Below are 72,089 nucleotides of genomic sequence, written 5' to 3'. Positions count from 1 at the left end.
GCGCGGATAGGGACCGAAAAAGCACCGAGGCTGGCCTTAAGATCGCTGAGGTGCAGGCTGAGGAGTAGCACAAGAAGCTCTATTATTCTGAGATAGAGTTGGCCACAGCCAAATATGAGGTCATGGCTCTGAAGGCAAATCCGGGGAAGGCCAAGGAGGCTGCTCGGGTGGCTAAGGTATTTACGGAGGCTTCGCAGCAAAATTTTTACGAACTTGGGGTGCAAGAGACTGAAGCCCACTTAATTGAGGAGCTAGCTGAGATTTGCAGGGACTACTGCGAAGAGGTGTGGACCGAGGAATTGAACTTGGCTAGAGTCCCTGCTGACTCAGAGTGGAGGAGGGCTAAAAACATTTACTACCCATCAGACCTCCGATAGGCTCTTGTAGCACCTTTGAGCTCTGATGCAGGTGTTGCTGCTGCAACAACTACCCCTAAGCAGCTTCCTGTTACCTAGGCTTCTTTTCCCCTTCCTGAGACCTCCAAAATCCCTGGCAAGGTAGGCAACCAAAGCCGTGGGGTGGAAAGAGCCAAGGGCAAGGTGGCTGAAGCTCTTCTAAAGGCTAAGGACCTAGAGGCTAACCTAGGCAAGGATGCTGCTCCCAAGAAAAAGGAGTCTGAGCCAGTCAAGCCTCAAGCCATGGCCCTGGAGAAGAAGGCCAGCTCAGGCAAGATTGCTGATCCCCCTGTCTCTAAGCCAGCCAACAAAAGAGAAGACCCTCCTCTAGCTAAGGTTTAGATTAGGGTTTTTCTTTTCTCACTTTTTTTTTTTTTTTGTACTTTTCTTTTGTTATGGCAGTTTGCCACTGCTTATGATGTACCCTTTCTTTTGTTCAATGAAATGACATTAACTTTACTTTAAGAACCTTTGTTTTCCTTGCAATATTTGTCTCTGATTGGCTGTAGTTACTGTTTTGTCCTTTGCTAAAAGGTTAGATTGATGATGCTTCTAAGGGTGAATGCCCATACTTTAACAAAAGATAATAGTAATGAATTGTTGTTAATCCAAATAAATCAAGCCTATGTAAATAGTGAGAAAAATAACTATGTGTTGGTACTAAAAATTGTATAATCAACAAGAATGTCTAAGTCCTTAGAGACAAGCAAAACAATTAGTAGAAAGGTACCATGTGTTTGATGCCTCTCATTTTAAGAGTACCCTATGAATGTACCTTCAGAATCCTTTGACCCAAACTCAGGGTGAGTCCTCATTCTCCCATGATGATGCATACGCCAAGGTCCTATCCTAAGTGAATTTGTGGAGTGTTATTTTACTCAAGGCATGTAGTCCGAGGCCCTGTTTAAAAGTTGGACAAATAATGGAAAGTATTAATTTACCTAAGGCACGTAGTCCGAGGAACCAAACATAACTAAGGTTCTGTTTAACACTTGGACAAATAATTGAGAGTATTAATTTACCTAAGGCATGTGGTCCGAGGAGCTAGACATAGCCAAGGTTCTATTTAACACTTAAAATAATTGCCCAGAATATTAATTTACCTAAGTTATGTGGTTCGAGGAGCCAGACATGACCAATGTTCTATTAATATTCAAACAAGTAGTCCAGAATATTAATTTACCCAAGGTATGTGGTCCGAGGACCTAAGTATGACCAAGGTTCTGTTTAATATTCAAACAAGTAGTCCAAAATATTAATTTACCCAAAGTATGTGGTCCAAAGAGCCAAACATGACCAATGTTCTGTTTAATATTCAAACAAGTAGTCCAGAATATTAATTTACCCAAGGTATGGTCTGAGGAGCCAAGCATAACCAATGTTCTGTTTAATATTCAAACAAATAACCAACATGACACATAACTTTAACAAAAATATTGCATAATTGCCTTTCATTAATAATAATACATTCGCAAGTTATTTACATTCTAGGGGCATGGTACAATATTTTCGTCCAAATCTTCTAGGAAGTATGCACCTATACCAGCTACCGAGGTGATACGGTATGACCATTCCCAATTGGGCCCCAACTTTTCCATGCTGGGTTTATTGCAGTACCCACCACCTTCCTCAACACCACGTCTCTAGGGGCTAATGGCCTCAACTTCACACCGGAGTCATACCCCTGTTTGAGCTTCTGCTGATAGTATGCAAATTGAACCATGACATTTTCTCTCCGTTCTTCAACTAAATCTAGGCTCTTTCCCAGTAAGTTGTCATTGCTATTTGGAGTGAATAAGTTTGTCCTCAGCGTTGGGAACCCAGTCTCAAGAGGAATCATAGCCTTGACCCCATAAGTCATTGAAAATTGTGTTTCCCCTGTGGACCTGTGAGGGGTAGTCCGATACACCCAAAGAACATGTGGCATCTCTTCCACCCATTTACCTTTTGCATCATCCAACCTCTTCTTGAGTCCATTTACTATGACTTTGTTGACAGTCTTGGATTGTCCGTTCCCTTGTGGGTAAGCCAGAGTGGAGTACATATTCTTGATTCCCAATTCAGAATAGTACCTTTTGAAAGCTTTGCTATCCAACCGAAGTCCATTTTCTGAAATGAGGGTATAAGGAATCCCAAATCGAGTGATAATATTCTTCCACACAAACCTCTTGACATCCACATCCTTAATATTTTCCAGTGGCTCAACTTTGACCCACTTGGTGAAGTAGTCAATGTCAACCAAAAGCCATCTTCTATTTCCTATTGCTTTAGGGAAGGGCCCTAAAATGTCTAAGCCTTATTGAGCGAAAGGCCAGTGACTAGATAGAGGGTTAAGCACACCCCCTAATTGATGAATGTTCGAAGCAAATCTCTGGCATTGGTCACACTTCTTCGTGTATTCCTACGCCCCCTTTTGCATATTTGGCCACCACTATCCCTGAGTGAGGGCCTTGTGAGACAATAACCTGCCTCTCGTGTGGCTCCCATAAATCCCCTCATCTAGCTCCTCTAGGAGTGGCTCTACTGTGTTAGGGTGGATGCATAGCAGATATGGTCCAGAGAAAGAGCGCTTGTACAACTTTTGATCCTTTCGGACAACAAAAAATGAGGAGTTTTTCTTCACACCATATCGGCCTCTACCTTCTCCTCGGGCAAGACGTCATCCTTGAGGAACAGCACAATAGGATCCATCCAACTAGGCCCTGCCCTGACTTGAAGGATTTGAGCCTTGCCTCTCTTCGAATTAGTGGGTTTACACAAATCCTCTACCGGGATAATCTGAGGAAGCTCTACACTGAGGAGGTTGCGAGAGTGGCAAGAGAATCTGCATGCATGTTTCTGCTTCTAGGAATTTGCTGTAAGATGAAAGACTTAAGCCTTGATTACAGGTGCCTAACTTGACTCAAATATCCTTGCATCCTCAAGTCCCTGGCTTATAGCTTTCCATTTACCTGGCCAACAACTAACCTTGAATCTAAAAACACCTCCACTATTAATCCTCCCATTTTCTGAACCATATCCATTTCAACCAACAAAGCCTTAAACTCGACCTCATTGTTTGTGGCAGAGAAGCCCAACTTCGAGGATTTCTTAATAGTGACCTTCTCGGGAGATATCATAACTAGCCCTACTCCCGATCCCCTTTGATTGGCTACACCATCAACGTATACCTTCCAGGCCAGGGGTTCTTACAAAGACACCATCCCAACTGATTTTCCATCTATGTTCTGCTCTTCTTCTTCCTTTTCCAGTGGAGACTTAGCAAATTTAGCCACCAAGTTTGCGAGGACCTGACCTTTAACTAAGGTACGAGGTATATACTTGATATTAAAAGCGCATGGGATCGTACCCCACTTGGCAATCCTTTCCGTGTAATCTGCTCTCTGAAGCAGGTATTGAAGAGAAAGTTGGGTCAAGACCACAACCGTGTGAGCTTGAAAGTAATAAGAGAGCTTATGTATAGCATGCACCACTACCAAAATGGTCTTCTCTAGTGGTAGGTAGCGAACCTCTACTTCGTGCAATGATTTTCTCATATAGTAAACTGTTCTCTACACTCCATTGTCGACTTGTATCAGTACCAAGCTCACTGCATAGGAGGCTACAACAATATAAGCAAACATAACCTCCTCCTCTTCGGGCTTGGATAAAAAAGGTGACTGAGAAAGGTATTCCTTCAGTTGCTGGAAGGCCAAGGCCCACTCCTCAGTCTATTCAAATCCCTTCCACTTATGCAAAAGCTGGAAGAAAGGCCAACACCTATCTATCAATTGAGAGATCAATCAGTTTAGAGCGGTAGTCATCCATGTCAGCTTTTGAACTTATTTGGGGTTCTGAAGAGGCTGCAAACTGTTAATTGCATTGATTTGATCAGGGTTGACTTCAATTCCACAATGAGTGACCATGTAGCCCAGAAATTTACCCGAGTCGATGCCAAACAAACACTTGGAAGCGCTGAGGCATAGTTTGTGCCCCCTAAGTATTTCAAAGATGCTCCCGAGGTCACCCACGTTCTAGGATACCACCTTAATATTTACTATTATATCATCTATATAAACCTCGATATTTTTGCCTAACTATGGCTCGAGCATCCTGGTCATCATCCTCTAGTAAGTAGACCCTGCATAATTCAGTCCAAAGGGCATCACCTTGTAATGGTAGTTGCTAGTAGGCGTAACAAAAACTGTCTTCTAAATCTAATGTTATTTGATGTTACCCTAGAAAGTCATCTAGGAAGCTCATTCGAGGATGGCCCACAGTTGCATCCACCAACTGGTCTATCAGAGGTATGAGGAAGGGGCCTTTTGGGCAGGCTTTATTTAAATCCGTGAAGTCCACACATACTCGTCACTTCCCACTTTTCTTCTTCACCACCACTGTATTGGCCAACCACTTAAGGTAAAACACCTCTTTAATAGCCCTTGCCTACTTGAGCTTAGTCACTTCCTCCCTAACAGCATCAAAATGTTCCTTAGATGATTGTTGAGGTGGTTGTTTCTTGGGGACGGTGGATGGATTGATGTTCAAGTGGTGGAAAATGAAGCTCAAATTCACCTCGAGAGCTTCATAAGTGCTCCACGCAAACACATTGAGGTTTTCCCTAAGAAACATTACTAGCTCCTCCTTCTCCTAGGGAACTAGTTGAAATCCGATTTGGAAGAGCTTACCCTCGTCATCACCAACGACAACTCTTTCTAGCTCCTCACATTCTGCCTCTCTCACTACCATGTCCACAGACCACACTGTTACCTTTGATTGCTATAAACCTTGGTCGGCAGCAGCTAAGGACTCACTTTCGGCCTGATGCTTGACTGCAGCCACCAAGCACTGCTTGGCCATAGACTGGTTTCCCACTAGTTCCTCGACTAGATCCCTTGATGGATACTTCACCTTCAAGTGCAGGGTGGAAGGCACGACCTCCATGGCGTGGAGCCAAGGTCTCGCCACAATAGCAGTATAAGGGGAGTATGCGTCTACCACGATGAAGTTCATTTCCACAACCTCTGACCCAGTTTGAACAAGTAGCCTGATTTGGCCATTTGGAAAGACAATTTTTCCATCAAATCCTATCAGAGGGGAGTTGTAGCTGGCCAGGTCCTCAGGCCTTAGCTTCAGCCCCTTATACAGGTTGGGGTGCATTATCTTGGCATCGCTACCCTAATCTACCAGCACCCTTTTGATGTCGTATCCTCCAATCCTGAGAGTAACTACCAGGGCATTCTCGTGTGGTTGCAAGGTTCCAATTTTATCCTCATCAAAAAAGCTCAAAGCTAGTCGAGCCTCTAATCTAACCCTCTTCGAATTATGGGGCGAGTCCCTTGTAGATGGTTGAGCTACAAGCATCACCCTAGATGGCTGAGAACCAGTCCTCTCTAGGCAGCTAGGATGACACTGATTATACCCAAATGTGCTCTTACATAAGCATTTTTCTGAGCTCCTGACCCTGCTTGGCCACCCTGTCCACTAGGTTGGTATAGGAATTGCTTTAACTTTCCACTTCGGACTAGCTGCTCCAGGTGATTCCATAAAGTCCTACAATCTTCTGTGGTGTGTCCTCACTCTTGGTGGTATTGGCAATGAAGGCTATGGTTGTGCTTCGCAGGATCTCCTCCCATCTTATTTGGCTATTCAAAGTATGACATATTCTTAATTTTTTTCTAGGATTTGATGTACTGGCTCTCGGAACACCATGTTGACCACTTGAGCAGTGATAGACCCAGGTTGATTGGCAAAATCCCTCCGAGAATGGTTATTGTTGTATCGGTCCGACCTAAAATCCCTTCTATCTTGAGGGACCACCTTGGCTTTCCCTTTCCCTCGCTGTTGATCCTCCTCGATCCACTTGTACTTGTCAATACGGTCCATGAGTTGACGTACACTCTTAATAGGTTTCCTATTCAAAATTTCCTCAGACTGTGCTCAGCAGGTAGGCCAACCTTGAATTTCCTTATAGCCACGTCATCAAAATTCTCATCTATTTCATTAAAAATTTCTTAGTATTTGTTAGAATACGTCTTCAGGGTTTCCCCTTCTCACATAGTCTTAGATAATAGGGAGTCCAAAAGCCGAGGAACTCTGCTGCAAGTTACAAACCAAGAGCTCTTGTAAGCTCCTTAAAAGAGTTAATAAATCATTCCCTTAGATCATTGAACCATCTCATTGCCACGGGCCCTAAACTGGATGGGAACACCTTGCACATCGGGGTCTCATTCTTCAAGTGAAAAACCATTCTCTGGTTGAAGTGGCTAACATGCTCCACAAGGTCCATTCTGCCATTATACGTGGTGAACGTTGGTTGAATAAACCGCCGAGGAAGTTTTCCCCCTCGATCCTACGGGTGAAGGGTGACTTGGAAATCTGATTCAGAGCCTTACTCATAGCGTTGTTGCCCAAGCCTTTGTAAGACAGACTCTTCCTCCTTTGCTTACCATGGCGTTCCTCATCACACGAAAAAGACTCATTAGGAGGAGTCCTTGATCTAGGCTGGTAGCTATTATCGCTATCACCATCAGAAGAATGGCCAGAACTCGAAGGGTTTCCTCTGCGTCGCTCGCGGCGTAACCTCCTATGCAAACGGTCTATCTCCAGTTGCAGGCTCCTAATATTTTCCTCATGAGAGACGTGACTCCCACCTCGAGATTGGCCTCTACTAGTGTGTGTCGTGTGCACACTAACCTCCCAGTCCTTTCTTCGCTCAAGATTGAGAAAATGATCTTGACGTTGGGAACCAATAGATTCTTCCAGGTTAGGCCCCAAACCTACCATGGCTAAATGTTGATCTTACTAAAGCTCAAGTCTTTCCCACAGATGGCTCCAATTGTAAGGGCAAGTTTTGGATCCTAAGCCCAAAAAAAAACAACAGGGTTAGGGCCTAGAGAGCCCAACACAATGAATTTGTAGAGGGTGGGCTTATGGACTGGGCTTCAATGGATTGAACAACGCGCACAGTAGACTAAGGATAGTAAGAAAGTAAAGAAAATTAAGCTGAGTGGGAAGAAAATCTCTCATTGGTAAAGTCTGAGGAGGGTAGTTTTTGAATATATTTCTTTAGACTTGGTTACAATTTTAGTTCTTGGTTGCTACAATGTCCTCTTCTACAATTTTCCCCTCCCCCCTTGTTTTGGTGAGTTTCTTACGTTATATAGCCTCTTTCTATTGATCTTGACCCTCCATTTGTTGATCACGCAAGCTATTACCCTAGTGCTTGTCCCATCAGACGTTTCCCCAAATCTTCTGTGAGTTGTGGCAAACAAGACACTATTCAAGAGTCTTCTCCACATTAATGTGGCTAGAGGGTTTGGTGGGGTGCAATTAATGTGGTGGTAGCTTCCATCCCTTCAGACACGACATGCTAAACCCCCTCTCTGAAATTCTTCCCCTATAGTGTGGCCTCCTCTGATGATGTGCCAGTGACGTGGCCATGGCTCGCCTCCCTGGTCTCACTGTCCAAGGGGATGGTCTCCTCAAAATTGCACTAGACTCCTCGGCTGTGGGTATAACACGTGGCATGGCTATCTTATCAAATTCCTTTGCCCTATATATATATATATATATATATATATATATATATATATATATATATATATATATATATATATATGTATGTATGTATGTATATGTATGTATGTATGTATTTGTCCTATTCATGTATTCTTTTTCTTGATCTCTGCTTTTCAACCCTTCTTGTTTTGTATCATGATTTTTGGCTTTATTGAAATTTCTACCTCTCAAATATTTAAATTCTTACTTTTAAGAGTGAATATTTTTACCATTGATAATAATAACACACTTTTGAAATACACCTAATACATGTCTAGCATATATAATAATTATTTATCCAACAAATAACGAAGAGATACACCAATTAAGAATTGTTTAAAAAACGATAAATTTAATTAACTTCTAAAAAACTCAATTTTCTACTCAATTAACAAGCCATGGGTGGAGTGGTACTTCCCCAAGCCTCAAAGGCTTGTGGAGCTTGAGGACCTAAGTTCAAGTGGTCCTGAATGGGAAGGGATGGAAGTAGTATATTAGGTTCATTAGATTTAAGATTTCTAACTGAGCTAAAAAAAAAAAAACCCATGAAAATTTGTTGGGCTTTTTGTGGAGCCTATTTGTGTTTAATTTGGTTGACGACCCGACCCGAAATAATGTTGTGCGGTTTTTAATAGGAGATTTTCTGAGGCTTAGTCTATAGAGCGTAGGCTTGGGCCAGTAGGCCTAAGCCGTAGTGCTCATGGGGGTTCGGGGGCAAGGCCCCCTGGAAAATTTTTTTGGCTCGTTTTGTAGCCTATTGTGAATCCTGTGTGCAGGATATAGAAACCGCTATTTTGGTGATTAGGGTTTCTTGTTGTTGTTTTTGAGAGAGTGAAAAACTGTACGGCCGCACTCTATATTTTTTCCTGATAATAGTGAAATCCCTGCAATTTTGTAGACGTAGGCAAATTGCTGAACCACTTAAATACTATCTTGTGTGTGTGATTATTTTTTCTTTGGTTTCTCACATGTTTGAGAATTTTGTGTTAATTCCCTACAAATTTACACTCTCTCTTGTCTCGAAAACCAAAAAAAGTAATAAATAATTAGAATAGAAAATAACAATAAATTAAAGATAAAATATCTATATTTTCAAGAAAGTTTCAAACTCCAAGCATATCGAACTCATACAAATAAACCCTCGAGTTCCTCAATCAAATTTTATTGATCATATCAACAACAGATGGTAACTTGTACAACTTTATACATCATATTATGAATGGTACATTATATTTTGATTGCTTATACGATTGAGTTACAAGAATATTGGGATATTTGATGCTATATAATTTTCATAAAGTAATTAATCAATTAATATATGGGTTGGGTTCAAGTTACACTTGGTGTAACTCTTAGCAATATTACATCACCCAACAATTAGTTAATAAATTTATATTTTGAAAATTCTACCGTTGGATTACATGTTCTATATGTTCTAAACATGCATGCCAATTTTCATACCAATCAAATGTTATTTACAATTCGATTCATAAACTCATCTTTTATGCATTATTTTAAATTACAAAACGTCACTATTGATCTTTGATCATCTTGAAATTTTGCAAGTATGGAGAATATACAAAAATAATGTAATCTAGCGGTTGATTTATTAAAATTCACATATAGTTAAAAAATATTGATTGGTGTAACATTACTTAGAGCTATATCAAGTGTAACTTTAACCCAACTCTTAATATATATAGATATAGATCAACAATTAATATATTTTAATATTTATAGAGAGAGAGGATCCATAGGTTGACCACCGGAACCCGATCTCTTGTAGACCTGTCAAGGGCCTAAAAATAATGACATTTAAATCTAGATAATTTCGACTTCTTCTTTTTTTTTCTTTTTCTTTTTTTTTGGCAGATAATTTCGACTTGAACCTGAACACGACCTGACAACCCATTCTTGAGTCTAGTTAAAGCTACAGTCTTATAATATGCCATGCATCTACTGGTTTTGCCTATCCACAAATTCTTTTAATGGAAACAAGAGAATTTGTTTTGTACATTTGGTGCTTTACATATTTCTCTCTCATAAATATAATTTGGCTTTCGCTAACGGGTGCTGGACAGCACTCGTTAAATCTGCATGAGCACTGTTTAAGTGGGTCTATTTTTACTAAAATAGCCCCACTTTAATTGGGAAGTAAAAAAAAACAACACCACCTTAATGATGTGTGTCTATAGAAAACAAAAAATATTGTATGCTTTTACTTAAATACTCTTTCAGCCATTTTTACTATCTCTTCTTTATCTCTCCCCCATCCTTTGGTTTTTCATTCATCCTTACCCAAATCCAGTTTCATCACCACCACCAACGACAAACCCAAATTCCACAACCATTAGCACCACCAACAGCCACACAAAAAATCCAAAAGAATGCATAAGAAACCCACAACCAAATCCCACATCGCCGAAGAAGAAGAAGAATAACGAAGAGCGAAAAAAAAAAAAAAAAAATCGAAGCCAAAAAATGGAGGTCCAGCGAAGTACGAGCTGATGTCGCCAGCAAAGCTTCCAATCTCGAGGTCCCCATTTATAGCAAACCCAAACCACAAATATAGCAAACCCAAACTTCCGATCTAGGCTGAGTTTGAACTGATCTGGTGGTTGCTTGTGACGGTGACGACTGGTGTGGTGGTGGCGGCTTGTGGAGGAGCGATGAAAGGTCAGTGAGAAGAGAGAGCTCTGGGTAAAAGAAGAAGAAGAAGAAGGAGAAGAGACAGAGAAGAACGGGGAGAGAAGAGAGAGCTCAGGGTAAAAGAAAAAAAAAGAAAAAAGAAGAAGAAGGAGAAGAGACAAAGAAGAACGGGGAGAGAAGAGAAAACTTAGGGTAAAAGTTAAAGGGCATTTTAGTCTAATTGCAAAATAACTTAAGTTTTCAATAAAAACTGACACACACCTGACATATATTCAACTTTTTTTTTTGCTCTCTATCAAACATGAGTATTTTATTGTAATTTTATATCACATTAACAAGACCCATATAGTTTTCATGTAAAGAGACCCAATTGTAGGGCTCACTACTGGATAATTTTATTAGAAAAAGAAGTCTCTCTCTCTCTCTCTCTCTCTCTCTCTCTCTCTCTCTATATGGGGGCAAATCATGAACAGGAGAATAGGATATTTAATCATCACTTGCCCAAAAAAAAAAAAAGAAAAAAAGAAATTTGGGATCCCATAATAAAAGAACAACCTCGGTGTCTTAAAGCACCACACCAAGTCACCAACCGTGGCAGAAAGAGACTTCCATTTCCTCCTCAATTATACGCGTGCATGAGTACTAAGCTTGAATTTATCTTTATCCTTTTATTTTTTTTTTTTTTATTTTTTAGGTTATCCTCATTGTCGATTTTACTTGTGCAGCGAAACGATAAGACAATCATTGAAAAGAACGTGTATTATTTTAATTTTAATTTGGACCATTTGGTTTGAAATGAATAAGAGAAAGACTACATTCAACAACTCTGACGATACACAAAAATTTCACTACTACTTTTTACAATTATACAGATTGTGATTCTTTTTTTTTTTTTTTTGATAAGACAGATTGTGATTCATAGTAGTAAATACATGATAAAAAGGTGGTTTCATACAAAATATGTTTTTGATCTGTTATTTTTTAAAGTCCATATATAAAAATGTTATATTAATCATAATCTATCATCTTTATTTTATATATATATATATATAAAATCTACTACATCATTGTTCATATGATATTGTGTACCATAATAATTAAAAAATAACACAACATAATATAAAATTCATTACTTCTGTCCTAAAACGACCACCGCAACTATACCTAATTATTCAAGCCACCTAAAAAAAAAAAAGCCGCCTATTTATTTTCAGATTCTTTGCCGTCAGAAAATCTGGTAATTATTTTTGCTGCCGGAGTTTTGGTATAAAGGACCCCATCAATTATCTGCCTCAGGATTGACTTATTGACTTTGGAGTTTGGACATCCGTTTCTTCTGTCCATGACATCCACAATTAAAACATGAGGAAAAAAACAGTAACGTAATCACACCCAAATTTCAGACATTTTCTTAATTGTCTTAATAAGTTGCGAGGGAGGTACTAAAATGCTTTTACATTTAATTTAGTGAGATTGTCCACCAATCCTCTGAGAGTATTGATTGAATAAATATTTTTTAAAATTTTTATCAGAAAAAAATGACAACTTTTTATATTTTATGAAAATAATATTAAAATTATTTTAAAATAATCCATTAACAAATACTTTAAAGAAACCCGTTAACCGAAAACATTCAATTAGTGTGTTCATAAGATATTGAATTATGTGAAAAGATTTTGTAATTTATTTGACATTTACTTATGTTTTAAATGGAGATGTCTAGGTTCAACACATTTCATGATTTTTTTTAAAATCCCCCTTGGTAACTATTGAATCATTAAAAAAAATTTAAAACAACTTTTTAACAACTATTGATGTCAAGTTTCTCATTAAAAAAAAAAAAAAACCATTGATGTGATAAATTGCACTTGAAATCATATCAATTTCCTTTATAGAAAATATGAATTAAGATATTTACTTTGACAGTTAAAATCATAAAACATTTTGTATCACTACAATTATTAAAGTAAAATAAATAAAAGACAAAACTCAAAACGTGTCGAGGTTAATTTAGATGGTGTCGGATTAGGCATTAGTGGATATTGACAAGAAGAGGTTGAACTTGAAGTTCACCCTTTACGTGTTGACAATCATAACTCACAAGCCTCACCCACTTCACTTTGTAGCCATCTAAATTCTTTTGTTATCTTATGAACAACCGAGTAGAAAAACAGTGACCGAAAACCACGTGTTTTTATTGGGCGACATGTCTCTTTTTCCATGTAGTTGCAACATTTTAAGCAAGCAATTTAGAATAAAAAGAAAAAAAAAAAGGGTGAAAGGACCAGTTAATATTAATGTAGGAATGTGAAACCCTGAAAATAATGGAAAGTGAAAGCAAGGTACATAGTACGTAGCTGCTTGCCTGTTTCTGAAAGCTCCTTAAAGTCAAAATGGCGCATTTTGCATGTTGATAATGAACTTGAAACCCACACACACATTTAGCGTGTTGACTATCAAATCAAATTTGAGTTTGCTTGGACTTAATATTGATATTCCTTTTTGTTCATAATAAAATAATGTAGGGATTGGATTAGAGACCATACCTCACGCCATTGATATATTCAAACCCAAGTTCGGCATACATATTTAATGCTATTCCCATATGTATTTTGACCTTTTTTTCACTCAAAATTTCAATTTCTTTTTGCTGATTAAATTTTTTTTTTTATTGTTTCTGTGATCTGATTCAATAATTGTTAGGATAAGCTATGCCACAATTTCCTATTTAATTATTTATTTTGTCACATGGAGTAAAAAGCTAATTCACAAAAATCCAAGAACATATTGACTATATATTAATCATGAAGTCCCAGTATTTTTTTTGCTTTTTTCTAGAAACTCGGTGGCCTGATATAATATTGCACCATACTAGCATAATAGAGAGCCTCCCCCACCCCAACGCGCACTCTTTAATTTTTTAATTTCCCGGAAAGAGAGAAAATTTATTCAAGTAATAATGAAAAACATGTACATTACACAGTAACCCAGTTACCCTTCACTCCTTCAGGCAAGGTTTTTAGCCATGTGTTGTGAAGCAGTAGCAATCACAAGACATATTTAATGACATATAAAGCAAACATTTAGCACTCACGCAGGAACTTTCATCTCTGCATCTCGCCTGCTTCCCTATTACTACATGAGACAGAGCTTTCAGTTCCAAAGTCTTGCATAATTTTTTTTTTCTTTCTTTCTTCTTACATATTTTCCCTGCTAAAATTCTTTAGGAAAAAAAAAAAAAAACTCATTTTAATAAATAGACAATTAAAAACAAACTAAGTAATACGAGACTATAATGACTTGAAGCAAAATTTCTTTTATTATTTTTCTAATGTAATTTTTTGATCTTCTATATGCATGTATAGGTGTATATTTCTTTTTTTCTTTTTCTTTCTTTTTCCTTCAAATTGTTTATGCGATGGTGGTAGATCTGAAGTACACATGTTGTTTCCTTTTTATTCTTGGTGCCAAATGGCTGAAAAGGATTAAAAAAAAAATCAACAATCTATTTTTACTACTTTTCTTTTTCTTTTTTTTTTATAATTTTTTTTATTATGAATAGATTAACAATCTATCAACTTGTTATTAAAGTGATTGTACTAATAATTACATTTTTGTTTTTATTATAACTGTGGGTGCCCGAGGACCGAGGACGAAATTGAAGAGTTGTAGTATTGATGTGGGGATATCACGTGCCCGAAGAGGAAATTTGCCTGAGGAGAGGAGGGGATGAGACAAAGGACTTTGAAGTGTTCCAGAGGGAAGAACGGTTTGAAGAGAGAGAATCAATGAAAATAGGGGAAGTTTCCAGTTTGGAGTAGCCTGTTGCCTCCGCATTAAATGGTAGGAAACAGTTTTATCAACTAAATTGATGAGGAAGTGACCTAAATAGTGTAAGTCATAGCTATATAATCTCCTTCTACCACCTTCTTCAGATGTAAAAAGAGACAAGTGTCATGATGAGAGATTTGTTAGTAAAAAATGGGAGGTCAAGATGTGAAGGAGGGGGAGTATATAAGAAAGAGAGTGTTTTTAGAGAAAATGATGGACACAAGTATCAAAAAAGAAGAGCAAGAGACAAGAAGAACATTGAGAGAAGAGAGTGAACAATGCAACTTTCTGTACAACATTGGCCTCCTCGGGCTGGCATGAGTGGAGACATTTGCTCATCTATTCTATGACATCAGCCCTTTCTTCCTTATTTTCATCCTCGGGCAGAGCCTCCTCTTGTTGTTTGTTTCCCTCTCTTACAAGTTTTATTGATTTGGGCCAAGATTGAACTGTACAACTCACTGTTCTAAGTGGGTTTGGACCATTAGTTTATTTGGTCCTTACAATAACTATATGAAAAAATATTGTCAAAAATAAGTTTTGCAAAAAAAAAAAAAAAGTACATTGAAACAAAATCTGCTACAAATTTAGTATAACATCAATCATAGATTATTTTCAAAATTAAAAAAAAAAGTGGAATTCCATTTTGATAAAAAAAAAAACTGATTTAAAATGTATTATACAATAATTTTGTGTCTTTTCTTAGTTTAAACTTTGCTGGTTTTCCCCCTCCCCCTCCCTCCCTTAGACAAAATCTTGGCTTTGTACTTGAGAGATGTCACTCTTAGAGCATTCTTAGCAAAGATGTCAAATGCTATAAATGCTATAATTTAACATCAAATTTTAAAAAAGCATCCTTCATTAAAGGTTCTAAATGTTATTAATTTTGACATCTAGCAATAGTGGGCTGCTACCATTGTAGCAAGATGTTAAAAGAAAATGTTGGTTTAATTAAACACTGTAGCAACGATGGATGTAATTATTGATTTAAATGATTAATGAATAAAGAATAAAGAAAGAATATTTAAATGAAGTGGTAAAATAATAGAACTTTTGGTATTGAGTATATTATAAAGTGAATTGTTAAAATGAATAATATAACTTTTTGATGAGAATGCTCTTATGATAAGAGAAACATATAATGTGCTTTTTGAGAGAGAGAGAGAGAGAGAGAGAGAGAGAGAGAGAGAGAGTGAGAGAGAGTCCTCATTAGTAATATATATATATATATATATATATATATATATATATATATATATGTTATGGTAGCTGTTGTTATATAAATCTTATCGTACTAGCTAGCTAACACATTCTATTAAACTGTGAATCGTCCTATATACCTGTGGGGGGTAAAAATTCCCGAATAAACATTTGGGTTTTGGGCTTTATTGACGGATACCAGTTTGTTTTTGATTAAGGCCTCCAGGCCCACAAGTTAGTCTACGCTGTAAAGGTCCGAGGAGTTGTCCGAGGAGGAATGTCTCCTCGGACAGGCCCAGCAATAACCCTGAGACTGGCCAAGAAGGTTAAAGGCAGAACTCTGGAAAAACTGATGGGTAAGAGGGTGATCCAAGCACCCTCTAGACGCAAGGATGTGGTAGAATATCTAGAGAAAATGCTAGTACCTCCACATTAAAGACCCTGCATCTACCTCCCTGGCCGCATTAATGGGGAAATGACCTCTGAACAGTAGGATGCAACCCCCCTACTATTTGTTTGAAGACTTCAAGGTGGCGGTGGAAAAAATAAGTATCTAAGGGAAAGATTTGTACGACACGTGGATGAATAGTGAAGAGGAAGAAGTATATAAGGAGGCGAGAGAGGAAAGAGAAAGGATCGAGACTTTCTGCTAAGAATAAAATAGGAACTGAGGACTGTAAACTTTGGCCTAAAAAGAGTATATTTGTACAAATCATCCTCGGCTTATGTCCGTGGAGATCTATTTGTCATGTTTGTTCATCATTTGCACAAATTGTAACACTCTAGCCTGTTAATCAAATTTCCAATATCCCGAGCCTAGGTTTCAAACTCATACTCTACAAATTTTATTGTATAAGGCTCATTGGGCTTGAGCCCAACATTCGCTTTTGGATCCAAGTACAATTGTGCACTTACAATACCTATATGATTACATAAATAAACCAAAAAATCATAAAATATGAGAAAAAACCAAAAAACGATAGAGAGTGGCTTTGGCTAGCTTCGGCCATGAAGTTAAGGTTTTAGAGAAGAGTAAGTTTAATTTGAATTTGAGAGAAGATGAGAGTTTGAGAGTGAGAGGTTCGGTGATGAGAGAGGGTAAAGAGTTGAGAGAGGAGAAAATTTTCGAAAAGAGAGAGAGAGATTGAAGGAAAGGTTCCAGAGGCAAGTGGGAAATCGCTGAGGAGATAAGGAGAGCTGGGTCAAGTTAGACCCTACCTATTTGGTCCATTAGCTCAGCGTCAAACCCAACGGGCTCAATTCAAACCCATTAGCTCAGGTCCATTCTTGAACCAACCCAATTTTTCATTTTAACCCTCCATTTTTCACAAAATTAAATTTTTGGCCCCAAGCTTTTTTAAATTTACTTCTAACCCTCCAATTTTAACAGAATTACATTTTAAGAGAGAGAGAGAGAGAGAGAGAGAGAGAGAGAATTAATGTCCACGTTACTTATTAAATTATAGCAACCCAACTACCCTTCTTAGCAACCAAAATTAGATACCTTAAACCTTTTGTGGGGGGTAAAAACTCCTGAACAAACATTTGGGCTTTAGGCCAGATTGGCTAATACTAGTTTGTTTTTGATCAAGGCCTCCAAGCCCACAAGTCAGTCTGCACTGTAAATGTCTGACGATTTGTCCGAGGAGGAATGTCTCCTCGGACAAGCCTGTCAATGACCTTGGGACTTGCTATACGAGTTAAAGACAAAATTCTAGAAAAAATGATGGATAGGAAGGTGATCCAAGCACTCTCTAGAAGCAAGGATGTGAGAGAAATGTCTAAGGAAAAGGTTGCTACCTCCACATTAAAGACCTTGCATCTACCTCCCTAACTGCATTAATAAGGAAGTGACCTATGAACAGTAGGATTCAGCCTCCCTGCTTTTTTTTGGAAGACTTCAACAAGGTGGTGGATGGGACAAGTATCTAAGGGGAAGATTTGTATGACACGTGGATGAACCAGTGAAGGAGAAGTATATAAGAAAACGAGAGATGAAAGAGACGGGGGATCGACATTTTCTGCTGAGAGAAAATAGGAACTAAGAGTTGTAAACTCTGGCATAGAAAGAGAATATATATATACAAATCATCCTCGGCTTACGTCCGAGGAGGTCTTTTTGTTGTATTCATTCACCATTTGCATAGATTGTGGCACTTTAGCCTGCTAATCAAATTTCCAACATCCCGAACCTAGATTTCAAATCCATACTCTACAAATCTTATTGCATAAGGCTTATTGGGCCTGAGCCCAACACTTGTTTTTGGGTCCGGGTACAATTGTGCCCTTACAATTGGCGCCGTCTATGGGAAATCTAGCGTTGAAGGAATTGGAACATCATGGTAGGTTTAGGTTCACACTATGCAGAATCTCAGGGATCGGAGCCTGAAGATCTTTTTGAGCGTCTTGAGCGCCGGAGGGATCGAGAGGGAAGTGTTCATACCGTATATCCTGATGCGAGTCACACGTGCAGTGGAGGCAGCGCCACCCATGAGGATGATGCCAAGGCCATGCAGAGGGAGATTGACCACCTCAAGAAGAAGCTGCGCCGTGTCAGATGAAGGCGGGCTTCACCCCCATCCAATCCTTCTTCGGGGGAATCCCGGGGAAGCAGTTATACTTCATGATCCTGGACGCCCCACAGTAAAACCTCCTCTTGCAAAGAGGATGACCTACCGGGTTGCAAGCATAGGAAGCTCCCCTCTAGGTGCTTGGGGAATGACGCTGTGAGCCGAGCGTTACACCAATTCTCCAAATCCCCCTTCTCACGCAGGATTGAGAATGGAAGGCTCCCTAGGCGATTCACCCAACCCACCTTCAACATTTATAACGGCTGGATAGACCCGGTGGAACATGTGAGCCACTTTAATCAGAGGATGGCGGTGCATTCTCACAATGAAACCTTGATGTGCAAAGTCTTTCCTTCTAGCTTGGGACCTATTTTTATGAGATGGTTCAATGGACTAAAGTCGAGGTTTGTCTGTTCGTTCAGGGAACTTACTAGGGCATTCGCGTCTCGGTTCATTACTTGTAGTAGAGTCCCTTGACCGTTGGACTTGCTATTATCTATGGCCATGAGGGAGGGTGAGACGTTGAAAGCATACTCCGACAGGTATTGGGAGATGTTCAACGAGATAGATGGAGATTTTGACGAGGTGGCCATTAATACTTTTAAAGTGGGCATTCCCACTAATCATGACTTGGTATCAAACAGAAACTTGGTCATGCATGGTCCTCGGACCACATACCTTGTGAAAATTGATATCTTATCATTTGTTAAACAGAACCTTAGTTATGTCGGGTCCACAGACCTTCTACTTTGGGGAAATTAACATCTCAAGTTACTATTACCAAGTATCAAACAGAAACTTGGTCATGCATGGTCCTCGGACCACATACCTTGTGGAAATTGATATCTTATCATTTGTTAAACAGAACCTTAGTTACGTTGGGTCCACAGACCTTTTACTTTGGGAAAATTAACATCTCAAGTTACTATTACCAAGTATCAAACGGAAACTTGGTCATGCATGGTCCTTGGACCAAATACCTTGCGAAAATTGATATCTTATCATTTGTTAAATAGAACCTTAGTTATGTCGGGTGCACAGACCTTCTACTTTGGGGAAATTAACATCTCAAGTTACTATTACCAAGTATCAAACAGAAACTTGGTCATGCACGGTCTTCAGACTACATACCTTGTGGAAATTGATATCTTATCATTTGATAAACAGAACCTTAGTTATGTCGGGTCCACAAACCTTCTACTTTGGGGAAATTAACATCTCAAGTTACTATTACCAAGTATCAAACAGAAACTTGGTCATGCATGGTCCTCGGACCACATACCTTGTGAAAATTGATATCTTATCATTTGTTAAATAGAACCTTAGTTATGTCGAGTCCACAGACCTTCTACTTTGGGGAAATTAACATTTTAAGTTACTATTACCAAGTATCAAACAGAAACTTGGTCATGCACGGTCCTCAGACCACATACCTTGTGAAAATTGATATCTTATCATTTGTTAAACAGAACCTTATTTATGTCGGGTCCACAGACCTTTTACTTTGGGTAAATTAACATCTCAAGTTGAAATTTCTAAGTATTAGATAAAACTTGGACATGCATGGTCCTCGGACCACATGCCTTGTAAAAATTGGCATCCTACTTGTTCTAGAAAGAAAGTTTGGTTATGTCGGGTCTTTGAACCCTTTACTTTGAGAACATTAGCAAAAAAAAAACCATTTCACATTAGTACTGAGGAGTTGATGAAACACTTGGATTGCTTTATGTTCCAAGTTAAATTCTAAGTTAAGCTTTTGATTGTATATTGCTGTTTCACATATGCTTTATTCGTGGCACCTGATTTGCAAAATACAAGCTAAGTATGTGTGCTTTTATTTAAAGTCATAACAAATTAAAATATTGCAAGTGATGTTAATTGTTCCATTCATTTATTTTTATGCTGATGAGCATTATTATACTAAAAATTGCAAGACAAATAAAAATCAAACCAAACAACTTGTCATTAATTTCTATCAATGTACATACAAAGCAAAAATTCAAAAATTTGTTACACGATAAAAAGAGAAGTCCTAAATAGCCTAAACCCTAAGCCTTAGAAGGGGGGTTCTGCTCGGAAGTGTTGGCAGCTTCTGTGCTTTTTAGCTTCATTTCAAAAGAGGACTGAACTTGATTTCCCTTGTCTATTGCCACTGGTGGAGGGACATTAGGCTCAGCGCTTTGGCTCGTAGCCTTCTCAGCACCTTCACCATGTTCCTTCTATTTATTGGAACTCGTAGGTTCTATAACAGTAGGAATGGGCTCTGGGATCTTAGGAGGGAGCATGGAAGGTGTTGTCTCAAGGGCAAGGACGATAGGAGGAAGTTCTTCTATCTCCTGGATGTCTAGGGGAAGTCAAACGTTTTCGGGCTTCCTCAACTCGGAAGTTAAGGGAATCCCTGCCACATTTAAGGCTTCCTCCCAAACTTGTTGGCAGTACTCTCGGTACAGCCCGGCGAACTCCTCAGTTAGCTGGTTTTCTGTCGCCACTACCCCTTCCTTGTAAGCGGTCTTCTTCGCGGCCTCCATAGAGTCCTTGAAGGTACGAGCCTTATCCTTCATCCTGGCAAGCTCCTTCTTCAAGTCGGAGTGTTCCTGTTGAGCTTTGGATAACTCTTCATCGCTTTGACGAAGAAGCTTGCATTGCCCCTCCACTTGGGTCCTCATTGTCCTCAGGTTGGCCTCGGCACCATCTTTTTCCCTTTTAAGCTCCGCCAGTTACGTGGTTAGCTTTTCATTCTGCGCAAGGGCCTGGCCTAAGGACTTCTCGGTCTCCAGCCTAAGCTCCAATTCAAGTCCAGCCTTTTTCTAAGAATCGTCCACCCACTTCTCGGCAGCAAAGACTTCCTGCATGGCTTGTGGAAAAATATCAAAATATCTAACGTGTAAGAATGTCTCTTACAATAAGGTGTGATGAAAAAATAAGGTGAGGATAAGACTTAAATACTTACCAAGACTAAGTCCCCTTTTAGCGAAAGGAACAGATGGGGCTGGTTCATCTTGTCTAGGGCTTCCATGTCGTTGGGCAGAAAAAGGGGATGTTCTATGGCATCGACTAGGTGGAGAGCATGACCTTGTTGGAACGCCCTAATATTAGACTTGGAAGGGATTGGTGCCCCGTCCAGCATAAGCTCTGGAGACCAGTTAGCCAGTGTACGGCGCACCTCTGCAAGGTCCCTATTCTCGCTGTTTTCTATAGAAGAGGCACATCCCTTGCCCTTGTTGGGTTTTTGTTGCTAGGGTTGTTGTTGTTATTGTTGTTTCAACTTCTTCTGCCTTTCCCCATCTGCCTCATCAGCCTCACCTTTCCTTTTCTTCTTTGGCTTCGCAACAGAAGGCTTATGATCGGAGGGAAAAGGGGGTGGGGGCAAGGATGGAGGGACTTGCGATCCACCTGTTCCCTTTTGAGAGACTCTCGTGCCCTTCTTGTGCATCAGTTGCTTTAAGGCATCCATTTCTTCTTCTTCGGAGCTGGAGTCAGGGTTGGCAATGACCAAACCTTGTAACCCTGAAGTCTCGGCGAGCTCGTGCTCCTCGTCCAAGAGAATGACAAATGCATTTTCCCGAGGCCTTTCGATGTCCTCGAGTTGAAAGTTGTCTATCTCTTCGTCCAACGAGTGTTGCGAGGACGCTTGCTTTTCTTGGACTGCGGTTGTCTAGGAGTGCACTGGGAGGGGAATCTCTGCGATAGGGCGTATGTACAGAAGGGTGGTAGGATTGTCGGGAATTTCGCGATTGGAAAGGAAGCCTGGTCTTGCCACGTCTATCCTTCTGCATCGCTTATCTCCCGCGATGATGACGTTTTCAATTTCTTGGAAGTCCATCGATATGGGGTTGTATCCCAGTATCAAGTGGGTAGCTCTCAATTGTAGGTCCTCACTGATGAATACTTTAAAGCGAAGGACACGGTTCAGGTCGACAACGTTGCAGAGGCTGAGGCGTGCATGTACGTGTTGTTTGTCTGTGAAGAGAAACATCCGAGAAGAAGAACATGGTTAGACTAGTGATAAACATCAAGACAAAAAAGAACAACATGAAATAAAAATTAAAAATGGTAAAGGCAACGGGATTGAATCATGGGTTAGGAAATCTAACTCCTAAGGAGTCATACCTGGTTCTCCCCATTCGACTGGGCAATGAGGACCGTCATACCAGTTTCCTGAGGCGATGAAGTAGTCGTCCTTCAAGCCTTTGTTGGATTTAGGAAGACAGGAGATCAGTCTAACTATGCTAGATCGGGATTTAATGTAATATCCTACATTTTTGAGTTTGTGGCACTCGTACATGAAGGCAACGTCGTGCCATGTGAGGTTTAGGCGCATTTGCTCGTTCAGAGCGTCGACACTACCTAAGACCCTAAACACATTTGGTGCGCACTAGTCTGGGCATAACCTATGGTTACGAAGGTATTCACTAGTCACATTTCTCATGGGGAGAGTCATTCCACCTTCTATGAAGGCACTCATGGGAATGATGACTTCTCTATCTCTCCTAGCGCTACCTACGGCTTCTACTGGACAGTATCTCAAGCCTATGTCACTGGGAATGTGGAATTTGGCCCTAAAACCTTCCATACCAGTGTCAGTATCAACTAGACACTTAAATCTACCCATTTGGGAGAAGTGAAAATGAGAGTTTGAAGAAGAAAGGAGGTTTAGATAGGAGCCGAGGACAGAAGCCAAGAAGGAATGAATAAAGAAAAGTGAAAAACTTACTGAAGTTGGTTATGCGATTCTTCACGAGCTTCTGGAGAGAAAAGGTGATGATTGACACTTTGATATGATTGATTTCTGAAGAAATGAATGAAGGCGCGTGTTTCGAGGCTTTTTGACATGCGGGAGGCGGCCTCGAAATTAAATTTGTTTTGCTCAAATTTTCAGGGCTAACCTGGACCGTTGGATGTCCATCTTATCGTTGAACGTGGGGAATAGGATGTAACTTGCGGTCATAAATGCGCGCGTTCCGGGTTTCGAAGCGTCAGAAGCGTTTTCAGGGAACGAAAGGACCCGTACATGCGTGGCGGTTTACAAAGCGTGTAGGAGGTACTTTGGTCGGATCAAAACTCTATTTCTCTCCTCGGATGGGTGGGAAAAATAAAGTTTTGAGGGGCTATTATGGGGGGTAAAAACTCCTGAACAAACGTTTGGGCTTTGGGCCCAATTGGCTGGTACTGGTTTGTTTTTGATCAGGGCCTCCAAGCCCACAAGTCAGCCTGCATTGTAAAGGTCCGAGGAGTTGTCCGAGGAGGAATGTCTCCTCGGACAGGCCCGACAATGACCTTGGGACTTGCTATACGGGTTAAAGGCAGGATTCTGGAAAAACTGATGGATAAGAGGGTGATCCAAGCACCCTCTAGAAGCAAGGATGTGAGAGAAATATCTAAGGAAAATGTTGCTACCTCCACATTAAAGACCCTACATCTACCTCCCTAGCTGCATTAATGGGGAAGTGACCCATGAACAGTAGGATTCAACCTCCCTGCTTTTTTTTTGAAGACTTCAAGAAGGTGGTGGATGGGACAAGTATCCAGGGGGAAGATTTGTATGACACGTGGATGAACCAGTGAAGAAGAAATATATAAGGAAACGAAAGAGGAAAGAAGGGGCATCGACACTTTCTGCTGAGAGAAAACAGGAACTAAGAGTTGTAAACTTTGGCATAGAAAGAGAATATATATATACAAATCGTCCTCGGCTTACGTCCGAGGAGGTCTCTTTGTTGTATTCGTTCACCATTTGCTTAGATTGTGGCACTTTAGCCTACTAATCAAACTTCCAACATCCCGAACCTAGATTTCAAATCCATACTTTACAAATCTTATTGCATAAGGCTCATTGGGCCTGAGCCCAACACTTGTTTTTGGGTCCGGGTACAATTGTGCCCTTACACCTTTAATTCATTCTTTTGATGCATTAGTTGATTTATCACTCAAGAATTATATACAATCAGTTCAAAACAATAAAACACTGAAAAGAGAAAATACAAAATTGCACATATACAAAGCTACACACTAGGCTAGAGATGGTAGCAACTTTAGACACCATAGGAAAAAAAAAGGATTTGTACAACAGAAACACAACTCTAAATTGTGAGATACACTTTCAAAACTACAACTATACAAAATTTCAATTCTTTGAAGGGCCTGAAACAACACAACACTAAATACCACAAAAAAAAATCCATCACTTATTCACTTGAAATTGGAATTCCCCATAGATAGTAAACTATCATGTTGCAAAGGCACATGCGCAAGATTTTAAATATATATTTCAATTTAACAAAAAGAAAAAAAAAGACCATGTTATAAGAGTAAAATCATGTTGCCAAGGTACATGCACAAAATTTTAAAAATATATTTCACATTTAACAAAAACAAATATAAATCTCAATGAATGGTGACTTTCATTTTAATCACATGTAGATGAAAGTATGAATTAACAACACAATATTTTGGCATGGAGAAAATTAATTAACTAATTGTTTGAGTTTGTTTGCTGTTCAGAAAGGTGGAAAGGAAAATGCAAAACAATATCCATTACTATTATATCCTTTAATAGGGATAGTTGCCAAACTGAATTTTATGGCTTGTTTGGATCTACAAAATTTTCAATTTCAAACACTTTTGAGAACAAAAGAAATCTAATATTCAAGCATGACGCTTTCTTCCCCCTTTTGGGGTTAGTCACCTTACATAAAATGATTAGATTTTAGATATCATTTTAAATTCATAATATTGCAAGTGTTTTTGGCTAGACAAAATCCACCTAACAATTATTCAAACAACTTCTTAAAACCCTTTTTTTAAATCCTCAAACCTAAATGCAACCTAACAAATGCAAATTTAACATCCACAAGAATCATTCGTTCCATACAAAGTAGTGAAAATACATTACAATAACAAAAACCACCAAGAAATGAACTCTCTAACCAATTCCCTCAATTTATTCACCTAAGTCACTGACTTAAGAATTACTGCATTCCTATACCATCATTAAACACAAAAAACAAATACATCAAAAACCACATTTTTATAAAAAAAAAAAAAAACACAAATCAAAAGCAAATGCCAATCTAGGCAATGTATGCGTACAATTTAGCAAAACATAAACTAATTACTGACCTTAATTATTTTTCAAATTTAATTACACTCCTTCCCACATGGAATGATTGAAATGCCTCGAAAAATTCAACAAAATAGTAAGGTTCATTTTGATATGCCCAATATTACTTTTGGTCTTTATGTGATGTCACCTATAAACATTTTATTATGCATATGGATTAATGAGAGTCTTCATGTGATGCTCACCTTTCAGAGATCAAGCATTTCTATTGGAAAATATTAAACAAAAAAGCCTATATCTACACTGGCTTCTTGAAAGAAGTTAGCCACACTTTTCCTTGCAAGACATTTAAAGCCCATGTATTCAAAATATCAAGCACGAGTTTGCAGGGACCTTGGTTCACAATCTGGCCATCAGAGGGGAGAATAATATCATCAAAAAGATCAAAGTCTCTTGTACAGTTGGCTAAAGGGGGTGAGATGACAGGAGTTCAATGGAGAATGTGAATACATTATTTAAGCAAATTCACTATTTGAAAAGTTGTCAAGCAATCCAAATCAATAGATATCTCATCCATAAACAGTGCTTTTACTGGTCCAACCAGCATCTCAAATTTTACTTTTTTTTTTTTTTGAGCAAGAGACCCCTTCTTTCATTTAATTATCAAAGACATAATTATTTCAATTAACAAAAGTTAAGGTAAATTGGTGTTCTTAATCTAGTTTACCTGCTATAACACACTTTCTTTATCCTCCTGAGGCTGAGATACCCCTTCAACATTTGATCTCCAACCATGGTAACAGTGTACACTTCAAATCCCAATACCTGTAATGAAGTGAACTCAAATAAATGATAAATCGGGCAAAACTGTTATGGAACTTTGACACTCCATGCTAATGTTGCCTCTTGGCCTTCAGTTAATGCTCCCTTAAAATAGTAGAATCCAAAATAAAACCACATAACTTGTCAACCTCAACGAATGTGACTTCTCTAGACCAGAAAAGGTGAGTCTATATATTAAATCTTACTTTGAGCATAGGCTTTGATAAAAACACAATTTGAGCTAGACTATCTATCATTTACTGAGGTAGAGAATAAGTCATTCACAACAACTTCTTTCTTACCTTCTGTTGAGGTTTAAAAAATCCATAATACTGCACCAAGGCCCAAAAGGGGGCACAGAAAAGAACTCCATAAAAAAAATAAAATGCTTGAGCCTGCAATAAACAAAGAAGGAGGTAGGCCCAAATTCATTAAGGGTTTTAAAGAAGAACCCAAATCCATGAATAGGTAAGCCGTAGAACTCATGAAACGAAGGGAAGAAGGAAAGCCCAGCCCACCCAGGCCAAAAAAATTGCTAGGGAACCTAGTGGAAAGAACTCGGCCGGGATACCTAGGGACTGCTAGGAGCTCGAAATCCTCGGTTTGTGCAACAAAGCTAAGGTTAGATTAAGACAGCTCAAAGGGGGCGCCAAGAAACGCAAGGAACGAGAATAAACATGTCTCTATCAGCCACCCAATGATGCAAGTAGGAATCAGAAGGCTTGGGAACCAACTATCCATGAACAAGGGGCTGGTACCACGGGGAACCCTGAAAGAAGAACCGTAAAGGAAAGTGGCTGGGAAACTTTCAATCTGGAAGAAAGGAATCAGTTAACTTGGAAAAAATGACAAAGGGAAAGAGAGCCTAAAGCTGAATCTAAAAAGGTGAGGTTCAGAAGCATTAAAGGAAGAAGGGCCAAAAGTCAACACTCTAAAGACATCCCAGAACGGAAAAGTAGCAAGAGATTTTTGAAGAAGAAGCACCGAAAGAAAAAAATTATGAGAAGTATGGAAGGGACTAGCCACCAATGTTGCTGGCACAACATTGGTTCTGGTACCCAAGGGGACAACTAGGGGGAATCAGTGGTACCCCGAAAACCCTAGGATGGCACTATAAAAAAAGAAGAATAGCCAACAGTGAGGGATATTCACCAACAGTGAATTAAAATAGAATCATTGAGAAAATTCTGTTAGAATTCAAAAAGGAAAAGAAAAGGAGAAGAAAATACAGCCCAGTATCCCCAAACAGCCACTAGAGAGCACACTTGGATTCAAAGGGATTCAAATTTTGTAAGTCATAGAGGCCTGAAAAGCCATCTAAGTCTGTAATTTTTGAACTTAATTGGACCTTGTAACACGTCCTATTGAGCATAACATATTGTACAATTGGGAAAGTAATGAAACATTTCACATTATCTTAAGGACCCTTAACGTTTATTTTGTGTCTTTCTCTATTACATTGTCCCTTTATTTGTTTCTTGTTGTTCAATGCATATATTTCTGGTTTGCTAGCATGTATGTGTTGTAGGATTCATGTTCTGTGCATCATATAGTTCGTAATTAGCCCATCTAGCTCGGTGAACCAAGCCCAGTCCCTTAAAACAATAAGTATTGTGCCCAAGATTCTTATTCATACTTGGGCCCGTGTCTTAGAAAAAACGCACCCACACACCTTCATGAAGATATCAATATCTGATAAGGCATAATATTGGCTGCTTTCCCTCTTCTAGACAACTCTGCTTGCGTCTTTGCAAATTTACAAAATAGTATGCATGTGAGTCTTGTATTACCAAAACAGATTATGTGGAGTAGACCAACCATAATATTGTGAAACATCACAGTTGACAACAATATTAAAAAATTCAAGTACTCTAATGGAATTTGATAGAGAGAATTCTTGTTTGGAATTTGTAATACCCCACATACTTTTATTTGAGGTTATTATTAAGTTTTCTTTTAAATATAATTGTTGGGCCATATGTATTATTTTTATTAATAACTGCAGCCCACTACCCCACTAAACCCACATCTCTAATACAAACTACAAGGTAGAGGAAGAGATAGTCAGGGTTTTCATAGAAAAGTTTTATCAAAGAGGCTAAGAGGAGTTTTTCCTTGGAGTTTAGAGCACATAAAAGTGAAGAAGCAATTAGACTGTTCAAGGTATGATTTCTCACCGTTAGAAACAAAGAATTAAGGAGTTAGAATTTTATCATGGAAAACTTTAGTGATGTGTAGATTGTGGAATCGGTAATTTCTTAGATTACGATTTTTTTTACACTATTTCAATTATTCTTGAATCCTAGAATGCGACTGTTCAGAGTCTAAAAGAAAAGCCGAAATTATTTAAAGCATGAATAAGGTTGCACCATTTCGTAGGACTTAGTGCTTTAAGGCTGATTATATACCAAATGTCAATTTTGGATTTGTGGACAATTGCAGCCGACCCCACCCTTGTGCCGCTAGTTCTCTCTTACATTTTGTCAAAGTCTAGGTTGCTCACTTTTTGTCAAGTCCAAGTTCCTGATGGTGTATTAATAGCCTCAATAGTCTTTGCCTAGACTTTTACTATCCCCTACCACAATGGACCATTAGTAACCAACACGTCTACAATTCTTTAAAGGATAATGGCAGACTTGTTTCTTCTATCCAATTCTAATTTCATCTCAAAATACTTAGATATGAAATATATTAGGGTCAATGATATTAAGTCCATGAACAAGTCATATTAGTTTTGGCCCACAGTTTTCATTGGGATATATATTAAATTCTAGGTTTACCCATAGTGTGAATTTTAGAACAAAGTTACGGTTATAGAGCCTAATTCATGTTTAAGGTTTTACTTTTGTTTAGGACATATATTAAATCCTAAAGTATTAGCTGGTGGCTCTGACTTTTGATAAATTCAAGGAAACATATTCTTGGGTAGAGGTACTTTGCATTAGTGTTATCATTTAGTTCAACAAGTATAATTTTAGTGAGTCAATTTGTATAAGTCAATAAGATTTATATTTTGTGGAGGATATTAAGTAATTTTCATGATTGATTATAGGTCCTATTTAAGAGTATTTTGAGACTATTTGGGGGGTGTTTCAACTGGACTTTTAGAGTGATTCAAATGCTGTAAGTAATTATGCATAATATGCACAAGTTTTGTCATTTAGGTTCTTAGATGTCAGAGGTTTTCAAAAGTTATATTTTTAAGCTTACGTTTTCTAAAGTTTATCGAAAGCATTTTTACATCATTGAAAGAGAAATTTCGACTTTTAAATAATGTTTTAAAGAGAAACTTTTAATTTTAAATAACGTTTTGAATGTCCGAATCTCATTAAAAAGATGATTTCTAAACTAAACTCTTTTCAGAAAATAATTGAGTTTCAATGTAAGTTTTCTAAAAAGGTTCTTGTTCTTTAAGTTTATTTTAAACCAGTGATTTCAAAGTCATATTTTTATTTTTCAAATGGTATTTAAGATGTTTCTTTTAGCAAATCGGGTTTTCAAACTTACTCGAGAATTGTAAAAATATTTATATAAACTCTTCAGTTCTTATTCATTCCCTAAGAGAGTCAAGCATCCGTTGATTCTGTTTCAATTCAATATTTTGATATTCGATATGTCTCTATCTCTGGAATAATTTTTAATATTAAGAAAATTATTCTATTTTCTATATGTTTTGTTTTGTGATATGTGAATCAAATTAAGTGCTTTTAGAATTGATCAGATATATGTGTGAATCCGCTCACAGGGTTGTATGTGAGAATATGTGTTGATCCCTCACCAGCAAGGGTTAGATGTTGGTATCTGCTCACAATTGTATGTGAGAATATGTGATGTGTATATGTGACATTGTGCTTTGATCAGTTTCGTGCTTTGATCAGTTTCATGCTTGTGTTTTCTTATGATTGTGAGATGTGATTATATATGTATTAAGTGATTCATTATATATTTTGGAATAATTATTTTTGATATAATTGAATGAGTTTGGGAAAAATCAAAATACTCGTGCTTTGCTTGACTCTATTCCGCTGTATATTCTGTATAATTACTTACCAGATGTGTGACTCACCCCATCAATTATTATTTTTAGATTAAAGCGTAGTTGGAAATATAGAACCTTTGGATTGCTTTGTAAGGTGTGAGGTAGAGCGTGGAAGTTGTAGGCGACTTTAGTATTTCTTGAAGACTTATAGAATTTCAGTTACCTTATTTTGTAATTCATGTTTTATATAGTGGAGATTATTTTCGATTCGTGGAGTTTATATTTTTGTAAGAGGTTTTTAAGAGTACTTGTTTCTTTGAAGTTTAAAATTTATTTTGGATCCATTATGTTTATTAAGTTATATAAGTTCAGTAGGTTAGTTATGTATCTAAATTTATGTTCCATGGATTTGGGTCGTGACAGTGTTGGTATCAGAGTCCTAGGTTATGATTCTGTAGACAATTAGGACTAACGATATTTTTATAAGATGTGGAGGAATATGCTTGAATTATTATTCATAGGTAAGAGGTAGTTTTGGTTTAGTATATTTTGTATATCATGAATTTGCTTGTGATTTATTTGACTCTAAGGTGTTCTTTATTTGGTTATAGGAAAATGCCACCCTGCAATTCTACCCCTTCTAGTCTTGAACCAAAATTTGAGAGCCTTGAGGATGTTTTAAGTGCTATCAAAAGTCTTGCTGAGGTGGTGGAGAAGCATGTTAGTACTAGTGGAATAGTTATGCCCATAGATGCTGAGATTGAAGGATGTATTATTGAGCAATTCAAGAAATTAGGTTCTCTTTTATTTTTGGGCAACCTTGATCCTACGGAAGTGGAATCCTTGATAATGCAAATGCAGAAATTTTTTGATGTGATTGGTTGTACTGAAGTGCAAAAAGTCACTCTTGCTTCCTTTATGATGAAGGGGGAAGTAGAGCATTGGTTAAGATCTACCACAAAGACTTTGCCACTTGAGGAAGATGAGATATTGACTTGGAGTATTTTCCTTGCGGCCTTTTACAAAAAGTATTTTCCAAAAAGTGTATGAGATGAGAAAGAAGTGGAGTTTATGGAGCTTATTCAAGGGAATAAAACGGTGTTACAGTATGAGGCTAAATTTACTGAGTTGTCTCAATTTGCCTCTCACATTGTGGCTGATGATGTTAGAAAGGCTAAGAAATTTCAGAGGGGACTACGACCAAATATCAGAACTAGGATGGCAGCCTTACGATTGAAGTTATATTTTGAGGTTGTGGAGACTGCAAAGGTTGTTGAGAAGAAGTGTGAAGACTATCAGAGGATTAGGAGTTAGAATAACAAAAGGCCTAAGATTGAAGGGTTTCATAGAGGGAATGAACACAATAAGCCATTTAAGAAGAAGACTACAGCAGAACCAGAGACTAAAATGGTGCATCAAGTAATAGAGGTTTGTCAGAAGTGTTGTAAAAAGCATAAGGGTGTTTGCTATCGCGAAAGCGGGGCTTGTTTTAAGTGTGGTCAAATGGGTCATCGTATCAAAGATTGCCTAGCCTTGAAGAGTGAGTTGATGTCTAAGCCTACTGATGTGAAGCAAAGGCCAAAAGTCCAAGGACACATGTTTGCTACTACTGAGCAAGATGCTAAGGCATCCAAGTTAGTGGTAACATGTACCATTCCCATATTTTCTCATACTGCACGAGTTCTTATTGATCCTGGTTCTACTCATTCCTTTGTATCTTGTGCTTATATGAAATATGCTGATTGTGTGTCTGAATTGTTGGACTTTGAACTTTCCGTTTCTACTCCTTTGGGTGAAACTATGGTTGCTAAGTTTATATGTAAGTCTTGTGTGATTAAGATTGGAGAAAATGAGTTGTTGGCTGATTTGATTCTCTTAGAAATTCAAGAATTTTGATGTAATATTAGGCATGGATTGGTTAGCAGCTTATCATGCTAATGTTAACTATTACAAGAAGGAAGTGGTGTTTTGTATTTCGGGGTTGACCTGAATTTGTATTTCATGGGTCAAGAGAGAGCCTCGTGCCTAGTGTTATTTCTGCCATTCATGCTAATAAGTTACTTAGAAAAGGTTGTAAAGGTTATCTTGCATATGTGGTGGATAACCAGAAGGAAGGGATTAAGATTGATGACATTCCTATTGTGAGGGACTTTGTGGATGTATTTCCTGAGGATCTCCCTGGATTACCGTTTGATAGAGAGATAGAATTTGCCATTGATTTAGTACCAAAAATTGCACCTATTTCTATGGCACCATATCGTATGGCACCTACAGAGTTGAAGGAGCTTAAATTGCAATTGCAAGAGCTTTTAGAAAAGGGATTTATTCGACCTAGTGTACTCCTTGGGGTGCTCCTGTTCTTTTTGTAAAGAAAAAGGATGGGTCTATGAGATTATGCATTGACTATAGACAGTTGAATATGGTCACTTTGAGGAATAAAAATCATTTACTTAGGATTGATGATTTGTTTGATCAATTGCAAGGTGCTAAAGTCTTTTCAAAGAATGACCTTAGATCAGGTTACCATCAACTCAAGGTTAAGCAAGAAGATATACCTAAGACTGCCTTTTGTACTCGTTACGGACACTACGAGTTTCTGGTGATGCCATTTGGATTGACCAATGCCCCTGCTACCTTCATGGATTTAATGAACCATGTGTTCAAGCCTTATTTGGATCGGTTTGTTATTGTTTTTATTGATGATATTTTAATATATTCTAAAACTCAAGAGGAGCATGTGGAACATTTGAGGATGGTGTTGCAAATCTTGAGGGAGCAAAAATTATATGCCAAGTTTAAGAAGTGTGAGTTTTGGTTAGATGAGGTAAGGTTTTTGGGGCATGTAATATCTAAGGATGACATTTTTGTGGATCCTAAAAAGGTGGAAGTTGTGGTAAATTGGCCTAGACCGGGTCTTGCAGGTTACTATAGGAGGTTTGTTGAAGGTTTTTCACGTATAGCAGGTTCCTTGACTAGGTTGACCCAAAAGAATGCTAAATTCTTGTGGAAAGACGAATGTGAAAAGAGCTTCCAAGAATTGAAAGACTGGTTGGTTTCTGCTCCAGTTTTGACATTGCCAACGGGTTCAGGAGGGTTTGTAATTTACAGTGATGCTTCACAGAAAGGTCTTGGTTGTGTGCTTATGCAGCATGGAAAAGTGATAGCATATGCTTCTAGGCAGCTAAAAAGGTATGAACAGAATTACCCTACTCATGACTTGGAGTTAGTAGAGTGGTATTTGCATTAAAGATATGAAGGCACTACTTATATGGGGAGACGTGTCAGATTTACACTGACCATAAAAGTTTGAAATATTTGTTCTCTAAAAAAGAATTAAATATGCGGCAAAGGAGATGAATTGAGTTGTTGAAAGACTATGATTGTACAATACATTATCACCCTGGTAAAGCAAATGTGGTGGCTGATGCCTTGAGTAGAAAATCCTCTGGTAGGGTGGCAAGTATAATTTCGAGGAAAAGACTTTTTTTTGAAGAATTGAAGAAGATTAATGTGGAGCTCCAATTTAATGAGTCGAGGGTACTTCTTGCTCATTTTTGAGTGCTGCCTACCTTAGTTGAAAAGGTGAAATTTGCTCAAGGATTTGATCCTAATTTAGTAAAGATTATGGATGAGGTAAAGGAAGGTAATCGAGCTGAGTTTGAAATTCATGGTGATGGTGTTTTACGATTTAGAAATCGATTATGTATTCCTAATAATGCTGAATTAAAAAGGAAAATTATGGAGGAGGCTCATAAATCTGCATACACTGTTCACCCAGGTAGCACTAAAATGTATCAAGATCTTAGAGAAGTATATTGGTGGAATAATATGAAAAGAGAGATTGCAGATTTTGTATCTCGGTGTTTAATTTGTTAGCAAGTTAAAGTTGAGCATCAAAGGCTTGCTGGGTTACTTCAACCTCTTAGTATTCCGGAGTGGAAGTGAGAACATATCTCCATGGACTTTGTGATTGGATTGCCTAAGTTAGTTAAGGGTCATATATGGGTAATAGTGGATAGATTGACCAAGTCTTCCCATTTTCTACAAATGAAGACTACATTTTCATTGGATAGATTGACTCAATTATATGTTATGGAAATAGTGAGATTGCATGGAGTTCCTGTCTCTATTGTTTCTGATAGAGACCCTCGTTTCACCTCTAAGTTTTGGAATAGTTTACACAAGGCTATGGGAACCAAGTTAGATTTTAGTACAGCTTTTCATCCTCAAACCGATGGGCAGTCAAAATGAACGATACAGACACTTAAAGACATGCTAAGAGCCTGTCTGTTAGACTTGAAAGGTAGTTGGGAGATTCACTTGCCTTTAATTGAGTTTGTTATAATAATAGTTACCATTCCAACATAGAGATGGCTCCTTTTGAGGCATTGTATGGCCAGAAGTGTGGGTCACCTATTTGTTGGAATGAAGTGGGTGAAAGGAAGTTGCTTGGTCTAGACTAGTTCAATTGACTACGGAAAAGATTCAGTTGATTCGTGAAAGACGCCTAGCTGCTCAAAGTAGGCAAAAAAGTTATGCAGATAATAGAAGGCGAGACTTAGAACTTCAAGTTGGGGATCATGTATTCTTAAAGGTATCTCCATCGAAAGGTGTGATAAGGTTTGGGAAGAAAGACAAGTTAAGTCAGAGGTATATTGGTCCTTTTGAGATCTTGGATAGAGGGGGAAATGTATCTTATAGGTTGGCATTGCCACCGGCCTTGTCGCATATTCATAATGTATTCCACGTATTAGTGTTACGAAAATACATGCTTGATCCATCACATGTTTTGGACTATGAACCGATCAATGTTAGAGAGGACTTGTCTTATGAGGAGCAACCAGTACAGATTCTTGATAGGAAGGATCAAGTGCTATGTTCAAGGAATATATCCTTAGTGAAGGTGTTGTGGAGAAATCATACAGTTCAACAAGCAACATGGGAAAAAGAGGAAGACATGAAAGAAAAATACCCTCATCTATTTTCTAATTGAGGTACGTCAAGTTTAGAGGACTAAACTTATCTTAAGAGGGGAAGAGTGTAATACCCCCACATACTTTTATTTGAGGTTATTATTAAGTTTTCTTTTAAATATAATTGTTCGGCCATATGTATTATTTTTATTAATAACTACAGCCCGCTACCCCACTAAGCCCACATCTCTAATACAAACTACAGTGTAGAGGAAGAGATAGTCAAGGTTTTCATAGAAAGGGTTTTATCAAAGAGGCTAAGAGGAGTTTTTCCTTGGAGTTTAAAGCACATACAATTGAAGAAGCAATCAGATTGTTCAAGGTATGATTTCTCACCGTTAGAAACAAAGAATTAAGGAGTTAGAATTTTATCATGGAAAACTTTAGTGATGTGTAGATTGTGGAATTAGTAATTTCTTAGATTACAATTTTTTTTTTCACTATTTCAATTATTCTTGAATCCTAGAATGCCACTGTTCGGAGTTTAAAAGAAAAGCCGAAATTATTTAAAGCATGAATAAGGTGGCACCATTTCGTAGGACTATAAGTGCTTTAAGGTTGATGATATACCAAATGTCAATTTTGGACTTTTGGACAATTGCAGCCGACCCCACCCTTGTGCCACTAGTTCTCTCTTACATTTTGTCAAAGTCTAGGTTGCTCACTTTTTGTCAAGTCCAGGATTTTGATGGTGTATTGATAGCTTCAATAGTCTTTGCCTAGACTTTGACTATTCCCTACCAGAATGGACCATTAGAAACCAACACGTCTACAATTCTTTCAAGGATAATGGCAGACTTGTTTCTTCTATCCAATTCTAATTTCATCTCAAAAATGCTTAGATATGAAATATATTAGGGTCAATGATGTTAAGTCCATGAACAAGTCATATTAGTTTTAGCCCATGGTTTTCATTGGGATATGTATTAAATTCTAGGTTTACCCATAGTGTGAATTTTAGAACAAAGTTACGGTTATAGAGCCTAATTCATGTTTGAGGTTTTATTTTTGTTTAGGACATATATTAAATCCTAAAGTATTAGCTGCTGACTCTGACTTTTGATAAATTCAAGGAAACATATTCTTGGGTAGAGGTACTTTGCATTAGTGTTATCATCTAGTTCAACAAGTATAATTTTAGTGAGTCAATTTGTATAAGTCAATAAGATTTATATATTGTGGAGGATATTAAGTAATTTTCATGATTGATTATAGGTCCTATTTAAGAGTGCTTTGAGACTATTTGGAGGGTGTTTCAGCTGGACTTTCAGAGTGATTCAAGTGTTGTAAGTAATTATGTATAATATGTACAAGTTTTGTCATTTAGGTTCTTAGATGTCAAAGTTTTTCAAAAGTTATATTTTTAAGCTTACGTTTTCTAAAGTTTGCCGAAAGCATTTTTACATCATTGAAAGAGAAATTTCGACTTTTAAATAATGTTTTAAAGAGAAACTTTGAATTTTAAATAATGTTTTGAATGTCCAAATCTCATTAAAAAGATGATTTCTAAACTAAACTCTTTTCAGAAAATAATTGAGTTTCAATGTAAGTTTTCTAAAAAGGTTCTTGTTCTTTAAGTTTATTTAAAACCAAGCAATTTCAAAGTCATATTCTTATTTTTCAAATGGTATTTAAGATGTTTCTTTTAGCAAATTGGGTTTTCAAACTTACTCGAGAATTGTAAAAATATTTATATAAACTCTTCAGTTCTTATTCATTCCCTAAGAGAGTCAAGCATCCATTGATTCTGTTTCAATTCAATATTGTGATATTCAATGTGTCTCTATCTCTGGAATAATTGTTAATATTAAGAAAATTATTCTATATTGTATATATTTTGTTTTGTGATATGTGACTCAAATTAAGTGCTTTTAGAATTGATAAGATATATGTGTAAATCCGCTCACAGTATTGTATGTGAGAATATGTGTTGATCTCTCACCAGCAGGGGTTAGATGTTGGTATCCGCTCACAGAATTGTATGTGAGAATATGTGATGTGTATATGTGACACTATGCTCTGATCAATTTTATGCATGTGTTTTTTAATGATTGTGAGATGTGATTATATATGTATTAAGTGGTTCATTATATGTTTTGGAATAATTATTTTTGATATAATTGAATGAGTTTGGGAAAAATCAAAATACTCGTGCTTTGCTTGACTCTATTCCGTTGTATATTCTGTATAATTACTTACTAGATGTGTGGCTCACCCCATCAATTACTATTTTTTGATTAAAATGTAGTTGGGAATATAGAACATTTGGATCGCTTTGTAAGCTGCGAGGTAGAGCGTGGGAGTTGTAGGCGACTTCAGTATTTCTTGAAGACTTATAGAATTTTAGTTATCTTATTTTGTAATTCATGTTTTATATAGTCGAGATTATTTTCGATTTGTGGAGTTTAGATTTTTGTAAGAGGTTTTTAAGAGTACTTGTTTCTTTGGAGTTTAAAATTTATTTTGGATCCATTATGTTTATTAAGTTATAGAAGTTCAGTAGGTTAGTCATGTATCTAAATTCTTGTTCCACGGATTCGGGTCGTGACAAAATTCACATCCTTTCTCATAGTGTGGAAATTCATAAAAATTACCAAAATTTAATAGCTAAACGAAGTTTTATTTTTGGTACTCTAGCATCAATGCTTCGAATATTCTTTTATTGGCCAAAAATACAAACAAATAAATCACATCCTAACTTTTTTAGCTTATTAGTATGATTAAGTTACTCAAGTATGACTTATAAAAAAAAAAACTCAGGTATGAATTTTATATACTAATAACACTAACAAAGATACTCTTGACAAAGAAATCATATTCACTCATTTGTTGCACTCTGCTTGAATAGACCATGACATTGACTTCCTTAATTTCTTGTTCCAATTCCACGCCATTTCTGACATTGCAAAAATGCATAAAACTAATGAATTTTAACATTTTAACCAACAATGTCTAGCAACTGACCAACTAATTTTGCCTATGAATCATGGGCCAGGAAAATGGACAGTAATTGCAAGGCTGATATAAAGCTTCTAAGATAATAGATTATGGATGAATCTTGCAACTCAATATGTCAACTTCAAGGAATTAGGTTAAGGCATGTAGGTTCTCAAGGTCAGTAAACTTGCGCCAAGATGCAGATATGACGGGCTCCCATAAGTGCTTGTAAAAGTACTCTTGTGTTTATGGCTATATGCTTTTCCATTTTGCATTTATAATTTGCCCTCAGCTTGACAAAGAAACAATAAGATTAGAAATGATTAAGACCATATGTTAAGGTCTAGCTTGGTTTCTCACTTTTTAAAAATAAAATGCTATTAAGTTTTTGCCAGAGCAAAGGAACACTAAAACCAAGAAAGTTATACCTTTTTCTTTCAATTTGTACTCAAAAGAACATATAATCAAGAAGACATAACTTATTGAAGGTGATGCACAACAATGTATTAACCTTGATTAATTACAATCACAGAGAATTGTTAAAATTAGAGCTTGGAAATAAAAGTGGTACACATAAACTGAGACTGGAGCGTCAAAATTGTACACATGAAGATGAAGTGCAACTCCAACACTTGTTATTCCAAATACAAGCTTCAATAAAATATATATTTTGCTTCTAAGCCAAAAGGGACTGCCAAAATAATCAAGAGTATAACCTGCAAGAAAGACACATACTGGCCAGTCTGCTAAAAAAAAACGAAAACCTTCTCAAGTACCTCCAAATAATAGTAAAATAGCCAAAATTCAAGATAGCTAAAAAGAAACTCAAAAACATCCTTTACTATGATATAACCTTTACACAAACCCAAAATTTGATCAATGCATCAAATGAAGAGAGGGGGGAGATGTCAGAAGCTCTTTAAACCAAGAAATATCCTATCAAAATGAGATCACTTGAAGAATTGCACAAAAAAAAAATCACCAATTCAACTAAAAAATATTCATCCTATTTTCATTTCTCCATTTTCTAGGCAACAAACAGGAATTATACCAAAGTAAGAAAGCATAAATATCACCCAAATAAAAAAAATATAAAAGTTCCATTTTTATTTCATCCTATAAACATTATCAGTATAATAAAGAATAAATTTTTTATTATTATTTGAGTTAATAATGTTAACATTACATATATATATATATAACACTTATAAAGATTATTATATAAAATTTGAGACTATACTACAACAGTATGCAAAATGATGAAACCCAAATATAGAATCCTATTATTAGTAGTACTAATGATAAGTTTGTGCGTTGCATGCTTTTAAAAAAAAAAGTTTTTTTAATTATTATTATTATTATTGTGATCCATAGAAACTCATAAGTATTTCTATTTAAAATATTAGATAAAAGTAAGAATTTAACAAAAATATAATCATAATCTTGGGAAAAAAAAACTTGTTATTTGTTTTTCTTCCAATTGTTACTAATCAATAGACATTATTTTTTTTGATACAAGATAGAATTTTATTCTAGCCTAATCTAAGTGTAAATGTGTGTAAAACTCCCTCCTGGAGACTTGAATCCTGGCCCTTGAGTTAATGAATGAATAAAATTATTTGAGTTAATAATGTTAACATTATTTATATAACACTTTTAAAGATTATTATATAAAATTTGAGACTATACTACAACATATAAAGTATTTATATTACAATATTTATATCATTCTTAATGTGAAGGAAAGGAAAAGACATGATAGTAAAATATAATTGATAATGAGATACAAATTAGGGGAAAATGAAACATCTAATTTTTTTCCCCCATTTTATGTAGAGTGTTGATTTTTAACATGTATGTTAGTAGTGAGTTTCAATAATATGTAACCATTTTTTAGGAGATTGCACTTGAAACAAAGATAAAAATTCTTATTTGAAACATGAAAGGAAAATTTTGAAAAATTTAAGGATAATTACAAAAAATTCTAACCCAAATATTGGGTACAAAAATGTTGATACAACTATTAGAAATTTTCATATACATAATGAATTCCAAAATCATAAAAAAAAAAGAATAAACATTTAGATCAAAATTGGAAAAAATTTATATGAAAAAAAAAAAAAATTAGAACATCACCTCCTAAGTGATTCTCCAAACAAAAAAGAAAATCACCCACTAATCAAAACACCAAAATAAAAAATATTCGCATTAACGTCAAAATAAAAAAACATAAATCAATCTGTTGCATTAAATATTGTTCAATCTTTAATTCCATATACAAAAAAAAAAATGTAAAATAAAAAGTATTAAAGCAAATCAGAGAATAAGGTTAGAAATTAATAGTGAGAGAGAGAGAGAGAGAGAGAAGGGTACCTCTAGAACAAAAAAAAAAAAAAAAAAGCAATTGTAAAAAAAATTAATCATCAAAATTCCTAGGCTTTTTGGTTACAAGAGGAATAAAGAGAGAACGTATTTATATTTAAAACAAAAAGAAGATGAGGAAGATGAAAGGTTGGGGAAGATGATAAAATATCATACATGTAGATAATTAAAGTAAAAGCCCGTTTGGAAATAGCTTATTTAGTGTCCTAACAAACAACTTATATAATGTCCCAACAAATAGCTTATTAAGAGTCGGTTTGGAAACAACTTATTTATATAAATAATTTTCCTGAGATATCACCTCTTTATTGATTTTTCTCACACATTACATGGGTTTGCGAATACTATATATAAAATTAGTGTCAGACTATTTCTACTCATTGTTTATAAGACACCTCAAAACCCCATGGGACCTCCAAGTTTACGTTATATCCGGAACAATGAATCCACCACTCGAGTACCCAGTGGGGGTTAGTAGACTTCTTTTGCTAAAAATATAAGCATTAGTAAATAATAAATTGTTCTTTTAATTTTTGTAATTAAACAAATTACAAAAAAATGAACCATAGAGGTGACCTAGTAAGAATTTAGACCTAATATCCATAACCATTCTATCCCAGAAGTATTTCAAAGTTAACATTTTTCATTCTTTAACTCAATTCTCATTCAAGCAATTGCAAATTATTTGAAAAACAAAAAATAATTTAAACTCAATCTTGGATATTCAGCAAAAGGACATGATTTTTGTACCCTTTATTTGAATTCTCTTTTTTCCTTTTAGTTTTTTTTTTTGTTGATCTCCTGCAATGGTTAACGCAACGTGAGACTTAGGTACGTGTGCTTTGTGTAGGTTCACAGTCTAATCTTTTAGAGATCTTTCTAGTGGCAATTATTTCTCTACTGAATCTTAAGATGTCACTAAGATAGAATTCCACTAATTATTTCTCTATGTTAATTTGTGGAAGGTACCCCTAGTTTATAGGAAGGTAAATAGAACTTAAATTTTTGGAAAAAATGCCAAGAACCCCCCTAAACTTTGAAGTAGTGGTCGAGAGACCATCTGAACTTTTATTTTAGTCAATTCACTCCTTCAACTATATTTAAAAGCCAAATTGATACATCCGTTTCGTTTCCATTTAAATTGACTAAGTTTTCTCACGTGAAACGCACGTGCAACTGTCGAACACCCAAACTAATGGATAGAGGGAGAGAAAAGCTAAGTTCAACGACAGAGTGCAGTTGAAAGGAGAGAGAGGCTATGGCTCGCCGGAATTCCTGGTCCTGCTGTCGCTGTTCTCTTCCACCGCCGATCTTGCCCTCCTCTGCTTCCGCTGGCGCTCATGGTTTCTTACAACAACTGATGAATAGAGATTAGGGAGAGATTCATCAGACAACAACTGCTGAAGGGAAAATCACACACGAAAACCCATTACTAATTAATTTACAACACGAATTGATATCTTTTAATGTTGAACTTGAAAGATTCTCCTTATTGTGGGCGAGTGGGACTAGGCTTCAACGAATTTCAAGCCAAAACAAACCCACACATCTTTTTTTTTTTGTTCAAGTGGTTTTTCTTTTCTTTTTCCACTGCATGAGTGGCTAGCCGTTATTAGTGCTAGGATATGCATCAATATTCAGTATGTTGTTGATCTTGCATCCCTATATTTACTTAATATTTATAGGGAAAAATAAATCTCTCTCTAGAAGTACCAGGCCACAACCACAATTTATTTTGTCAAACTTAGCACAGTCAGGTTAATTGATTGATGAGTTTTTCAATCTTTAGATTTATAAGAGGTTACTTGCTTGAATCTATCCCTCTATTTATCAGTTGTTGGAAACCATGCGGTGAAAGTCAAGGATGGCATAGATCGGCGGTGGAAGAGACCAGCGATGGTGGTACCAGGAATTCTGGCGAGCCATAGCCTCTCTCTCCTCTCAGCTGCACTCTATCGTTGAACCTAGCTTTTCTCTCCCTCTATCCATTAGTTTGTTAGTTTGGGTGTTTGGCAGGTTGCACGTGTGTGTCACATGAGCAAACTTAGTCAATTTAAACGGAAACTAAACAGATGTATCAATTTGGCTTTTAAGTATAATTCAAGGAGTAAATTGGCTAAAATAAAAGTTCAGAAGGTCTCTTGGCTACTACTCCAAAATTTAGGGGGTCTCGACATTTTTCCCTAAATTTTTTATCAATGCGTCTCAAAAAACTTTTAATCATTTATTCCATGTAATATAAAACTTGTCACAATTTAATATTTAAAAGATCATGAGATTGGCAAGTACTCAATACAATATTTGAAAAGTTTTTAATTCCATTATTTAATCTGAAATATAACCCATTGCATAGGTTTGGGAATATATTAGAAAATAAAATCGCCACAATTCTATTTAAAAGTCTCTAATTCAGAATACATTCATATGAAATAAAACTTGTCACGATATATTGTACAAAGAAAGGATCATAGGATTGGAAATACATTTGAAATAAAACCAATTACAATTCTTCCTAAAAGTTTCTAATTCACAATACATTCATATGAAAGTTTTGATGATTCAGTTGTTTTCCAAAATACAGGATTTTTAGGCTTCATTTCCATTTTGGCATAGGATGAAAGATTGTTCACTAACTCTAGCCACATACTCCAAGATTTCAGTCAAGACAGTAGGGCAGTTTTCCTTTTAAGTATTCAAAACCGTCTTATCAGCATCACAGCTGGGAAAAAAAATTAAGCTGCAGCCAACATTAGCAGAAAAATTTAGACAATAAAAAAACTTAAAAACCCACTTGAATCTTGAGAAAAGAAGTCATTACAAAACGAAGGGCATAACTACGCAACAAAGCAGTAGAAATATCAAACCTCATGGGAAACTTTTAGTCATGCTTGCTGTCATTAATGTAGTCTCTTTTCTCTTTTGTTATTTATCATCAGCTCTAATTTGACATTCTCACCAACAGATCTGGAACACCTAGAAAGATAACCAGTTTTTTAAAAGTAAACTATGTCCAAGTTTGTATCAAGTATGTCATTAGCATCTGCCAATGTACTTCTAATTCTATTATGATATTCTCACAATTAGATTCTTTTTTAGGCTACCACTTAAGAATCCAATCAAAACCTGTTAGGACATATGTGTTTCACTTGTTTAGAACATATGTCATTCATTATTTATGTAACTGGCTAATCCTTTGTCAAAACGCACTTTACTTGTAATTTGGTAGATTTAGGATGAGGTTATTGCTTCAAGAAACAAGGTTTCAAGATCAAGTGTTAAAGCCATGCAAGTCTACTCAAGAAACAAGCTTAGAAGTGCTCTTCATTAAAGTTCGACAGCTGTATCTATCGAGCTTTAAGAAGCTGTTCTAGCCTTGAGGCTCGACAGCTGCTCGATAGCATCTCGACACCTTTAGCTGTCGAGATTTAAGAAAAATAGATTCTGAGTTCTGTTTTGATTCCAATCCGTGGATGTGTCTTTGGGCCTTCTTTTCTTCTAACCCTAGACATATAAAATGATTATTTTAAGGGCCGTCAAAGTGTGGCAAGTTGCACAGGCATTGAGAAATCCTTGTTCATGCAAATTGTAACTTGAGACAAAGTTCTTGCCCTAGTTCATCTTTTTTGTGAAGAAGTTGCTGTGTCTTTGCACCATAGGGTTCTGTAACCGAGTATCTTCTTGATCTTCATCGTGTGGATGAATTGAAGAACTTTGCAGCCAACAATCTTCTCTAGTTGGTGATTGAAGTCGCGTACTGGGATTCGCGCAAATTGTTTAGTCACGTACTTGGGAGCCGTGCATCGAAAGGAGAAACTGTCACTACAAAACAAGTCCAATTGGGTATTGGGGTAAGGGTTCAACTATAGGTTGATAAGGTACTTGAGATTCCTTTACTTGTAACCGCTTGTTGTGATAATAGTGGAGTTTCGGGAGTGGTGACCTTAAAATCATCCGGTGGGGCTTTTGCCGTGTAAGTTTTCCCCATTCGTAAACAAATCATCGTGTATTTTATTTTCCGCTGCATACTTTAGTTTATTGGTGATTTGTTTGTGCTACCACGCGTTTGCATGTTAATTTGATTAATTAATAACTTGACTAATTAATCAACTTAATTCATCACAAGGGGTCAATACGTTTTTGGCCTATCAAAACCCATTAAAATACCAAAAAAACAGCAAAACCTTTACCAAATCAAGTGATTGATATTCAAAAAACAACCCAAACCCATCAATATTTCGAAATCTAAAATTTGGAAAAATAACAAATCATAAAAGAATATTCATTGAGGTCGTGACACCACACTCACGACAGCTCCAACATATTTTTAAGGCTTTAGCAAAACGTATGTGGCGGTGTATGTGGCAGGGTGGAGCTCCGGTGCTAAAAGGAGAGGAGATGAGATTTGGGATTTTTGAGTTTAAATTGGGCCATGACCAGCCCCAATTTAAACTCAAAAACCAAATACTGAATAGAAGCCTACAAAATAAAAGGTTAAGTAAAAATTTATGTCTAACAGGTCCTTAGTTTCGTTGTGCATCCTATGGTGTATTTGGAAGGAACGGAATCGGCGGACTTTTAAGGATTTGGATAGTTCTAGTGATCAGATTCTTGCTTCTTTTAATGAGACTCTTTTTGATTGGTCTCGGGCTTGGGGACTCACGACTAGTGATTCTCTCCATTCTTTTCTTAGTTCTCTTTCTCCTTTGTAATTAATTTGTTGTCTGGTTTTCTTTTTGTATTTTTCGGGACTGTTTTATGTTTTTCGTGCATAGAGTAGCCGTTTGTATATATAACATTCTTACTTATATATAAAATAAAATAAAAAAATTCAACGCATTCATTTAAGTTTTGTTCTAGCAATCCCACATTTGACAGCAAGAAATAACGGGGAAAATGGCTAAATACCACTCTTTTAGAACTCGATATTGCTAAATTCCAGTTCTGTGTGGAGCTGGACTTCACTAATATTGAGTTTCATGGGTGTTTCATCACGGTGGCAATCTCTGATGTGGCTTTTCTAAATAAAAAAAGGTCACGTGGAACTCAATATTAGTAATATCGAGTTCAATTGCACAACATACTCATCAAAACAGAGTAGTACTTCAAACCACGAACACAAAACTACCATACACCATAAAACCCCAAAAATTAAAATAGTATGCGAAAACAAGAAAGTTCAAAAATATCATAATTAAGTGCCCATGATGAAGAAAAACATTAACATAAAAATATCAATTCCTTAAATTCTAGATTGGTTTATCGTATATTTTAAATTTAAATACAAACATATGACCATTTAGATGCTATTGCAGCAAAACAGCAAGATCTTATTCCTTAAGCCAAACCATAAACAAACAAGCTAACGTGAATCCATTACATAAAATTTTCCCATCAGTTTTTGGTTGAACACCACCTAATTCTCCCTGATATTAAATGGAAACTTACTCTCTCTCATCATCGAAGGTAATGCCGACCAATTTGCAATGGACAGGTTCCGACCAATGAGGCAATCCCGTGATTTCAAGTCGCTTCATACTTTCTGTCTTTGTATTATAATAGACTAAAGAGCAATGGTTAACATCTGATTTCAGAAAGATCTCATCGGTGTTAGTGTTGATGGCAAGAATGTGACTACATAGCTTCAGTTTAGACCAATCAAAAGGAAAACGAATAGTTTGTTTAAGCCAAGAGTAGTTGCAATTGTGGTAGTCCTCCTCCAATATCCAAATATTCAATTTGTCAGGCTGCAACTTTTCTATGAAAGCCAAGCGTCCACAAACCGCAGCAAGATGTCCATCATGGTTGTGTACGTCTAATTTAGCACCATCAGGATAAGGGACTAATCTAAAAATCTCGTCGTGGAGATCAAATGCCACTATTTTGGGTGGCAGTCTGTCACAATTGGTAACCCAATTGGTAAGCCAATACAGTGCACCATTAGCAGAAACACCAACTTTGTCAAGAAAAAATTTACTACATAATAAGTCAGCTCCGTAGAATTCTTCAGGAGCTGTCTCCAACTATTACTTCCTCCGTTGCCGTTGTCGTTGCCATTGCAGTTACCAAACGTGAAAATGCTAGGAGATTCTCTGTTGCCCCAAGGCCAACTGAAGAACTTGAATTGGTTGGACAAAGGATCAAAGCCCAAACCACTAAATCGAATGTCGCTTACTGGACTACAAAGAGCCAAACTCTGTGGAGGAGTGCTCACATTCAAGATATTTACAGCTTCTCTATTTTGAAAACAAAGAAAACCATTGACGAGTTTAAAATATTCATCATCGTTTCCATAAAGATAGTCAAAAGGAACCGTGGCAACAAGAGTGGCGAGTCCTATGTTAACGCTGCCTCCCTCATTCAGGATCTCTGCAGAATAAAAATCCATACCTTTATCTCTGCGGCTGTGGCCGCGTACCAAGATTCGGGCTTTGCTGTTGCTGCTGCTGTGCTGATGAGGACATTGAGAATGATAATTTTTTTCTTCTTCATGGTTGCTGGCGAAGGATAAGCAACGTTTACTGATTCGATTTAGGAGGGAAGAATAAGTAGTACTAGCACTTGCAGTAGCAGAAGAAGCAGCAGCTATGGTGTTCAACTTCAACAATAGCGCCCCACCACATCTCCAACCTAAGAGAGACATGATTGAAACTGCGTAGTTTCTTTTGTGCGGTGTGTCGGCGGGGCTGGATATGATATCTAATTATCTCTCACTGTAAACACTAATATTTTGGAATAGTTATCAAAAATATATAAAAAAAAATATATATATATATATAAAACCGAAGCGGTTGAAGCTCTCACATTTTTCCACATCAACACTACTAAAAAAAAAAAAAAACCCTAAACACCGTAACTATTTCTAACCCAATAACTATTTCTCCCCAAAACTAACCCAATAATCTTCGACTTCTAAACAATAGTCGACACAAAAACCTATTTCTTAGTCTCTGTCTCTCCTTCAAACGCAAACTCAGCCCAACAAACACTGCAAGACCCATACCCTTCTCTCTCTTTCTATATCTCTCTACCCTTCTCCTTCCCCAAAACCCAAACGCCAATCAGATCTAATAGACTGCCTCTCATGGGACATTGGGACAAATCAAGTTTCAAAGACTAAAACGATTCCGTTGGAGAGAGGCTACAGGTATTTCTCTTAATGAGTTTTCGCCAGAATCATCTGGCCGTTGGGGGACGATATGGTATGTTAGGTTTGGTTTTTGATTTTGTTATTAATCTTGATTTGCGTTGCTTTAAATTTTCAGATACCACACCCTCCTTTTCTCAGCCTCTCCGTTTATCAAGTTCCAAAATCAACCAAAGCCTCAACTTTGAACATACCCATTTGCAATTTTCTTTGAAGATCGTCACCTCCCCTCCAACCAAATCAGTGGAGGCAAATTTCGTGGTAATTTTTTTAAAATCTATGTTTCCAGGCGCTACCCACTTTAATACTAATTGGTTGAGGCATACTTCAATTTTATTTTCTATGTATATTTAAAAATTTTGGGGTTATTTCTTCTGTGTTTTTCAGTTTGGCTATTGAGTTTGAGTTTATGGTCTGCAATTTTTTGCATTTTTAGTTTTTGCGGTTGGCTGTAAAGAAAAGCTCAGAAATTAGGCCCACTCTGTGATTTCTTTTTATCACTGTCAGAGACCAGTCTTTCTCAGACTCTATTACCAGTAAGTTTTCTAATTTCGTTTTATAAGTTTTCTTGTTAAATATGATTTAGGGTTTTGTTTGGGAGTGTTTTCTCTTTTAGATTGATGGGTTTGGAGCCCGTAGTGGGTTTTGTTAATTTCAATCAAAACTCTGTCTTAATGTGAAGACAGTTTTAAGTTAACGGTTCCGATTAGTATTTACTATTGTATAGCTTCTTTCTTTTTTTTCCTTCCTTCATGCTGTATAGTTTCTTCTCCTGCTTTTGTGCCGTTCCTTCCCTGCAACAACAAAGGTTCCATTCTTACATTGTTTACGCCTTAATACTTCTATATTATTCATTGTTGTTAAGATTCCATCTTCCTAATTAATTTATGATTTCTTATTTTCATTCTTTTTCGTCTTTTTCTCCAATTGCAGTATACTAGGTTTTTGTACCAGACATTGGGTCTTATGCCAAAAAAAATAATTGAATCAAGGTTAAAGGTACCCTGATTTCCCATTTTATTTTTCCAATTTCTAGGGATCTTTTTTGTCAATTATTGTTTTTTGGTTAGAATATTTTTCCCTGTTTGGTATACTTTTGTGAGATTTTAAAGTTTTCTTTATTTATGTTATGGTTTTGTCATTGTTAGAGGATTTGTTTCTATTTCTTTATGCCATCTTTTTCATTCAATTTTAAGTTTTGTCATAGGATGTTCTAAGCATCCTAAGACTCTTATATCAACATGAGTTGCAAGTGCTGTAATATACGTGATTCCAACTTTGAATCCAACTATAATTCTTTCCTAATGTTGGTTGCAAAATTTCAGTTATAGAGATAGGGTTTTTTAGGTAGATTCTTGCTTACATCTGTCTTTGTTGATGTCATTTTTTTCTATCTTTTCATTTCCTATGTCTTTGTCCAATTGAAGAAAATTGAAGTGCAGATTGCAATTCATTTGCCTCTTAATTAGATTTCTGCTTTGTTCAATGTAGCCTTATTTTGGGAATACAAGATTGATTGAAAATTGAGACTGCCATGAGTATTCATTTTCATAGGTGCTGCATTAAAATTCTTCTAATTATAAGTTAATGGATCTGAGTCCTAATTTTAAGTAATGAGTGTGATTGTTGTATTATATACAATAAATAAATAAAGGTCATGAACAAGGAAAATATTTGGAGTTGAGAAATTCAAAATGCAAAACTTTGCAGGATATTGCCAACTTTCAAAATACTAAATATCAGGAAAGATATTAATTTGTTGTGGTTGGTCTCTCACTTCTTTCCTTTATAAAAGTTCATGTTGTTCAGGTATTAGGAAAGTTGTTAATTTGTTTAATAAATAAAAAAGAATAGCATAATATGAACGTATGTACTCCATTTTAATTTGATCATAGATTGATAAAATCAGTTGGTGTTTGTTTGCAATGCATCTATGATTTTGTGATTTTATATACCCAAAAAAGGAGGAGACTAAACCTATATTTAGAATTCATCTCTATCGAAACTGCACTATGATTATTACACAATCATTGATTTAACTCTCTCCTTTTTTGTTTTTGTGTAGGTGATTTTGTAGATTTTCATGCACCAATGTATATCTTACATGCCCACATTGCTTATCACGAACCAAGAACTTGTGCTACAAATAATAAAATAATGTTATGAACAATTTTAATGTTGTAGCTTCAGTGATGGCATGTACTTAAAATGATTTCAAGCAATTGCTTCAAATATTTTTTATTTTCTTGCTCATAGAAATAGCTATTAATACATTATTGCATTGTCTCTATTTAAATGAACCTTACTGTATTTTAATTTTTTTCCAGAGTGGCTTGGCTGAGCCTAATAGCACTGCTTCAAATAATTGTGTATTACTTTCAACCCAACATTTGGTGTTTTTGAAATTGATTGTATGTCTTGCTTAACATGTATCCAAAGAGTTTATGAAATTTGGTTTTAATTGTTTATAGAGATAGTTGAAACTGAAATATATAGGCATTTTGTTTGATTCCTTTCAAATAGAGACTCTTTCAAACTACTATTTTTTGCATGTACTTAAGATGTATCTAAAGGAAATTAGATGCATTTGACACAAATATATGTTGCTGCAAATGATCTCCTCAACAGTTTCTAAGAAGCCAGCATAATCAAAATTGGGGGCCATAAGGAGTAGGTAAGCAGAGATACTTAGACTATTTGTCAGCTATTTCTTTTCAAAGTTTTGAATATTGTGTTTGAGTTGCTTCTTATAAGAGATAGTGGCATAGTGCCCCATGTGTTTATGTGGCATATTATTCCCTGGCAGCAAATGTATGGTCTTGCTAATGCTGTCATGAGATTATTTACAAATTTAAATATTCATTTTATCAATAAATTTTTTTATATGATTTATATTGGTGGTAGACTATAAATTGATTTGCAATTGAGCATTATGAGAATTCATATTATGCCCAAATTTGTGTATGAGCTATTGGAATGTTGGCAATAATTTTTTCATCGTCATAGAGAAACCAAGGTGTGATCTTTATGTGTTACGTGAAACACCCTACATTTATAATCAAAGAACGTATTTTGCGCGCTTTGTATGATTATTTGTAATTGTTATTTAACCAACCATCCCGTGCATCGCATGGGTTAGCGACTAGTTTATATATATAATTGTACAGATACAAAGATTCAAAGATATAAAAGAGTTTGAATTACAAACAACTTCTTATCCTATCTTCATCAGATCCTATCTACAATTTGTAATTCATATTTGAAATTATCACAGCTGCCATGGATAGTTGGATTAACTTCATCAGGGGTTTAGATTACAAACAACTTCATCTTGTCCTATCTTTAGCTCTTATCCTTAACACTCACTCTAGGGTTGGTTTTTTTTTAATTAACGTTTTTTAATAAGTTAATTAATAAATAATATATTAATTATTAAATATTAAATTAAGGGCAAAATGACATTGTTTTGGGGGGTTTCAAATGATAACGGAATTGTGGAGTTTTGAAACTTAAAAAACAGAAATGAAAGAATGCAAATTTTTAGATAACTGAAATGAAAAATAGTGAAATTTAAAATGTGAGTTTTGGAGTGAGAGCTTTTTTTGTGGTTAAAATACTATTTTGGTGTCTAAATTTTATTTTTCATCTTTAAATTATTTTTTTATCTCACACTTTGTAAAGAGTTTTTTTTTTATATAAATAATTTAAAGAAAAAAAAGGATAAAAAAGAAAATTTTTCAATAGTTTAAAAACGAAAAACAAACTTTTAGTAAAATTTAAGGATGAAAAGTAAGACATTTTTAATAGTTTAGAAAAAAAAATCAACTTTTCAATTGTTTAGGAACCAACAAAGAACTTTTTAAAGTTTAAAGATATAAAAAAAAAAAACAAATTTTTGGTAAAGTTTAGAGAACAAAATAATATATTTATTATTATTATGAATTTTACAAACGTGTGCACACAATACACTGATACTCTCTTCTTCTCTCTAACCCTTCACCTTCACCTTCACCTTCACCACCATCGTTACTTCCTTCATGCCCTTCATTTTCTTTGCCAGCTCTCTCTTGGTTCAAGCTCTCTCATCTTCTCAATTCAAGCCACCGCCACTGCCTCTGACGGCCGGAACCCCAGATCACGAGCTGAACATGGATGATGCCATAGACAGCCGAAAACCCAAATCTTTCATCTTCTCAGTTCAAGCTCTAGATGTCTAGTTCGTTCTCTCTCTAACTCAACATCTTTGTCTCTTTCTTTAAACCCATGGCCAATCGGTAGCGATTTGAGAATTTTTTGATGGGTTTTTATAGTTCGGGCATGGGCAATCGAATCCTACATATCTAATGGAAGTGAGATTACCAATGGGGGATTTAGTGAAATGGTACATTTTGAGGAAGAAACCGCCGGGGAAGTTGCTTTAGTCAGCTCACACCGTCGATAGAGAGTTTCGGGTTCTTTCTTTGTGATTAATTCGGTTGCTCATTTGATCTGTTTGGTCACTCGGAAAACCAAAAACAAAAACAAAAAAAATGAAATATAAAAGGTTGCCTAGAGGATCCGAGTTTTCTTTGGGGTTTGTTGAGGATCTATGGTTTGATGATTTTGGCTGGAATTTATGGGTTTTGTTTTGATGATTGGATTTACTCTGGGTTTGTTGAGGATTTGTGGTCTGGAATTTATGGATTTTGGTTTAATGATTGGGTTTTGTTTTGTTGTTGATGTTGGATGATTTAGATGTTTTGTTGTTGATTTGGTTGGGTTTTGATATACTGGTTTTGGAGATATGTTTGAGATGAAATTCTGTGTATTTAGTTGGATTTGTGTTATGAGAAATGTTGGAAAAGAAAATCTTTGAGTACTATGTTCTTTGTTCTTGTAATTTGGGTTTAAGTTCTTGTTTATTCATGTTCTTCAACATGATTTGAATTTATGTGTTTTTACGTTTTTAATTTTGCTAAAATTGATAAATTAATTTTGTAAAATAAGATGCTGACATGGATGCTGATGTGATATTTTTAAATATTATTTTAATAGCCACATTAGCATTTTTTGTGCCACCTGTGCCTCCGTCCGCTATGTAGAAGGTTTCCGTTAGTAGGTTGACGCCAGGATCAAAATAGAATCGATTTTCTTTTTTTAGGACTACATTAGTAGCAAAATCAATTTTGGAACCAAAATGATAATTGACCCAAAATGTAGGGACCAAAAGTGTATTTTCGTCTAGAATAAATTTGAATGTGTAATAATTTGGCAGTATTACACATTCAAATTTGTACATAGAATTATAATAAATTTTTAAGTCTAAATATATGAAAAAGTACATGTCAACTTTGTCCAAAATGAGAGATGAAATGATACTTGGCATGAAATTAGAAGGAATAAAACCAACTACTATAACAACAATTTTAATAAGTATAAACTTATGTTTATTGGAATTAATTTCTTTGTTGAAAACTTATAGTGACTGAACTTTATGAGAATTTAAACAATAATAATTATGTATAAACGCAACAAATAACACAAGGTGTTTGAACCAAGTATATTTTGAAACAATCTTAATGATTACATAGAAAAAATCAAGAATAATTCAGCAAAAAAAAAAATCAAGAATAATTCAGCAAAAAAAATAATCAAGAATAAATAGATTAATTATTATGTAAACATGTTTTCTAATTATTAGGATGTGAACTTATATTCTGATTATTTTTTAAATTAGGGATTATATGCTATTATATAGATGTGCACACCAGAAACTAGTAAACCCAAATGCAATGGGTTTTCCACATGGGCATCTATTTGGGCCCCCCCTTTGATATTGTATTTTGTTCGTCTTGTACTCTTGTTTTGCATGCCAAAATCTAATATTTTTCTAAAAACTCACAAAAATTACCATTTTGACCATGGAATTATGGGAATGCTAAAAATGTTAGAATTTATCCCGATTGGATGTTAGATACCCCATTTCTTGTGATTGAGGTCAAAATGACCAAATTGACCTTATTGGCCAGTCTTAATCATGAAATAAACTCTCCCCTTTTTAAGTAAAATGGAAAGGATTATGTTCCATTCATTACATCAGTTTGTTAGTCATTTCTAGTAACTTTAGCATTTTCTTGAAAAAATAAAGGATTAATAGAAATCCAAACCAATCACCTTTAAGTAAATTAGTCATATTAAAAAGTAAGAAAATGAATTTTAAATAAAAAAATCATATTATAGAACTAAACATTATTTAAGTTATATTTAAATATTAAAAGCCTAAATTAAATTTATCGTATTAGACCTCAAAACTATATTGAGTTAGTCTTGGTAAACAATATGACAGAGTAGCTCGCTATGGTAATAGAGATTCATTGTAACACAAGTGTCAGTGTTGCAGGAAGCAATCCAATCCAATGGATTAATGCTACCTTTCTATTTTCTCATTAAAAAGTTGATTATGTAAGTAAGAAAGTGTTTATTGTGTATATGGGTCGTCCACAAGAACAAGGTTAGTCTAAGAAGTTTGTTTATAGGGAAAAAGGAAAAACAGTAACACCAACAAGCAAGATCATCTAAGGGAAGATACATTGTCTAATGACAAGAGATCGTAGATGACCAATGAACACTTAGTAAATTCTAAAGGTATTCTCTGCAGACCAAAAACAGTTACACGACAATCCACTATTCCGAGACGTGGGATGAGTTTCCTGAAATTCGCTTCACTCTCCCCACTAAGACCACACATCTCCCACGATGATAGTAGTACCTATCAAGTAGACCCACTCAAAACTCTCTATAAAAGGGACCAAGCCGCACCAAACCAAGGTATGTGCAACTATTCATCCACTTCACCTACTTGAGTCATTGAGAGAAATACTGACTTGATTGTCGGAAGGTCCTTGGCCTGTCCCACCCTGATCACCTTCGATAGTCTTTTTCTTTTTTACAAATTGGTGACTCACCATTGAGTTCGGAGCATGCGCCCTACTGATTTTAAACTTCATCAAAAGTAATAATAATAAAAAACCGAAATATTAATAAAAAACCGAAAAGAGAGAAAAGAAGAAAGATAATTGAAAGATAACATTGACCTAATTTTTAAAAAGGTTTATGATGTCTCTAAGATCCAATTTTAGGAGTGGGAGAACATTCCAGGAAGATGCCAAGTAGTCCATTGAGAATGACTGCTCGTGAGTTTTTTGCTCTTTTGGCATTCTTGGTTCGGAAACAAAGAGTTACAACGATGTGGTAAGGTACCTGCGAGAAGGTACCTCCTACGCTAGGCTTATACACCTTCTCTCTCACTAACATGAGAGAGAGAGAGAGAGAGAGAGAATAAATCCGACATATAAAAAAATATCGAGGTGCTTGCAACCTTAGAATTAGGCCAATGGCAACCAGACCATTTGTAGTGGTTTTAATATTAATTAAAGTCTAAAGTTTAGATGCAATTCCCTATGCATAATACATGAAGTTTCTTAAATAAATTCAAATAAATAGTTATATTAATTAATGAAGCAAAAACAGTTCAACACAATATTTTTTAGTTGTAATGCATGCTGATCATTTACTCTATGAAAGTATGAACTGGTATGAGCGGAATAGGATGTCAAGAATTTGCCAATGTCATAGCAAATTGTAGTTTTAATCGAGAGTGAGACCTGTCAAATATGGAATTCCTACTGCTTGAATAGATGTAGGTACATTACATGAAATCATTGGTTATAAAGACATTAAACAACATGAACAAGCAAGCGAAGTCTGAAAGACTGAAACACCCATATATAAACATTCTAGCAAACAGGACATTGGTAATAAACACAAACACATGTTGGAAAATATGGCTAAATAAACAAGTTTTTATTCAACAATACAAACCCTAAAAATTTAGCAATGACAAAATTAAATAGATAGAGTTAGAAAGATCTCACAAACTATAGAATCACGCAAAATACGTTGTCTTTAAATGTTGATTCGTGTCGCCCAGAGTAGAATTTAATGTGTATGGCTCTCTTGACTAAACAACCTCCCAAGATTAGACTATAGTAATTTCTTCAAGTTAATTACACACTCAAGCAAGAAGAACTAAGAGCAACCTTACTTGCCTTTCCTTCCCTTAAGAAAAATGAAGCTGAAATTTTCTGTGCAGAAAATTTCTGTGCAGGCACAAAAAAAAAAAACAGAACAAAACAGAGAGGTAGAGAGCTACTACGGCTGGAGAAGATGAGAAGAATATGTAATGAATAGTGTGTTTTGTAGGGTTTATAAACTAATTGATGGAAGGTTGGGCTACACCAACAAGCAACACAATAAATGCCCCAACGGGCTGTATATTAAATGTCCAACAGGTTGCTCAGAAGCTCCCCAATGGACATAACAAAAATCAACTCAAATTTGGGCTAAAACAAAAGTAAGAGGAAAGGTGCAGCCCAAGAATCAATTAACAAACCCAAGCCCAAGCCCAAGCCAACACCTAGCCCATTATATTCCAACTTACCACCTAAGATGTGCAAAGTCTTATAAACTCATAACAAGATTTATTCCTAACCAATGTGGGACACAAAGCAAATGTTAAGTGTTTGAAACACACTCACTCTAACAATCCCCCACATGTTACAAACACTAGACTAGGAAAGGCAATAAACTCAAGAAGACATGCATCAATATGGAACCATAAGGTTTTAACCATACTTAGGATAAATAAGTAGGAACTACTAGACAATGGAAGAGTTAGACTCATTTAACCAAGCTATTAGATAACCAAAATTATCACCCACATACCTTTCTTTACTAAGGTTGTTCCATAAGGGGTTGGTGCCTTATACAGGCCATGCGCCACTGGGTTTCATGAGAGCTCTAGAGACCTACCCAAGTCTCATAGGAAGTGGCACAACTTCCAATCCCACATAGGTGGCATCCATCAAGAGTGTGTGCAGTACACCCCATCCTAACAGGTAGGGACTATGGATCCATTAAGAGCCAGAGCTCAACCTCCAACAATCTGCAACTTAGCACTATCTCACACCATAGGGATGGACTCATCACTAATCTCCTTAATGAGATAGCGGAACACATAAAACTGACAGTCCCCATATGGACCACAAATGACCTCTACCCATTTAACCCCTTGTGTGGAATCACCCATTATAGAGGTTGGGCATTGGTCATAGTGTCACAATTTGGTTACCAGTTCTATCCCCCTCGATGTCTCACTCACCAGCCTTCTTACTAGTAGCTTGGTCAAAGGATCGACCAAATTCCTTTCTAACCTCACAAAGTCCAAGCACATTACACCATTATCAATGAGCTGCCTCATAATATTGTGCCTCCATCGAATACGTTGACTTTTTCCATTATAGATTTTGTTCTTAGCACGTGCTATGGCAGCCTGACAACCACAATGCATGCAAATAGAGTCAATAGAGTTATTATACAATGGTATATCAATTAACAAACTCCTAAGCCACTCGGATTCGGACCTAGCCTTTTCTAAGGCTACTATCTCTGATTCCATGGTGGACCTCACTATGCAAGTCTACTTGGATGACTTCTAAGAGACAGCCCCTCTAGCTAGTGTGAACACATATCCACTAGTGGACTTTACCTCATCTGTATCAGAAATCCAATTAGCATCACAATATCCTTCTAATATAGCAGGATAACCACAATATGACAAACCATAATCAAAAGTGCCCTTTAAATATCTTAACAGTCTAGATATTGCATCCCAATGTTCAATACTAGGATTATGAGTATATCTACTCAATCTACCAACAACATATGCAATATCAGGGCGAGTACAGTTTGTCAAAAATATCAAACTACCAATGATTTGTGCATATTTATCTTGTGAAACACTATCACCACAATTTTTAAACAAGTGGACCTTTGAGTCAAAAGGAGTAGACATAGGTGACATATCAAAGTGTTCAAACTTTTTAAGAATTTTCTCTACATAGTGAGATTGTGATAGTGTAATGCAATCATTATCCCTAAGGATCTTGATGCCCAAGATTATATTTGCCTCGCCCAAATCTTTCATATCAAAATTAGAGGCAAGAAAATGCTTAGCATCATGCACAACATCAAGACTAGTTCCAAAAATAAGTAAGTCATCAACATATAAACATATAATAACACCTTCATTATTAATAAACTTGCTATATATGCATTTATCGGCACCATTGATCACATACCCATGTGTAAGCATAACATTATCAAAATTTTCATGCCATTGTTTAGGTGCTTGTTTTAAACCATATAAAGATTTAACCAACTTACAAACTTTATGTTCTTGTCCAAGAACTACAAAACCCTCAGGTTGCTCCATATAAATTTCTTCTTCTAAATCACCATTTAGAAAAGTAGTTTTAACATCCATTTGATGTACTACAAGTTTGTAAATAGAAGCAATGGCAAATAAAATTCTAATAGATGCAATTCTAGTAACCGGAGAATAAGTATCAAAGTAATCCATATTATGTTTTTGCTTATAGCCCTTGGCTACTAAGCGAGCTTTAAACTTATCAATTGTACCATCCGGTTTTAAGTTCCTTTTAAACACCCATTTGCAACCAATAGGTTTAACCTTGGGTGGAAGCTCAACTAATTCCCAAGTATGATTAGACATAATAAATTCTAATTCATTATTAATTGCTTCCAACCAAAAAGGTGCATTTACGGATTTAATTGCATCATAGTAATGTATAGGTTCATCTTCAACAACATAGGCAAGGAAATCGTTACTGTAATCCTTTTCCTTCCTAGCTCGCTTGCTCCTTCTTATTTCTTGTACATCATCAACAAAATCATTAGAAATTTCAATAGAATCATGCAATACTTTTTCCTTATTTTTCAAAGGAAACACATGCTCAAAGAATATGGCATTTTCAGATTCAATAATAGTATATGATTCTAATATATCACTTTTGATGACAAGAAATCTATAGCATGAACTATTACAAACATAGCTAATAAACACACAATCACATGTTCTAGAACCAAGCTTTCTCCTTTTAGGCTCGGGTAGCATGACCTTAGCCAAGCACCCCCACAGTTTGAGATATTCCAAGTTAGGCTTACGCCATTCCCAAAGTTCATAAGGTGTTTTACCAGTTTTCTTATGAGGTACCTTATTTTGAATATGGCAAGCCGAAAGAATGGCCTCCCCCCACATGTTGGAAGATAGCCCGGAACTAATAAGCATAGCATTCATCATCTCTTTAAGAGTTCTATTTTTCCTTTCGGCTATTCCATTAGATTCTGGTGAATAAGGTGGAGTTACCTCATGTATTATGCCATTTTGTTCACAAAATTCCTTATAAGGATTAGACTCATATTCACCACCTCTATCGGTTCTAAGTCTTTTAATTATTTGATTCTTTTGGTTCTCAACTTCACTTTTATACTTTATCAACATCTCCAAAGCTTCATCTTTGGTTCTTAGTAAATAAAGTTTAGTGAATCTAGAGTGGTCATCAACAAAGATCACATAAAATCTTTTACCACATCTAGTCATGGTGTGTTTTAAATCACCCAAGTCACTATGTACCAATCCAAGAAGCTCGATTTCTCTTGTTATGGATTTACAAGGTTTCTTGGTGATTTTAGTTTCAGCACAAAATTCACATTGGTCCATATTTTCTTCACTTAGTGAGTTAATAATTCCACATTCTTTCATTTTCTTTATATAGCCAAGATTTACATGTCCAAGTCTACCATGCCAAACATCTATGGAATCAACTAAGTAAGCACAAGAAGATGAACCACTTTCATTAATAACTTGATCAACATTAAGTACAAAAAGACCTTCATCATCATAGCCCTTACCAACAAAGATTTCATTCTTAGTTAAAGTAATTATGCCACCATCAAATAAAACTTTAATACCGGCCTTACCAAGTAAATGTACCGAAATGAGATTATGTCTAAAGTGAGGTACATGAAGGACATTATTGAGTGAAAGAGTTTTACCGGAAGTTAGCTTCAAGAGTACCTTCCCTTTACCACTCACCGGCACAGACCTATTGTCCCCAACATAGACACATTCGGTTCCTTCCGCCAGAGGAGTGTAGGAACTAAACTCCTTTTTTAATGAACCAATGTGTCTTGTGTAAGCCGAGTCAACTACCCATCCCTTCACTTTTGTCACCAAGTGTGCCTCACACACCACCACCGCAATGATTTCTTCGATTTGCACCATATTTGCCTTATTTGATGTAGAGCCTTTGTTGTTGTTCTTATTGTTGTTGAAGTTACCTCTTGCCCTACACGTTGCTGCATAATGACCTACTTTGCCACAAATAAAACAATTACCCTTTTTCTTTTGGATTTGAGGATTTAGGCCATTTTTATTATGAAATTTTCCTTTTCCTTTGAAATCATGTTTCTTATTATGTTGTGGAAGTCTAGAGGATCCTCCTTCTACAACATTAGCCTTGGAAGTAAATTCTTTAGCTCTAAAAACTTTTTTCGACATCCTATTTGTTTCTTCAATTTGAATATCAACGATAGTTTGTTGAAGATTCAAATAAGTTCTATGGTGGCTATACCAGTGTTTATACTCTTTCCAAGAGTCTGGCAACTTAAACACAAGGCCATGAGCCACAAACCTCTTAGGTAAGACATCACCCTCTTTAGCTAAGTCGGATACTAATTTTTGAAAATCTTCAATTTGGCTAGAAACACTTTTTTCCTCAACCATTTGAAAAGACATAAATTTAGCCATGGCAAACTTTTTAGCACCCTCATCCTCAAACCCATAACGACCATTAAGTTCATCCCATAAATCTTTAGCATAAGTAAAATGACAATAATTATCAAACAACTTGTTAAATAAACCACACTTAATAGTATGAACACATAATTTATTTGTTTTTTCCCACTTTGCTATATTTTTAGGATCATCTTCGGGTTTAGGCTCATAAAGAACCCGGTCAATTTCGGTAAATTCCAAGATGGGTAAAACCCTTTCTTTCCAATGCTTAAAATTATTTCCATCAAAAGCCTCAAGCTTTGTAATTTCCGAAATGACCTTAAAAGAATCAACAACTTGTTTCTTCATTTTTAAAGCACAAAAATCAACCTTTAAAATTGTTGGAAAATATGGCTAAATAAACAAGTTTTTATTCAACAATACAAACCCTAAAAATTTAGCAATGACAAAATTAAATAGATAGAGTTAGAAAGATCTCACAAACTATAGAATCACGCAAAATGCGTTGTCTTTAAAGGTTGATTCGTGCAACCCGGAGTAGAACTCGGTGTGAATGGCTCTCTTGGCCGAGCAACCCCCTAAGATTAGACTATAGTAATTTCTTCAAGTTGATCACACACTAAAGCAAGAAGAACTAGGAACAACCTTACTTGCCTTGCCTTTCCTTAAGAAAAATGAAGCTGAAATTTTCTGTGCAGCCACAAAAAAAAACAGAACAGAACAGAGAGGCAGAGAGGCAGAGAGCTACTACGGCTGGAGAAGATGAGAAGAATATGTAATGAATAGTGTGTTTTGTAGGGCTTATAAACTAATTGATGGAGGGCTGGGCTGCACCAACAGGCAGCACAATAAATGCCCCAGCGGGCTGCTAAGAAGCTCCCCAACGGACATAACAAAAATCAACTCAAATTTGCGCTAAAACAAAAGTAAGAGGAAAGGTACAACCCATGAATCAATTAACAAACCCAAGCCCAAGCCAACACCTAGCCCATTATGTTCTAACTTACCACCTAAGATGTGCAAAGTCTTATAAAATCATAACAAGATTTATTCCTAACCAATGTGGGACACAAAGCAAATGTTAAGTGTTTGAAACACACTCACTCTAACAACACACACCTCTTAAGAAAAACCATGAACATTGTCCTTTGTTTTTATCAAATGTAGGTAAGCTAAATTATTGACCATATATATGAGGAAAATCTAAGAGGTAAAATTTCCTTTTCGTTTACATTGGAATTGCACTAACAAAATAGGACACTACGTTAGTATAAAAAGGACACCTGGATTGTAACAGCTAGTTGTTGTTCCCCAAAACACAATTGTCCCAATCCATCATCGTTTGAAACCACATTCAATACAATCTAAGAATTTTTTTGTTGTTGAAGAGAATAAGGAATCCTAGCTGTATCATGTTAAAAATGTGTTTCTAAAACATGGCGGCTATCAATACTATTAGAAATATTTGTTTTGCTAGCAAAGAGAATCACACAAATCTCTCGGTGGGTACTAAACACAGCCTTCCATTTAGTCAGGGAATTACCTTCCAATCTAACAGGGCTATAAAGGTCGTCGATTCGAAGAGACCTAACTAATGTTTGTAAACTTTTCTATCAAATTATGAAATACATGAGGTGATGCATGATCAAAGTTGATTACGAATATCAAAGTTGACTTAGAACAAAAGAGTGTTGGCTTATGTGATAAGAGAAGCAAAGTGCTCAAAGACCATCATGCAACGTAATCGGGTTTTCGCATCTGGAATTTTGTTGAAGATCAAAAGGACTAATATCATCTGGTATGTGATCAAAATGATTTTCTCCTTCTCCTTTTTCAAATTCGTGATCAGAACCATTATCTGTAAATTTTGTTGGAAAAAAATCTAATAAAAATAATATTCTAAGTAAATTAGTCAAACATTGTTGGAAAAAAAAATCTAATGAAAATAATATTCTAAGCAATTAGTCATCCTACTCGAAAAAAACATCAACTTGAACGAAGGGGAAAAAAAAAATACACGCATGACCAACTCTATCTTCTCAAGTTTATGCCAAAAACTTGAGATAAATACGGCCAAAATGGGGTTTTACCAATTTCTCACAAACTTTCTAACAAAATGCTCCTGTCTAAAACAATTTAGGAATATGCCCCTATTTTAAAACTTCATTTTTAGAAAATTGAGTTTCAAATGTAATACTCGATTTTTGGACAATCAAGTTATAGTGAAATTGAATTTAGAAATTTTTTTCTTTTTTCTGGAACTCGAGATCCACTTGAATATTTTCAAGGAACTCGATTTCCACTTTTTTTTCTTTTTTTTTTTAATTTTCAGTTCGCTATATCTCGATTGTCCAAAAATTGAGTTTTAAATTGAAAGCGATTTTTAGAAAATCGAGTTTCAAAACAGGAGCATTTTCCTAAATAGTTTCAGACAGAGGGCATTTTGCCAAAAAGTTTTGGTGAAAAGAGCAAATGCCCATTTTGGCTAGATAAATACTACTGAGAGTTCAATGAAGTCTTGGAACTAATCAACCCTACCTTATAAAGGGTTTGACTTACCTTCAATATTTTTTTAATTGGAATCTCCTTTTGTTTTAATAAGAAACTGCTACATCACCCACTAACTAAATAAAGGTGGAGATTAAAACGCACTACCATTTACTATTGTGTATTTAAAACAGAAGGACACCTCCAATTAAAAAAGTACTGGAGGTAAGTCAAACCCCTTTATAAATTCTTTTGACCTAATAGACTAATACGTATTTATAGGCCACAAAATGTATTGAGCCGGTTCTGATTCTGTCATTCTTTTTTATTTTATGAGGGAAAAAAATTTTACTTCTTAACTTTTCTTTTCTTTTTTTTGTTGAGAACTCATTAAGAGGATTTCGAAGATTAGTTATTGTCTTTTTGACTTTGAAAAATACCCTGAATTTAATTAATTTATCCTTATTTCTAAAACATGAGAAATGAGGTAAAAACGTAAATTGACAAAAATTAAAAACAAAAAACCTACCGGTAAAAACTTCCCACTGTATAATAGATAGATACAGAATTCCTACCCAACATTTATCACCACACAAAAAAAAAAAAAAAAAAAAAAAAAAAAAAAAAAAAAAAAAAAAAAAAAATCCCTCTACCCATGCACACAACCAAAATTACCCCACATTAAAGAACAAACAAACAAACTACCCCATGTTCCTATAAAAATTTAAAATAAAAAATAAAATAAAAACTATCCTATTGCAAAAAATACCCCACATCACATCAAAAAAAAAACCACACAAAAACCAATTGCAACCTCTTGAAAAAAAAATTCCCATTTCATTGCTCCCCCTTCCCCTTCCCAATGTTATGGAATGCATAAGAAAAAATTCAAATAACATTAAATCCCTCAAACTACAAACTCACAATATTTTTTTAGTTTCTTTTTCATTCTTTCATCCAATTTCTAATCGACACTATTTTCTTCCGCACTCTTTGTTTCATATGCTAAATTACTTTCAATGCTCAAATGTTTTCTTGTCAAAATTGGTAAGTCTCTAAACAAAATTTATATACTACTTTCTCAATTGAATTATATTGTGTATCATACTTTTTCGACTACATATATGGTGAATTGGTAACTCCATGACCTTCTGTGATGCGAGAATTATATGAAAGGTGTTATAGAAATTTGGTTATGAATGAAAAATTATGACATTAATCCCAAAATGAAAAAGCCTCATTGCACACGTGGAAATGCATGTGATGAGACTAGTTTTTATTATTGGGATGCAATAAATTTATTTTATCTATGCATTTCTTTAATAAGTTATGAAAAACTCACCTTTAGAACATGGTATACTTTTTCTTTGAAATTTATATGAACTAATAATCAATTTTATAAAAGAATCTATATTAGTTTTAAATTGATAAGAAGTGGTTTCAAATTAAATTTACATAAAATGAAGTAGAACTAGTTTTAGATAGACTTAAAACGGTTTCAAATAATGTGGAGTAATACAAATTCAAATTTGTACATAGAACTATATGAATTTTTTAATTGAGAATTTTTAGATTTTTTAAAGTTTAAATACATGAATCTAGATGTTATCTTAGTCCAAAATGAGAGATAAAATAATACTTTGCATAAATTGAAGCCCTATTAAAATATAAAAACACTAGGCACATGTTGTAGTATTTTAATATTAATATATTAAAACGAAATAAATTAAATGTAAAGATATGCAAATTAATATGGAAGATAATGAGCTAGTGAAATGTTTAATCTCACATTGAAAATGAGACTCTTTTATTGTTTTTAAGTGTGGTGATTAATGGACTAAAATGTATTAGAGCAAATATTAGGCCAAATACATGCGCTGGGAAAGGTGAAGGGAGGAGACCCACTTAATAGACTAGCCATTTGGGCTTATTTAATCTTCAAAAACTGCTTATCTGATCCATTAAAAGTGTGTAACTTTAGCCTATCAGATTTATGTCCAAAAGTTAAATCATTAACTCCATTACAACAGAATAATTGATTTATTAATCAGATTAATTTGGGTAATCAATTTTGTGAGACCCATTGAATATATAAATTCACTCACTCAGACTTAATCCAAGTTACAGCAATTACAAGCATTTTTACATACCAAAAAAATAGAGTTCTTTTTGGTTGAGATTTGGCCTTCAACACCTTGTGCAGAGGTTATTATACCCATACGACATTTATTGGGCTATTGTATCCTAATAGAGACAAGTTAGAGAAGGTTTGTACCATTTACAAAGATTAGCCAATCGATGACTTGAATTTTCTTAAAGAAAGCGAGCGTCGCGCCACAATACAAATATTGTTCTGCATTCCTTCCAAATAAATAATATTCAAAAGTATTTTTATTCAGTTATCTCTTGTGTTATTTCCACTATCATTGTGTTTGCACCAACAATATAAAATTAGTGGGAATTAAAACCAAAAATTTTAACAAAAATTTTAAAAAGCATAAACTTATATTTATTATAATTTCTTTGTTGAAAAACTTAAAATTCCTAAACTTTGTGAGAATTTAAATAATCTTAATTATGTATAAACATAACAAACACATGTTGTTTAAACTTGGTACGTTTTGAAAAACTCATAATGATATATCAAGAATGAACGTAATAATCATAATGTAAATTATATTATGATTATTTGGATGTAAACGCATATTTTGATTTTTTTTTTTTCCAATTAGGTATTATGCACTCTTATATACATGCACACTAGAAACTAAAAAATCTCAATGCAATGGGTTTTCCATATGGGCGCCTATTTGGGCCTTCCTAAGAGCCCAAATGTCAACATTTTTTATGTTGGTATTGGTATTTTTATTGTAGTAACATTATTTAATTATATTAATAAAATTTATTATGATTTTAACAATTAACAAATTAATGATTTTTACATATTTTCTCATGAATCAAACATAAATGTATACTGATTTTGAAAATAAATAAATAAAAGTATACTTTACATTGAGTGGGTCGATTAATAGTAATTATGTATTCAAACAAGTAACCTTTCAACTGTATGTAATGTTATTTTATAACATATTACTTATTTAAGAATGGTTCAAAAAAATAAATTTCTTTATATATATTTAAATTTAAAATCCCAACTCAATCCCTTGCATAGCACAAAATAAGTTAAATCAGCATCGAGATCATTTTTAACAAATAGTAGAAAAGGAGGACAAAATTACAGCTTTGAGACAGCTTGTATGGTGAGAGTTGCTATCTATATTTGATTCCTCTTTATGCCTTAATTTTTCATGAAGTTGGTTTATTCCTCAATAATAATAAGAATAAATAATAGGCTTGGCCTTTTGGAGATTCAAAAGCATTTGAATATCATGAGAAATAGTTTTGCTTTACACTCTTTCTTAATAATTTGTAGGGTTATAGTAATAAACACAATTCTCTTGTTAACCTGTATTTATGAATGGAATAAAGTGTGTATGTGTATATATTATCTTTATACTTGTTAATTTTTAATCAAAAATTTAAATTACACACATTTCGAATACAATTTTTTTTAAACTTTTTTTTTATATATATAAAACAAAAACAAAAAATTGAAATGGAAAAAAATACACACATCAAATCATATAATTGATTGAGCATAAACTTAGTAACAACAACTTGGGAGGGGGAATTTGAACCGTAGATGACTCCATTGGAAAAATTTGAAAGTGTCAACCAGTTGAATTACAAGGTTTTTGGCACAATAACAATATTTTTTTAATAAACATAAACGTAATTAATAGTTTTGTTGAAAAAATTATTCTAACTTAAATTTATGAGAACAAAAATAATAATTGAATTTATAAATATAACAAACATAAATTATTAGATGGTTTAAACCTTATGTATATTGAAAAAATATATAATAACACAATACTAAAAAATAAAGAATAAACATAACAATGTTATGTTTATTTTAATATTCATAAAAGATGTTATATATTGGCATTGATATACCATGTTGATTGTGTTAGAATAGATGCAGAAGCAGAATCATAAAATATAGAGAATGAAAAAACACACGTGGGTTACATGGTTTAACCTAATGACCTACGTCCACGGAGGAAACCTTGAAAGACTACATCATTAATATATGAGAGTGTATTACAAATTTTATATTACAATGAACCATAACATGGATATATATAGTAGGCAAAACCCTAGACTAATAAAATTCTAGTACAAGGAGGATGTGGGGGGTAAAAAGATCCTGATGGGAATGTGGGCCTTTTGGGCCGTGTTAAGGAAGGCCGACCTGCTCCTGGGTTTAGAATTTGTTAGTACTAGGGGTCGGCCCATACGCCGAGGATCCGAGGATCCAGCCGAGGGTAAACTTACCCTCGGATGGACACCGAAGAACTCGGGATTTCATAGTAAAGATTAGGGGATGACACGGTTAAGGCCAATGGTTAAAAGGGGTGAACCCTAGAATGCCCCAGAAGCACCGGTGTTGGAGAAATGTCAAGGATAAAGGCTGCCACATCCGCATTAAAGACCCTGCACCTACTACCCTGGCCGCATTAATGGGGAAGTGACACCTGAACAGTGGAAGGGAAACTTCTGGTTACTATTCAAAGGCACTGAGAAAAGAAATATCTAGATTAAGGGGGAGATGGGACAACACGTGTACAAAGTATCAAAGAGAGGAGTATTTAAGGGGCAACCTAGAACACAAAAGTGGGGACGGACTTTTTTGTAATCTGAAAGGAAAAAGAGACAAAGAGAAAGATATAATATAAGAACAACTCTCGGCTTACATCCGAGGAAGCTGATTACAATATTCCTTGTTGTTTCCAAGTACTTGCAATCTTTAGTTTGTCATTTAATCCTCACATACTTCTAACCTGGGTTTCAAGCCCACACTCTACAACTTCATATTGTTTAAGGCTCATTGGGCCTGAGCCCATAACTGTTCTTGGGACCAGGTGCAATTGTGCACTTACAGAGGAGACTTGACTTGCACACATAGAAGGACTAGGCTTGGGCCTATGCTATTTAGAGGTGGCAAAATCAACCCTAACCCAATAGTCCACCCAAACCCACCTAATTATTAATTAGGTGAAATGGGTATTAACCTAATTAACACTAATGTTAATTGGGTTTTGACCGGGTATCAAATTAGACCCAAGTATGACTCAAGTATCATTTCTACAAGTCATCCAACTCTAAAATACCCATAAACCACTAAAAAGACCAAAATACCTATGAAACTTCTAAACATACCAAAATACTCCCTAGACCTAAAAAATGACATAATACCCCCCAAAACCTAAAAATGACAATAATACCCCCCTAAACATTAAAAAAAAAAGACCAAAATACCCCCTAAAAATATGAAATTACCGAAATACTCTTGAAACCTAAAAAATGACCAAAATACCCCTTAAACATAAAAATATTAACTAAAATACCCCCTAAACATAAAATATTAACCGAAATACCCCCTAAATCTAAAGAAATTACCAAAATACCTCCAAAACCTAAAGAATGACCAAAATACCCCTAGAAACCTAAAAATGACCGAAATACCCCTAAAACCTAAACCTAAAAATGACCAAAATACCCCCGAAACCTAAAAAATGACCAAAATACCTTTGAAACCTTTAAAATGACCGAAATATTCCTGAAACCTAAAAATGACCAAAATAAAAATGACTGAAATACCTCTTAAAACTAAAAAATGATCAACGTACCCCTAAATCTTTAAAATGACCAAAATACACCCAAAAACCTCTAAAATGACCAAAATACCCCCTAAAACTATAAAATGAGGAAATACCCCCTGAAACCTTTAAAATGATTGAAATACCCCCGAAAGATTAAAATGACCCAAATGCTCCCAAAAACTAAAAAAAAATGACCAAAATACCTCCTAAAAAATTACTAAAATACCCTTGGAACTTAAAAAATGGCTAAAATGCCCTCAAACCTATAAAATAACAAAAATACCACTAAACCTTTAAAATGAACAAAATATAACCAAAACCTCTTAAATGACCTCAAATAACCCGAAACCTCTAAAATTATGAAAAATACCCCGTAACCTCTAAAACGACCAAAATACCCCTCAAAATATCTAAAATCACCAAAATACCACTAAACCTATAAGATGACCAAAATACACCGAAGCCTATAAAATTATCAAAATAGAGGCTTGGGGTGTTTTGGATGTTTTGAGGGAGTTTCCGTCAAATTAAAGGTTCTATGAGTATTTCGATCATTTTGTAGGTTTCAAGGGAATGTCAGTAATTTTTTAGGTTTAAGGAGTATTCACTATTTTTTAGATTTTGGGGCTATTTCGGGTCATTTTCTAAGTTTTGGAGGTATTTCAGTCATTTTTTAGGTTTTGGGGTATTTTGGTCATTTTTTAGGTTTCGGGGGTATTTTAGTCATTTTTTTAAGTTTTGGAGGTATTTCGATCATTTATAGGTTTTAGAGTCTTTTGGTCATTTTTTAGGTTTAGGGTGTATTTTTATCTTGTTATAGGTTTAAGGGTCATTTTGTCATTTTATAGGTTTCGGGGGTATTTTGGTCATTTTATAGGTTTTGTAGGGTATTTTGGTCAATTTTTAGGTTTCAGGAGTATTTTGGTCATTTTTTAGGTTTCTGAGGTATTTCAATCATTTTTTTATGTTTAGGAGTATTTTGGTCATTTTTAGGTTTTAGGAGTATTTTGGTCATTTTTTAGTACTAGAGGGTATTTTGGTCATTTTTAAGGTCTATGGGGGTATTTTGGTCACTTTTAAGGTTTATGGGGTATTTTGGTAATTTTTGGGCTTCGGGGGCATTTTGGTCATTTTTTAGGTTTCAGAGGTATTTTGGTCAATTCTTAGGTCTTAGGATAATTTCAGTCATTTTTTAGGTTTCGGGGGTATTTTGGTAATTTTTAGTGGTTTTTGAGCATATTTGGTCTTTTTTAGGTTTATGGGGTATTTTGGTAATTTTGATTATTGGGTAATTCGATGGGTTGGGGTTTACCCATAGTAATTGGGTTGGGTTGGGTTTGGGTTTGAAGTAATTAATTAAATGGGTAAATAACTTTTATGTACCCAGCCCAATTATGCCCACCTCAAACCCATACATTTGACACTCCTAATGCTATTAGGCTAATATATCTCTAACACCCCCTCTCATACTCAAGGTAAAAGCTCAATAAAGCCTTGAGGTTGGATAAACTTGAGAAGATCCCTTGAAAGCTGCCTTGAAGGTTGCCTTGAAAAAACCGTAAAGATGATTGCAAAGATGCCTTGAAGAAGCCCTAAAAAATTCCTTGAGGAAGCCACAAATGAAACCTAACAATGAAGGAGATGTCTAAAAAATGCAGAGAAAGGCTATTAGGACAAGAGAATGGTTACATTGAAGGCCTAAAGAAGTTTGGTGATGAGGACGTCATCATGAAGCATAATTTGCGAGTCTCTGTGAGTAGGAAGTTCCCAAAATGAATGAGAAATGGATCATTTGAGCGATTTAAAATTTTCAAATAAAGAAATGGAGTCTAGAATCAGAATCTATGCAGAAAAACTAAAACAGATAGGTCATTCTGAAAATTTTCACCTTTGGTTAAAAGTAGGGCTGTCCAGAAGGATCCGGTAACCCGATCCACCCGAAGAACCGACCAGATCCGACCCAAATCCGGCCGACCCGACTGCTCCGGCGGGTCGACGGCGGGTCTTCACCACCAGAAACCGATTTCCGGCGGGTCGGTTTCGGTTTTCCTCCCCGAAAACCCGAAAAAACCGAACCGACTGAGAGATTTCCAGATCCCGGCGAAATTTCCAGAATCCGGCGAATTTTTTCCAGATTCCGGCGAAAAACCCAGATTCCGGCGATATATTTCCTTAGATCTGGTGAGATTTTGACTGGATCTGGCGAAATCTCATCAAATCCGGTGAGATTTTCGCCGGATCTTGCGAAATCTCACCGGATCTAAGACAAATATCGCCGGTATCTGGAAATTTTCGCCGAAATCTGGGTTTCTTCGCCGGATCTGTGTGTTTTTTCACCGATTACTCGTCGTCTTCTCAGATCTATGATTCCGACCGACCCGCCCGCCACCCGTTGATGATCTGAACCGCCCGACTCGATTACTCCGGCGGGTGCGTTTTTTCTCCACCCGATTCCGGCGGGTCGGTTCCGGGTTGGGCACAAACCCGACCCGGACCGACCCGTGGACAGCCCTAGTTAAAAGTTAAAGTCAACTTGAAAGTCAAAGTCAATGGTCACAGATTCAAGGCGGCAATCAAAGGCTGATGTGAGAACAATACTTTGAATTCCGTTCAGTTTCGGTTGGAATGGCTAGAATATTTCGTACCAATGGACAAACCGATGCAAGTGACCCTTGTGCCGTCCCAAATTTCGGTTTATTTCGGCTTAAACTGGAATTCTGGGCGAAATTTAGCCACTTTGGGCAAAAATATTATTCCATACTGGAATTGAACATTGCTAATTTCTTGTAATTTTTCTTCATTCTCATGCATTTTCTAAGAGAGAAAGAGGGAAGAGAAATAGAGGAGTGAGGAAAAAAAAACAAAGAAGAAGATTTGGTGAAAAATTAGAGTAGGCATAGTAAAAAAAAACGAAACGAAGAACAAAACAATGAGTAGATCTTGAGAGGCCAAGAGAGTACCATGAGAATGGAAGAAAGTGAGAGAGATATCATGCGAGGCAAAGAAGAAGGTCTGGTCAGGTCAGTGAAGGAGGTAAAGAGATGAAAAAGAGAAAAAAAAATAATATATGAAAAGTTGAAAAGTAAGACATCAAAAAGAGTGAAAGAAGGTCATATGAACTGTGAAAGTACAATTTTTTTTTTTTTAGAGAAATGGATTAAGGAACCTTCTAGGAAGGTTCATAGTTTTCCCAATACTCCTCTACAATCTTCTTTATTTGATTATTTTTAAATAAACAATCTGATCTTAGCTTTACTAGTAAATACTACCAAATTTGAATTTTTTTAGTCACCAATCTCATAATTATATCAATTCATAAAAAAATTTATTTTTATACTCCTAAAATAATTCATTTAAATAATTTATGTATATGTATTCGGTGTGTAATCTCGGAACGGTGCACTGGCTCACACCAATACTGGAATATTTTGTTCCCATGGCTAATCCAGATCGGCCTTTAAAATGGAATTCAAAACTTTGCGTGAGACACTAACGCAGCAATGATGTGGCTAAGGCTGACGTGGCTTATTCAGAGAGTGAGTGACACATGTCAAGGTGAAATCATCAATGATTTCATAGTGCAAGCCGAAGCACGTGGAATCACGTGAAGAACCTAGGAGTTGCGTGGGATTAACAGTGAGCACATGAGGGCCCATGGCAAGGTGGATGATCCCTAGATTTTAGGTTTTACAGATCTG

The 72,089-nt window shown here is 35.6% G+C and overlaps 1 protein-coding gene and 1 pseudogene across 1 annotated transcript; both read left to right on the top strand.

Moving 5' to 3' along the window:
- The first annotated feature begins 30,660 nt into the window (after nucleotides 1-30,660).
- On the top strand, nucleotides 30,661-31,359 carry LOC142635199 (uncharacterized). The gene is made up of 2 exons (XM_075809397.1): nucleotides 30,661-31,089; nucleotides 31,153-31,359. The coding sequence occupies exons 1-2, from the start codon at nucleotides 30,661-30,663 to the stop codon at nucleotides 31,357-31,359; spliced, it is 636 nt and encodes a 211-aa protein (XP_075665512.1).
- A 93-nt stretch (nucleotides 31,360-31,452) lies between these two features.
- On the top strand, nucleotides 31,453-35,038 carry LOC142635198 (uncharacterized; annotated as a pseudogene).
- Nucleotides 35,039-72,089: the final 37,051 nt, after the last annotated feature.

Source organism: Castanea sativa, chromosome 5, assembly GCF_040712315.1.
Source record: "Castanea sativa cultivar Marrone di Chiusa Pesio chromosome 5, ASM4071231v1".
NCBI lineage: Eukaryota > Viridiplantae > Streptophyta > Magnoliopsida > Fagales > Fagaceae > Castanea > Castanea sativa.
This window is presented reverse-complemented; position numbering and strand designations above follow the sequence as displayed.

Coding starts and splice junctions, on each gene's coding strand:
- LOC142635199 (XM_075809397.1), top strand. CDS start 30,661: ATGCCACCCTGCAATTCTACCCCTTCTAGTCTTGAACCAAAATTTGAG. Junction 31,090..31,152: donor AAAAGTATTTTCCAAAAAGT/GTATGAGATGAG, acceptor ACGGTGTTACAG/TATGAGGCTAAATTTACTGA.